The 72,089-nt window shown below is 39.0% G+C and overlaps 2 protein-coding genes across 14 annotated transcripts; one reads left to right on the top strand and one right to left on the bottom strand.

Moving 5' to 3' along the window:
* Window positions 1-11,672: 11,672 nt before the first annotated feature.
* LOC121975221 (F-box/LRR-repeat protein 14-like) lies at window positions 11,673-50,399 on the bottom strand. 13 transcript variants are annotated; one of them, XM_042526727.1, is made up of 5 exons: window positions 50,187-50,399; window positions 48,081-49,764; window positions 47,901-48,009; window positions 47,711-47,781; window positions 47,221-47,556 (listed from the first exon to the last, which is right to left on the bottom strand). In XM_042526727.1, exon 2 carries the CDS (start codon window positions 49,745-49,747, stop codon window positions 48,335-48,337), a length of 1,413 nt encoding a protein of 470 aa, XP_042382661.1. In that variant the 5' UTR covers window positions 49,748-49,764; window positions 50,187-50,399; the 3' UTR covers window positions 47,221-47,556; window positions 47,711-47,781; window positions 47,901-48,009; window positions 48,081-48,334. The 13 variants fall into 13 exon arrangements, with proteins under 13 accessions (XP_042382666.1, XP_042382665.1, XP_042382672.1 ...); XM_042526732.1 differs by lacking the exons at window positions 47,221-47,556; window positions 47,711-47,781 and adding an exon at window positions 11,673-11,691; XM_042526731.1 differs by lacking the exons at window positions 47,221-47,556; window positions 47,711-47,781 and adding an exon at window positions 44,753-44,884.
* Window positions 44,548-47,191, top strand: LOC121975222 (homeobox protein knotted-1-like 13). Its single transcript, XM_042526741.1, has 5 exons — window positions 44,548-44,835; window positions 46,112-46,232; window positions 46,298-46,485; window positions 46,573-46,704; window positions 46,780-47,191. The coding sequence occupies exons 1-5, from the start codon at window positions 44,548-44,550 to the stop codon at window positions 46,933-46,935; spliced, it is 885 nt and encodes a 294-aa protein (XP_042382675.1). The 3' UTR covers window positions 46,936-47,191.
* Window positions 50,400-72,089: the final 21,690 nt, after the last annotated feature.

Below are 72,089 nucleotides of genomic sequence, written 5' to 3'. Positions count from 1 at the left end.
ATAATCAAAATTAGACTTATTGAATACATGAATCCACTTGAGTCCAACTCAAGTGAGCCTAATTAGGATTACTCTTAATCCAATTTGATTCATCAAATGAATCTAATCCTCTTGGTTCATCATATGAACCTAATCTCCATCTAATTGTCCTTAGTGTGTGACCCTATAGGTTCTTGTAACGTTGGCAATGCCCTAAACCCATTTAGGAGCATAAGTAATGAGCGGTATCTAGCAACACATCATTACTACCCAAGTTACAAGAATGTTGAGATCCAACATCACCTTGTGACTACTAATTGTGACTCCTCACAATATATGACAAGTGTCCTTCTATCATAGATTGATCAATGTGAGACATAGACCGTGTCATCCTCTAATCAATCTAAATGTTGAACTCCAAGTTGACTCACTCGATCAAATGAGCTCAACATCTCATGTTGACTCATTTGGGCATGGTCATGCACTTCGTGGTCTAACTCTATCAAGAATACCGATGTCACTCCCGTCATATGGGAGGGATAGATCCCATCTACATCACTCACATCCCTCTGCATAATTTGTTATATACCCAGTAATCGCCTTTATAGTCCACCCAGTTACGGGTGACGTTTGACGAAACTAAAGTACATAACTCCTTATGTAGGGATCTATGGTGACTTCAGGTCTAAGGACTAGTAGTTATACTAATAGCCACATGAGAAAGTATATGACACTCATATAAAGATCCATGATACTTTCTCATGGCGGGTCATTCAGTATACATTCTCTAATGTATACTCATGTGTCAACTTGATATCTCTATATCCATGACTTGTGAGATCAAGTCATCGAGTTGACCTACATGCTAGTCTTATTGCATTAACATTGTCCCTGAATGTTAATACTCGACTAGGAATGATTAAGAGTAGTGTTCTGATGTGCGTAGATTATATACTCTTTTATGCATGTTTTTACGCACATTTACATACTTTGAGCATGTTTGATCTATGCATTTTTATACTTCCATCTTTCCTTTTAGCATATTTACTCTTTTGGTTCGGAGATCTACTTTTTGTGCATTTTCTGTACACAGGAGTCGAAATTGGTGAAGATTATGCATCCTCGGACAAGCTTGGAAGGAATTGAAGGGAGAGAGCATCAGGCCGTGTACCACACACGGCCGTGTAGTTTTAACAGGAAGGGAAGAGGACATGGCCGTGTGAATCTCACACGGCCGTGTCTTGATTTGAAGAAATTAGAGCAGATGCCTTACATGGCCGTGTAGATCTACACGGCCGTGTGAGGTTTCCATAGGCCAAGCAGGTGGTGGCCGTGTGCACTACACGGCCGTGTAGCATTTCCAGATAACAGAAGGGTCCTGACCGTGTGAGTCACACGGCCGTGCAGCTTTGGCAGAGAAGGAACTGGACATGGCCGTGTGAATCTCACACGGCCGTGTCATGGGGCCGTGTGGCGCCTGATTTCCTCCTCTATTTAAACCCTCCTTCATGAATTGAAAGGGGATCTCTTCCCCTTTGGGAGAAGGCAAGATTTGGTGGTATCCTCCCATTCTTGGGAGGATTTCTGGGCGATTCGAGGGGAGTTCTTGACGATTTCGACTCCGGAGCAAGAATTGGATCCGAAGACGAGGCTTCTTCGTAGATAAGTTTTCTCTTTCCCCCTTTTCTTGGTTTCTTAGATTGGGGATTTAAGAAATGCTTGTAATCTTTATTTCTTCGGGTATTCTTCCTCGATTCATGGAGTAGATCTTGTATTCTAGGATTAAGGGAGTATTTGTATGATGGATTGATGTAATCTCTTATGGATTTGCCAATTTCTTGTTTCAATGGCATTGTCTTGCTTGTATCAATTAGATCTTGAATGATTAATGGTGATTTGTGCTTAATTCTCATTCTTGATTGATTGTTTGGATTTCTTGTGGACTTAGTAAAGATAAACTCTCACTCGATCATCCGAGGGATCCACGTGACAGGTGCAAGCCCGTGTAAGGACGTTTGAGAGATAATCTTGAAGAGGAAATAGGAATATTCAAGAGAGTAGGATGGATCTTGTGATTAGTTTCTTGTATCTTGATAGATTAATAAGTTGTGGGCTTCTATGTTGATATCCGAGGAAGGCATAGTAATAGGTGCGCTTCTGTGTAAGAACAACGTAGGTTCATGTCTAATTGATCATATTTAGATACATTTCTCAGTTCTTATCCGGTTATCTATTGCAAGAGAGAACCGGCAACTTTCTACAAGTGTTTGGCAATTGAGGGATAAGAATTGGTGAACCATTTACATTCAAGAAATCTTACAAAGAAACCGAAACTCCTAGAATCTCCCCTTATCATAACCCAAAACACTAAACTCTTGTTTGTTGATCTTTAATATTAGATTTGTTTACCTTCACTTTGCATTTGAAACAATTGGATAGTTGTTTAGCTAATTCGCATTGAGGCATTTCTAGTGCTTATTTCAGTCCCTGTGGATACGATAATCTTTTATATTACTTGCGATATTTTCGTACACTTGCGGAGCGTAACAAGTTTTTGGCGCCGTTGCCGGAGACTGCGCTATAACATTAGGAATTATCAATTGAGTTAGACTAAACATAACATTTGTTTTCCTTTCATATTGCATAGTTGTAACTAATCATTAGATTTCTGTTTTTACTTTCTTGTATAACTTTTACTTCTTGTTAATTCTTTTTGTACAAATTCAATTCTGTATTTTTGATTCTTTTATTTTTTTATTTTTCTGTTGAATTGTCATTTGCTATCTTGTTCTTGTGTATGCGAAGATCTAACTTTGCAGGGGAATTCTTTTCTTTTGACCCTGAGATTGACAGAACGTTTCATAAAAGAAAAATTCTGCAAAGGCAAATTGAAGAACAGGAACATTTGAACATGGCGAATAGACCACTCAAGGATTATGCAACACCTTATGCAAGAGGTTTTCGATCTAGTATTTCAAGACCTTCAGTGGAAGCTAATAACTTTGAGATCAAACCCGCAATTATATCTATGGTGCAGCAGAACTAATTTGGTGGAGGACCTCATGAAGACCCCAATCAACACTTAGAGGTCTTTTATGAAATATGTGGTACCATGAGAATGAATGGAGTTCCTTCAGAAGCAGTTAGATTATTATTATTTGGGTTTTCTTTAAGAGATAGGGCAAAGCAATGGCTGAATTCTTTGGCCCCTAATAGCATCACCACTTGGGAGCAGTGTGAGCAACAGTTTCTTGATAAATTCTATCCACCAAGCAAAACAGCTCAAATGAGGAATTTAATTGCAAGCTTCAAGAAAACTGACTCAGAATCTCTTTTTGAAGCATGGGATACATATTATAGTATGCTCAGACAATGCCCACATCATGGGTTGGAAAGATGGTTAGTGTTGCACACTTTTTATAATGGTATCAACTATCATACCAAAGTGTCCCTTGATTCAGCTGCTGGAGGGGCACTTATGAATAAAAGTTTAGATGAAGCTGAAGAAATTATTGACAGTGTAGCACAAAATCATCATCAATGGGCAAATGAAAGAAGTGGTGGCTATTCTTCTGTAAACCCAACAATTAAAGCATCAGGGAAGTTTGATGTAGATGCAGTCACTCTTTTGTCTGTAAAATTGGACGCTCTTACAAAGAAATTTGAGAATATGGGGACTAGTGCTAATATGGTCAATGCTATTAGTACATCTTGTGAAGTATGTGGGAGTTCAGAGCACTCAAATGACTCATGTCCATTGGGAGCTATCACTGCACAAATCAATCAACTGGAACAATGTGATGCAATCATAAGTTACAATCAAAGGCAAAACAACTCATACTCAAATACTTATAACCCTGGATGGAAGAGTCATCCCAATTTTTCTTACAGAAATAATCAAGATCAAGGACCATCTATGGGGACAAGACCAAATTTTCAAGCTGGGCAACAAAATTTTCAACATCTATCTTCTCAAGGCTTACCAAAGTCAAATATTGAAAAGATGCTTGAAGAAATTATCTCAAGTCAGAATGAAATGAAGCAAGATTTAGCAAAGCTCATTCAGATAATGGATAATTTTGAAAAGCATCAAAAGATCCAGGATAGTCAAATTGCCCAACTAGCTTCCTCATCATCCAGAGCACCAGGACAACTTCCAGGAAAACCTGATGTGAATCCTATGGAGCATTGCAATAGAATTGAGCTTAGGAGCGGACGGACCTTGGGAGACTCCCAAGTGACTGCTCCAAAAGGGATACAAAAAGAAGAAGAGCTCTCTCCTCTTATACCAAATCAGATTCAAGCTAATGAGGAGAGTACCATTGAGGTTGAAGAGACTCTTCCACTGAACCATCAGAGCAAAGCTGTCCCTTTTGCTCAGAGACTTACAATGCTCAAGAAAGATGAAGAATTTGGCAAGTTTTTATAAAAAGTTAAGGAAATTTGTGTAGAGGTACCTCTTATTGATGCTATTCTTCAAATGCCTAGATTTGCCAAATTCCTGAAGGATCTCATGTCAAACAAGAGAAGAAGAGGAGAGGTTGAGACAATTGCGCTTAGTGAGGAATGTAGTGCTATTTTGGAGAAGAACACTTCCCCAAAACTAAAGGACCCAGGGAGCTTTTATATTCCTTGCAACATAGGAAAAGATTTTTTGAAAAAGCTTTTTGTGATTTGGGGGCAAGTGTTAGCCTCATTCCCTATTCAATTTGTAATAAATTAGGTCTCAAAAATATTAAACTTACTACTATGGCACTTCAACTTGCCGATCATTCCTGCAGGTACCCTTTGGGTATTATAGAAGATGTGCCAGTAGAGGTGGATGGGAATGTTATTCCCACAGATTTTGTCGTGTTGGACATGGAAGAGGACCCCAGGATTCCTATCATATTAGGAAGACCTTTCCTTGCCACAGCTGGAGCTATAATTGATGTCAAAAATCATAAGCTTTCTTTGGTAATTGGTAAGGAAAGGTTGGAATATGATTTATCTAATATCTCTAACCATGTCTCGTCTCTTTTAAATGCTTGTAGCAGGACAAGCATTTATAAACTTGAGGAATGGAATTTCCATCCTCATGGAAGGCCACCAAACGAAGGAGACAATGTGGTGGAAGATGTTGGGAGAAGATCTCCCAACAAAAACAAAAAGTATATCTGTCCTCCAAGGGCAAGGAAAAGAAGTGAATGATCAAGTTTGGTCGAGCTAAAGACCTTAAACAAGCGCTTCTTGGGAGGCAACCCAAGGGTTCTTTTAGTTAGTTTTGATTTGTATTTTAATTTCTTTTAGTTTGATGCATTCTTTTGATTTTGTTTTCAGGTTAGGTGCAAAACAGAGCCCGGCCGTGTGCTATACACGGCCAGGCAAAGGTTGCAGAGAAGGGAAGTGCTTGGGCCGTGTCATCCAGACACGGCCGTGTAGGATCTCCCGAGGAGAAAAAGGACTAGGCCATGTCCCAAACACGGCCGTGCAAAGAATCCCGAGAAGAAAGATGGAGAGGCCGTGTCCCAGACACGGTCGTGCGAAGAATCCAGAGAAGGAAGAGGGGGAGGCCGTGTGGATCTGCACGGCCCGTGTAGGAGAGTTATTAAAGCCTTTTTTCTACCTTACACGGCCAGATCTTGGCCGTGTTCCGCACACCCCCAACTTTCCAAAACATCTCTTTCTCTCCCAATCTCTTAAAACTCCTCTCTAATCTCTCAAGATCTCTTAGATCCGGATTCTCCTCCTCTCTAAGACTTGGACTTTTTATTCTCCTAACCTAAGATCTTTGCTCTTTGAAGTTTTGTTCTTTGAGTTCCATTTTTTCAACCCTATATAATTCTTCCCCTATCTAAACTCATCAAGATGTCTAACATTTTGAAGAAACTTCGCAGGGGAGGTGGTGGATCCAGTGGAGACAAAGAGAAGGAGCCATCAAGGGACAAAGGAAAACAACCAGTGAAGGGCAAAGGCAAAAGGACTTCACGCAACGAAGGTAATGACAATGAATTCAATATTGTGTTTAGAAATGATGATCAAGTAACTAGATTTGTAATTCTTGTCAATAGAAAGATAGTGTGTACTAGATATATGGACCCAACTGTTCTTGATATGCTTGGAATTAGGGAAGATGTAGATTTGATGATTGGGTTTTTAGATTGGAGTGATATTATGTACACACATTTGCCTACATATCCTCGTCTTGTTTTGGAATTTTTAAGTTCATTGGATGTCCATTTTACTAATGAAGATGATTATTTTGGAAAAATCTCATTTAGACTAATGAATCAAGAATTTCTATGGGCATTTAGTGACTTTAATTCTTGTTTTGGATTAACCACCGGTAGCCCTCGTAGGTTTGATCCAAGGTTTAATTGGAATCATTTTTGGAATGCAATAACTGGGTTAGATCAACCTTATGAGCCTTCAAGAGCTAAGGCCTCCCATATGCAAAACCCCATCTTTAGGTATATACATAGAGTCATGAGTAAAACTATTTTTGGTAGGGGAGAGAGTGATGGGGTGGTTAAAAAGATAGAGCTTTATGCTTTATGGGCTATGCTTTATAAGGTTGAATTTGATTCTGATTTTCATTTTGTTCAAACCTTATTAAGATCTGCTAGGGCATCATCGGGATCAATTGTTTTTGGTGGTTTGATTACCCGAATAGCTTATAATTTAAATCTTGATGTTGATGGGTTGGAAATAATTCATGGTAATGACATGATTGACATTGATGCATGTCTTGCTATGAAAATGATCGTTCGGGATGAGAATGGTTTCGCGTTTCTTAGGAGGAGTGGTTCTCCTTTACCCCTTCCTTTTCCTGAACGAACTACTATTCGTAACCCGGCTAATTGGATAATTTCTGAGTTAGATTTTGAGGATAACCCTTCTATACCTGGAGACACTAAGCCACATCATGAGCCCTCGTCATCTGGACACCCGCAGCCTTCTAGTTTTATGGAGCCTGCTAGGCATTCTTTTGCATATGGCACGGGATCTTCTAGGTTTGATTTTTCAGATTTTCGTACGTCTCTAGAATCACTTCATGAGAAGCAAGATGCCCAACGAAAAATGTTGGAGGGGCGCTTCTCTTTATCTGATGATCAGTTTAGGGAGGCACAAAATCATTTTCAGTTTACGAGGAATTTTCAAGGTCAAGTGGCTGAGTTTGTGCAGGATTATGATACTGATCAGGCTAGGATGAGAGATTTTATGCAGAGCATGATGCTTACTAGCCAACAAGTAGATGCTTTATATGAGTATCATAGATCCTTGGGTGAGATTCCAGGTTTTCCTAGTTTTCCTATTGGCCAACCACGTCGTAGACCTCCTTTCCCTCGTCCACCTCCTCCACCATATTGATTTCATCGGGACGATGGAAAGTTTAAGTCTGGGGGGGTGTCATGTACTGTTTAGTTTAGTTTTCAGTTTTTAGTTTTTGTTAGTTTTTCATGTTAGTTCATATTTTCATTGCTTGTTGCTTTATTTTGCTTGTTTTTGAAATAATCATGGCAAAAAAAAAAAAAATTTTGAGAACATCAAATCTTCACTTATATGCTTTCTTGGATTCAAGTGAAATGTTAGCACGATTATTGTCTTGATTCATGATGTTCGAATGATGCTAGTAGTAAACTTTGTGTAGTTCTTTTTTCTATCTTGGGAAGGATTAATAAGCTAAGAATCTTATGGTGATGAGTTTTAGTTTTGGTTCAACCTTAAGGATTTTATCTTCACTACACTTGTGCTTGATGCTTGAATAGTTGATGTCATTGAAATAGTCATGATTCATCTTGTTTGCTTAGTACTTGGTTTCCATGGTGATTTCTCAACTTTCATTTTGGTTACTGGATGAGGCTCAAATCATTAAAGCTCATTTGGAAAAATCAAAATATCCCAACATGTGTGCTAAAAGTACATTTGTGAATAAGTTTTGCACAATGCAAACACTTATAAAAAAAAAAAAAATAAGGGATATAAAAAACAGTTGTCATGAGTGGAATCTAGCAAGTCACCCCTTTGAGACCGAGTTAGGTTACTGGGAAATGACTGTCTAGCTTCCCTTGAGATTGAGCACACCTTTGAGACCTTGGGTTAGTTGAGAAATATGAACCAAGTGAATGGTGAGTAAGTGCCTATCACTGGTTACTTGTCTTTCACTGGAAACATTAGGAATTCAAATTTGATGACGACTTGACTAGGACATGGATTGAGACTTGAAGGGTGTTGAGTTACTTTTACACTGTGCACAAGATTCTTATGCTTGAACCATACTTTACTTGTTTCCATGATCACGCTTGTTAATGAAACTTTTTGATAGAGTTAGGAAAGTGCACTAGGTTTTATGAATGTGTTATAAAACATATGAATTTAGACTGCAGCATTTTTCTTGAGGACAAACAAAGGTTTAAGTCTGGGGGTGTGATGTACGTAGATTATATACTCTTTTATGCATGTTTTTACGCACATTTACATACTTTGAGCATGCTTGATCTATGCATTTTTATACTTCCAGCTTTCCTTTTAGCATATTTACTCTATTGGTTCGGAGATATGCTTTTTGTGCATTTTCTGTACACAGGAGTCGAAATTGGTGAAGATTATGGCCGTGAAGGATTTGAAGGAGAGAAGGGTCGGCAATGTACCACACATGGCCGTGTAGTTTTAACAGGAAGGGAAGAGGACATGGCCGTGTGAATCTCACACGGCCGTGTCTTGATTTGAAGAAATTAGAGCAGATGCCTTACATGGCCGTGTAGATCTACACGGTCGTGTGAGGTTTCCAGAGGCCAAGCAGGTGGTGGCCGTGTGCACCACACGGCCGTGTAGCATTTCCAGAGAACAGAAGGGTCCTGGCCGTGTGAGTCACACGGCCGTGCAGCTTTGGCAGAGAAGGAACTGGACATGGCCGTGTGAATCTCACACGGCCGTGTCATGGGGTCGTGTGGCGCCCGATTTCCTCCTCTATTTAAACCCTCCTTCATGAATTGAAAGGGGATCTCTCCCCCTTTGGGAGAAGGCAAGATTTGGTGGTATCCTCCCATTCTTGGGAGGATTTCTGGGCGATTCGAAGGGAGTTCTTGACGATTTCGACTCCGGAGCGAGGATTGGATCCGAAGACGAGGCTTCTTCGTAGATAAGTTTTCTCTTTCCCCCTTTTCTTGGTTTCTTGGATTGGGGATTTAAGAAATGCTTGTAATCTTTATTTCTTCGGGTATTCTTCCTCGATTCATGGAGTAGATCTTGTATTCTAGGATTAAGGGAGTATTTATATGATGGATTGATGTAATCTCTTATGGATTTGCCAATTTCTTGTTTCAATGACATTGTCTTGCTTGTATCAATTAGATCTTGAATGATTAATGGTGATTTGTGCTTAATTCTCATTCTTGATTGATTGTTTGGATTTCTTGTGGACTTAGTAAAGATAAACTCTCACTCGATCATCCGAGGAATCCACGTGACAGGTGCAAGCCCGTGTAAGGACGTTTGAGAGATAATCTTGAAGAGGAAATAGGAATATTCAAGAGAGTAGGATGGATCTTGTGATTAGTTTCTTGTATCTTGATAGATTAATAAGTTGTGGGCTTCTATGTTGATATCCGAGGAAGGCATAGTAATAGGTGCGCTTCTGTGTAAGGACAACGTAGGTTCACGTCTAATTGATCATATTTAGATACATTTCTCAGTCCTTAGCCGGTTATCTATTGCAAGAGAGAACCGGCAATTTTCTACAAGTGTTTGGCAATTGAGGGATAAGAATTGGTGAACCATTTACATTCAAGAAATCTTACAAAGAAACCGAAACTCCTAGAATCTCCCCTTATCATAACCCAAAACACTAAACTCTTGTTTGTTGATCTTTAATATTAGATTTGTTTACCTTCACTTTGCATTTGAAACAATTGGATAGTTGTTTAGCTAATTCGCATTGAGGCATTTCTAGTGCTTATTCCAGTCCCTGTGGATACGATAATCTTTTATATTACTTGCGACATTTCCGTACACTTGCGGAGCGTAACATGTTCCCTATATCATCTCACTATCGGTTCAACTAACCGATTGGTATAGGTGAGAACCGTCTACTCAAGGACATTATTATACTTAGTTTATTTGGCACCAATACAAGTAAGTATAATAACCAAAATCAAAATGCCTTTATTTATATAGAATATGATACAATAAGTCCAAAATACAATCATCAAATGATTGGCTCTAGGGCTCTAGCTAACACTTCAAAGTAAAACTCAATTGATACTAAAGATGGAATAGTAGGAGGTATTTCAGTCATGGTTGAACACTTCACAACACTTTCACATTCTCCATTTCTTTTTCTTTCAGTAGCTCATCCTACCACCAATCCAGTTTCCCTACTTTCAAACTTTCTCTAACCAGAACATCAAATATCAATAACAAATAGTTTTTCTTACTGCACAGCCATACATAAGCTAACAAGACCTAGATAAAATATGAGACTCCCTCATCACGCACCAAATCAAAATTCAACATTTATGAAACTCTCCAAAGTTTTTTAAACTCCTTGATCATAAGCAACCTCTCCCCCACACTTAAAGTTTAACCATCTCAAACAAAATAACTTACTAAGTCTTCGACCAAAACTCTCAAGAAGATAGGGCAAGCAAAGATGATCAAAGTTAAGAATGCTAGATATATTTTTTAAAAAAATATTATGGGGAAGAAAATTAGAAATTATGAGGAAACAAGAGTGACAAATATCCTTCATTATTTTCATGCATGCATATATTACTATAGTTTCAAAAAAAAAAGCATAGTAAGTTCTTGAGTATCAATTGCCATGAGTGCCTTCATATAAAAGAAAAGATCAATAATAGGCACGTAAGTGGTCCTCACTAGGTAATTTTGTCTATCACACTCAATCAATCAAGATAGAATTCATCGCCACACACATAACCAAATGCAAGTAAGAGACTCACTCATGCAAAAATATCCCAAACTTGGCAGTCAAATTTAATTAGCTTTTATGATTCTCAAGGCATTATTACTAGGAATGCATAGGCAATTATTTCAAAATAAAACCAAAGTGCAAAGTATAAAGCAAACTATGAAAACAAAGTGTAAAAATAAAGAAAAGTATAAAGTGAAAAGAAAAACAAGGAACAGACTCCCTTTTATTCCAGGCAGTCATAGGAGATTTAGAAGTAGAAGCTACGCCGGTAATGGGGGAGGGGTCCTTCTTGGTGGTTGGAGTTGGTTGAGGTGTACAATCCAACCTGAAAGTGGAATATTCCAAGCTGAAGTGAGTGTTGCTTCCTCAACCATTTTCTATTTCATTCCAGGCGGTTGGAGGGGGTTCCATAGAACGTACAAGGCCAGGGAAAGAACTCACCTCCCATACGCATGTGGGGAAAAGAAGAGATGAAATAGAATCAATCTCTAAGCATGCATCGAAAAATGAATCACATCCAATAACATCAATTATAGGTACCTTCATGGAATTTTAAAAAAAAAATCTGAAGAAATACTAAACTTACAGTGTTGTAAGATATCTGGAGGTTCTAGAAGAGTAGATGTGACTTCCTCTTATAGTTTTAGATTTGGCTCAGGTTGGTATAATTGAAAGAAGTGATTCTTGGGTCCTTATCTCCCCTGCACAAGTCCCTACACTCTCTTCTTCAATATCTAGTTCAGGTGATGATGCAACTAAAAGAGGTGATTCTTGGGACATTGCTTTCATCGTACAAGTTCCTACACTTTCATCATCAACAACATCAATTCCTATAACATAGCTAAAATTTTACATCTAGAATTTATAACAACAATATCATCAAAATTAGAATTATCTACAACTATAACACCATAGCATAAAAAATCAGAGGAGTCTTATAGAGAAGTGGAATGAGGGTCAGGCATGTCATAAGCCCTACAATCCATCTCCTCATTGGAGCCTTATGCTTGTAGTTGGCTAATGAATGCTGCAATTTGATCCAACAGTATTTGTAATTTTTTATTTGTCTTAGTAGCTTCTTGTTTTACTTGAGAAACATAAGTTGCTTGTTGCTCTGCTTAAAGGGAGCAAGGATGATCACACTTGGACCAAGATCGGTCAAAAGTTAAGTTGTAAGTTAAGAAGAAAAAGAGGTTGGCTTTGTTCAAGGCTGACCTAAAGCAAGTCCAACGAAGCACTATAGCCCTGGCGAGTAGGTTAAGACATGCCTAGACCTCCTCAGCTCATCCACGCTAGATCTTTTTAATGGGATATGTCCAATGCGATGTGTGTTAAAAACACATTTCGTAAACATATATAGCGGAAGACTTAAAGATAAATAAACTAATTTATTACATCACACATATGTAAAATACAATTGCGCAGTCAAGATCATAAAACAAAAGAGATAGAATAACAATTATTCTTGGTATACCTTACGGATGACCTATAACGAGAAGGGCATCAACCTTTTACGACGTTATCGAACCTCGCCTTTATTCGTATCCACGCTGAGCTCTTCAAGACACCTCCAAGAGAACAAGCTTCACATTCGGAAGGTACTAGCCATGAGTGAAGGAGAAGGATCAAGAAAAGGAAAAAGAAGTAAAAGGAAGATCTTCTTCCTTTAGGTGGCTCACGGTAACAAAAGGAGCCCCTCTTGTTGAGGTTGGTGGCAAGGGAGAGCGAGAGAGAGGTATTAGGTTTAGGTTTTCAAAACCTAATCAAGCTAATAATGAATTGTGTATTAATTCTCTCTTAGCCATATCAATATATAGTCCTCTTTAATGAGTTGGATTAGAAAGCTCAAATCCAACTCATTATACCTTAACAAAAAATTAATCCATTAACCCCTTGGTTTGGTTCACAACTAAATCAAGTTAGTTCATGGGTAAACTATATTGGTTCATGACTAAACTAAATAGGATCCAACTCTTTCATAAGAGATGTGGTTCATTCATGCTTCCGTTTCGACAAATATTTTCATATTTGTCCTATGTATGATCCAATCAAATATTTATCTCTTGATATGAGAATCCCATTTTCTAACTTATTTTATGTCTTTTAGAGACCCGTAGTGCATGTGACCCAATAGGTTATCAGTTTATCTTGACCATCCATAATTAACTACTTAATTATAGAATGATCATGAGTGATACTTAGTAGTACATCATAATCCCCAATTAATTGAAAAATCTTCAAATCATAGTTTATCTCAAAACTAATTCTGAACCCTTTAGCAGCTACAGTGAGTCGTGCTTTATTCCTTACTCATCTTATACCTACTTGGTTCAGGACATAATTTATATGTCAGTCTCCACTAGGCTGACTACATCATACCTAGCCCAAGTAATACTTCCTCATTTTACAGATTCAAATTACTTGTATATGTGTGCAAGAGTCTCATACTCTTAACATGTGATGCTTTGACCAAAGACTTTGAGTAATAATCCTAACGAGTGGTGATAGGGTATACGTCTCCTTATAAGGAGTGGTGAATCATCTATGGGCTATCCAAACACTTTCGAGCACTTTAACTTAATATCAAATCATCTCGGGTCCACACCTCCAAGGAGATGCTTGTTTAAGATGTCAAACTATAAGCCTCCATGACCAAAGTGACTTGTATACCTTAAGTCTAAGAAAACTTGCACTCGGGCTACATTAAGAACTTCACAGATATATTCATATATGTAGAGAACCATATGAAATCTTATAGTAGGTCACTCCAATGGACTAGTTATCATAACTAGCATCCACATTTAACTCTCAACATTCCAATGTCTCCAGCTAGTGAGAAATAGCTGCTTAGTCAAACCAAAGAGTACTAGGGAAATTACAATACGTTCATAATTGCACATGTAAAGATAATCACAAGTTGTGATTCAAACACAAATTCTCTCATGCTATGAATTATATTACGGATATTCAGTAAATGAGTTTAAGACTGTTCAAACATATAATATGCACTCAAATACTAGATCTAAATTTATCAAATAAATAGTAACATCATAAGATGATTGCCTTAGGACATCCCTCCAAATCTAACACTCTTCAGTTTGGCCATGCTAGGCCCCCTCAGATTGGTCATGTCAGACCTCCTTAGATTGGCCACATCCAACCCATTTAGCTCGACCGCACCCGACCTCCTTCGGCTTGGCCACATCCGACCTCCTTTGGATCGGCCATGTCCGACCCCTTTTGCTCGACCACACCCAACCTCCCTCTATTGGGCCACGTCCGACCTCCTTCAGCTTGACTTATTCCAAATACCTCCGGGTACCTCCGGATGCGGTTATTAGTCTCCCTCATCATGGGGAACATGGATATCATAATAAGCGGTAGACGTGGAGCGATTGGGTGCATATGGACCTACATGACAACTCCATGACCTAAACGTAGGGTTCATGCCTCTTTTCTAGGAGAGGATATAAAAGGGAGCTCGATTCCGCAAGTGCATATACGCACACACATAATACATATCCCACATCTGACCGAACCTTGACACGACCACTCTGATGCTCGAGTCCTTCAAGTCCGACGATTGACTCTCTCCCCGGATCCATAGAACTGCCCCTCTTATCTTGGTACTGTTGAAGCAATCTAGGTGCCCTAGGTTTTGATGTTTGGGCAAAGGTTTAAGTTAGGTTTATTGTTGTATTTGATATGCATTGTGAGTGTGCAGGATATAGGTACAACAAGGAAAGCCCAAGTGTGATCTTGGTAAAGGAGGAAAGTCCATGAATGAGTCTTGGCGGTGTAAGTCCAAGCATATAGTCTTGGCAACGTAAGTCCAAGTGTGACTTGGCAATGGATGAAGTCTCGGAGGTGAGGATCCTCTTGGCAAAGGAAGACCCGACAATATAGACAAGGCAGAAGGAAGCTCCAGAAGGCAAGACGTGAAGGATGGGGAGACATCCAAGGGACGCGAGGCTGATGGAGGAGGCTAGAAGGCTAGGTCTAGGTTGGTCGGGCGAGGACGAGTGCATGAGAGATTGTACTCGGAGTAAAATCCTAGTTTTAGGGTTTTACTGTAGCGTCACTGCAGCATTACTGTAGCGTTACTGTAGCATTACTGTAGCAGTCGACTAGTGCATGGACCAGTCGACTGGTAATGGGCAAATCAGGTTGCTGATTTGTTCCAAGCTCTATAAGAAGGAGCTTGGTATGGCCGGTCAAGGTGACAAAATTAGACTTGGTTAAAGCCTAATTAGTAGTCACCAAACGTGCTCAAGGTTTTCTTGTGTCCAAGTGTTCTTGGTTGGTGTTGTGGTGAGGTTTCTCCACCCACAAGGAGTTGCTTGAGTAGCCGAAGTTTGCCGAGGGTTAATCCACCAAAGGATCGAGATCGTCCACCTTACGGATAGCCGTGGAGTAGGAGCAAGTTATCTCCGAACCACGTTACATTGACGTGCATTGGTTTGCATTTCCTTTCTTTGTCTTTAACTTTCATATTCATATTTAGTTTCGTATTATTCCGCTGTGCAACTAACGAATACATAGGAAGTCATCGATTTGGGTGAGACGCTATTCACCCCCCTCTAGCGGGCACATCGGCCCCAACAAGTGGTATCAGAGTGAGGTCGTTCTTCTATGGACTAACCGCCAAGAGAGCAAGAATCTAGAGGAAGAAGAAGATGGAGTCCGAAGGACCGCTGGATGGGATATCCGAATTCCACCTCCGTACGACAAAGAAGACTTCAATTATTGGAGGAAGCGATTGGAGACATGGTTCCAAACGAATTGAAACCAATGGGTTGTCTTGAGTGACCCATTTGAAGATCCTACGGACAAGAAGGGTAAACGCCTCCGACCTCGGCATTAGACCGAAGAGCAACGAGAGCAATCGGAGGCGGACAAGGAGGTAACGAAAATTTTGCATAATTTACTACCATCTAATATTTTGTTGAGTGTAGGTGAAACCACAAATGCAAGTGATCTTTGGAAAAAGATCATTACCTATCATGAAGACACTATAAAAATCCAACGAGTGGAAGAGCCCAAGGAGAATGACTCATTGGTCCAAGAAGAGAAGGACCAATCCGATGTTGACAAGAGGTCAACATTCGAGGAGGAAAAGGAAGAGGAGGAAGAGAAAGAGAAGGAAGAGGTGGAAGAGGAGAGATCTTCCACATCCTCAAGAGATGAAGAAGTGGAAGAGTCCACATCTTCAAGTGAAGAGGAAGAAGAGAAATCCAAGGAAAAGGAGATCTTGGAAGCTCAACCCTCTACCTCAACTACCAAGAAGAGCATAAAGGACCACATCAAATGTTTTGAGTGTGGTAAGATGGGGCACTACAAGAGTAGGTGTCCTTCGCTCAAGAAGGTAAAGGAGGTAAACCCTAAACTCACTAAAGTTAATTTAGAAACTAATGTGAGTTGTAGGAAGAAGAAGAAGGAGAAGAAGCACATTAGGTGCTTTACATGTGGTGAGTGAGGTCACTACCACACAAAGTGCCCAAGGAGAGGAGAGATCAAGAAATTGGCGCACTTGAAGAAGTGGGAGAAGAAGGGAGCTTCCAAGGTAAAAACTAAGGTATCATTTAATGAATCCATTCCATTGACACATGATAAAAAACATGCTAGAAATAACTCTTATCATCTTAATGCTATTTATCATGAGAATAGGAGGCATGATAACCTTAAGGATAAATATATTCCTCCTCATGCTAGATTTACCACACCTAAGGTTAGGAAGGTAAATAACAACTTAGGCAATAACACAAAGGATTTTAGATATAAGCCTAAAAATAGAAATGCTCAAAGATTAAATGAAAAACCAAAATCTAGGGATTTATGGAGTGAAAATCAAGTCTTGAGGACAAGACTTGATCATTTAGAAAAGATCTTAGCAAGAATGAAAAATATGCTTAGGGGGCAAAATGAGCATAACCTAGGCAAAGCTAGACAAGAGCCATCCAATGGCGATAGGGGTTTGGGATACAAACCTAAAGCCAAGGAGGATGTGACTTCCTTTCATAGGGTTCCATATAGCTATGGGGTCAACCATAGGTGTAGACCCGACCCCGGGCCGGGTCTGGCCCGGACCCGGCCCGGGCCCGTAACCGGGTCAACGGGCCGGTTGCCCGTTGACCCGGTTCGTCGGGTCGAACCGGAACCGGCTCGGCAAGTTGCCGGGCCTGTTCCGGTTCATTGGATGTAAAACCGGCGGGTTGAACCGGCGGTTCAGCCGCAGAATTTTTTTTTTTTTTTTTTTTTTAAACGGCTTGAACCGCCGGTTAACCGGCGGTTCATAGCCGTTGGAACCGGCGGTTCGCAGCCGTTGGGAGGGTTTTTTAGGTATTTTTTTTCAACGGTTAGGATCATTTGACCGTTTTTTGATCAATGGCTATGATTTAGTGTCCGTTACTATCAAAACTCTATAAATAGAGAGCTTATTTCATCATTTTTCACACACATCTTCTCTACTCTTAATCTCATTTTCGTATTCTCTAATCTCTACACGCTTTCGTTTTCAATTACAATGGAAGGAGGCCGCGGAGGTGCATCATCTCGAGCTCGGAAGGGAAAGCAAATAATGAATCCGCGGGAGGAGGACCCCAACATTCAATCCACCGATGATGAGATCGAGCACATTCTGAATCCAACATTCGAAACGCAAAGAAGTACCGATGCAATTACTTCTAAGGTTCGGGAACTTCCTCCTCTACAGTCTTCTATTTTCACTAAATATTTTGAGAAGATCACTCTTCCATCGGGAGAAATGTGTGCAAAATGTAAGCACTACAATGCTTCCTACAAATTATAAGCTGACAGTGCCTATGGGTCGTTGAAACGACATGTAGAAACGAAGCACTCGACGGAATATGGACTCGACCGTTCTCAAACACAATTATCAAGATTTTCTTCAACTAGCGGTAGTACTGATTCAGGTTTATTTTTATATTCGGATAATAAATTAAGAGAATCATTAGCTAAATTTAGTTTCGTAGAACATCTTTCTTTTAGTTTTGGATCTAAATGCACATTTGAAGATTTTTGTAAAGAATCTCTTAATCCATGTGCTAAACGTGTTCCTAGGACTACACTTACTCGTACAATTAAAAAATTAGTAAAACAAGGAAAAAGAATTTAATTGATGAATTTAGTAAATTAGATAATAAAGTTTCTTTATGTTCCGATATTTGGAGTGATCATTGGCAAACACATTCGTATATGGGTGTGACTTGCCATTGGATCGATAACTCTTGGAATCTCCAAAAAGATTATTAGCTTATAGAGTTTTTGATGAATCACATAATGCTCATAATATCGCACAATTATTATGTTTAATTTTAGAAGAATATGGTTTAACTCATAAAATATTTTCAATATCATTAGATAATGCTAGTTCTAATACCGCTTGTATAGATGATCTAAAATTTGTTTGTCAACCTATTATTGGAGGTTTATTTTTTCATATTCGTTGTGTATGCCATGTTTTAAATTTATGTGTTCAAGATGGTTTAAAAATTTTAGAAAGTTATATTAAACCAATTAGAATTGCAATTTCTTATTTATGGTCTCATCCATCTATAATGAAACAATGGGGTAGGGTTTGTAAAATTAATGGAATGAGACCTAAAAAATTTCCACGTGATGTACCAACACGTTGGAATTCAACATACCAATTATTACAAGATTCATTTCAATATACAGAATTATTATGTTCATTTTTGCACAAAACACTAATGCTAATATATATTTATTTTCACAACAATGGAATATTTGTAGTAGTATTTGTGAAATTTTAAAAGTATTTAATGATGCAACCGAACAACTTTCCGGTGTTTATTATCCCACTGCTCAATTAGTTTTAGAAAATTTTTCTAATATAGTATTAGTTTTAAATGAACATATTAATAATGAATCTTTATCTCCTTGCATCTTAGCTATGAAAACTAAATGGGAAAAATATTTTTATTTAATTCCTGAAATTTATTTAATTGCATTTGCTTTAGATCCTAGATTTAAATTAGAAGTTTTACAAGAAATGTTAACTTTATATTATGATGCTTTAATTCCAATTAAAGATTCTTCTTCCCCTGATCCAATTAATATTATATATAATGTTAGAATTTATTTATATGATATTTATAATCAATATTATGCAAAATATGGAACACAAATTAATATTTCTGAAATTCAACAAACTACTAGTAGTAATTTAAAACTTACAAAAGCACAACTCTTATTAAAAGAACGGACAAAACGTCCACGAGGATCCTCAAGTTCCACACAGGAACTTGAGAATTATTTTACGACTTCTTTTGATTTTAATGAAGCGGATAGCGAAAACTTTGATATCTTAAAGTGGTGGTCACAGAAAACTCAAAGTTTTCCCGTCCTCTCCGTGATCGCCAAAGAAATATTAGCTTGTCCAGTGTCAACTATTGCTGTGGAGCAGACGTTCAGTGCCGGCGGCAACATATTAGATGAACGACGATCAACTTTGTCTCCCGACTCATTGGAAGCCCAAGCATTCCGGACGATTGGACCAGAGCGGAGAAAAGAATCCAAGGAATGCAACTTTCAGATGACGAAGTTGAAGATTTTGATACTGAAGGAACAAATACGACAGGAACAGGAAATGGAAGTGAATGAAAATGTAAAAGGATAAAAATGTAAAAGAACTACGTGGGCTTTGATTCCCCTAAAGGGATACGTAGGCAACTTAAATAAGTGCAAGCCCTTTTTTTAATAAATTTTAATTTCTAATTTTTAATGTTTAATGTTTAATTTTTAATTTTTAATTTTTATTAACATATTAATCTTGAACCGTGACGAACCGTGACGAACCGTGAACCGAACCGTGAACCGGCGGTTCTGAACCGTGAACCGTAACCGTCTTGGGCGGTTAAGGTTAAGGGTCGACCTGCCTGGAACCGTCGAACCGGCGGTTCCGAACCGTCGAACCGTCGGTTCCGAACCGTGGTCAGGTCTACATAGGTGTAGAGGTCAAGTCAAAGATACTAGGGAAGGAATCCCTAAGAGTACTTTGACAAGACAAATGTGACTAAGACTTCTAAGAAGTCTAATAAAGTCACAAAGAAGGTTACAAGGGAAGTTATTCCTCGAAGTGACCTAGTAGAGGTGACCAAGGCTTCTAAGAAGCCTAGAAAGGTCCTTAGGAAGGTATCTAGGGAAGTCATCCCTAGTGAGTATCTAGAGCATCCAAGGAGCACCAATAGGTTGTGGGTTCCTAGGAGCATATTCTCTACACCCTAGATAGGTTTAGAGAGTGTCAACTCCAATTGGAAGCGTAGTTAACCCAAACTTGTTAAAGTTGACACTTGAGAGCATTTTCAAGGTTATTGTTAACCTGTGAAAATGAAAAGGATTGTAGGGTTACTCTTTGAAAGAATAATATATGTGCCAAAATTTGAAGAGTTGAATTTAATCTAACTTGGCACACTTAAGAAAAGTATAAGAAAAATCAAGTTAGCATTTTGATACTTTCTTAAGGAATTAAGAGAAAACTCATGATTTAATCAAATGTGATTAAAGCCTTGAAGAGCAAAATGTGTCAAAATTTGAGGAGTTAAATCTAATTTAAATTGACACACTAGAGAGAAGCAAAAGTAATGCCAAATTTGGAATTTGACATTTTCTTATGGAAGTAAGGGAAATATAAACCTTAATCCAAATTATCACTCTTGGAAAGAGTAACATGTGCCAAATCTTAAGAAATTATGTTTGAATTAAATTGACACAATGTGGAAAACCATAAGAAATATCAAATTGGGGTTTTGGTACCTTCTTAGGGTAATTAAAGGAAAATCTAGGTCCTAATGTAAGATGTTTACTCTTTGGAAGAGTAAAATGTGTCAAACTTTGAGGTTTTTGAACTTAATTTAAATTGACACATTTAGAAAAGGATAAGAAATGCCAAGTTGGGGTTTTGACATTTTCTTAGAAGGTTAAAGGAAAATTTAAGTCTTGATTTGATTTCATTTACTCTTGAAAAGAGTAAAATGTGCCATACTTTGAGGAATTTGTTTAATTTAAAATGGCACAAATTTAGAAAGAAATTAAAGAAATATCAAGTTGGGGTTTGGCATTTTCTTGATGAAATTGGGCAATGTAGGATTAAATTTTGAGTTAGCTAGGGTTAAGAATACTTAGATTGGTAATCTAGGTAAATTTTATTTATGCTAACTTGCCATGATTGTTTGCCCATCATATGCCATGACATCATATTTAGCATTCACATTTTATTATGAAAAATACAAAAATATCATGTCATGTCATGTCATACATACATCATGTAGCTATAACATGCTTTGCTTTTGAAAATTACTTATTTTGATGTATGCCATTAAACATCATGCAGTATGTCAATTTTCATGTAATTAAGGACAAAAGGCATTTATTATATATGGAAGTGTCCCAACAAGAGGGATCATATCAAGTGACATCCTAGATGGATGATCATGATTTTTACAATGCCTAGATAGAAATGCATGATCCCTTAGTTTAGGGTAAGACCAAATATACATCTCACAAAGAACTATAAGGTGACTTGTATGTGTTTTAATTAGGGGTGTAAACGAATCGAATCGAGCCGAATATGCTAAAAAATTTAAGGCTCAAATTCGGCTCGAAATAGGTATATTCGAGTTCGAGATCGATTCGAAGCTCGAAAAATTTAAAATGTTTGGTTCGAGTTCGGTTCGAATTAGGGTTCGGGTTCGAATTCGGCTTGAAATATTCGAACATGTTCATGAACTATTCGAATTATTACTCGAAAATAGGTTCGAAAGGCTCGAAATTTATTTATTTAATATATATTTAACTTATATTAATAAATATTAATGCTCGTGAGCGGCTCACGAGCGGCTCGAACAATATAATTTGGTCTCGAGTTCGGCTCGAAAAAAAGTTCGAACATGCTCGAGTTCGGTTCGAATTCGATAAATTCGAATACGAATCGAATATTTTTCGAGCCGGCTCGATTCGTTTGCAGCCCTAGTTTTAATACACGTTAGATACAAGTGAGATGTTAAGATGGTGAACAAAACTCAAGATGTTGATCTAGTGCATCTTGTTGAGTTTTAGGTTCATCAAAACACATAGTTATGTGTCTTCTAATCATTGGGAAAGCTAATGTACAAGTCATGTGCATTGAGCCCAAAGAACGTGGTTGGATATTGGTTTTGAAAATGATTTCAAAATACTTTTGAAAAACCTTTGTGAAGACTATCTTTTGATAGTAATCATCATTGAAAAGTTAAACACAAATTAGGAGAAAACATTGAAGTTTTCAAGAGTTTTTCAAATTTGTGTCAATCTTTGAAAATAGGAAGTATTTTCATAGAAAACTATTTTTCTCTGATAAAGTATACCCTAAATAATGTCTACATGAGTTTTCATGATGAAAACAAGTATGGATTGGTTAAGAAAAATCAAAGTGAAGTTTCGGTTGAGGTTTAGTTTCATTATTGAATTTTGAACCTCAAAACTTAGAGTTTTGGTTTTCCTAATTATTTAAGAACCCTAAGTCATTGTTGGTGCAATGATAGAAGTTTGACCATGTTTTTAGGGGGAGTTACTCTTTGAAAACATAAAAATCTTTTCCAAGACCAAAAGGATGTCAAGTGTTAAGGTAACACATGACATTGGTATGGGAGGTGTGACCAAGGACAAGGGAGAGTTATCCAAAGCCAATAAGAAGGAATATGCTAGGGTAGCATATAATTATAGCAAGGATAAGGTGTCCAAGATTAAGGACAAGAAAAAAAATTAACCAAAGACAAGGTGTCTAAGGTTAAAAAGGAGAGTTTTGTAGGCCAAGTGTCACCTGAAGTGCACCGAAGTGGCCTAGTCATAGTAAATGAGTCACCTAGGGAGGTGGCTAAGATTAAGAGCTCAAGGGGGAGCTCAAAGAGTCTTTGGGGCATATGGTAAATGATCTTAAGTGAACCAAGATGTGCCAAAGGGATTAGAGATGGATTTGAGTCTCTATTATACTTGGTTGGCACAATTGGGTTGAGTTTCATGCATGAAAATATGACATTGGGGTTATATTATATGAAAATTAGTTTTTGATGTATAGATGCCATATAAACCAATGCTAGGGGTGCATTGTGGGTTGGTATGGGCAAATACATCAAGAGGAAGCTAAAACTAGGACTTTAAGTCAAGGTTCAATTGAACCATTTAGCTAGTTTTGAATTTTATGTCAATCTTAGAATTGGTGATAGATACATTTTGTAATATATTTTTCCCAGGTAGATAAGGGTTCAATAGACCTCTCCACAAAATTTGGGAATTTTTGGAGGTCTATGGAATTTCTGGTGCATTTCTGAAGTTGGCCTGAAAAGGCTAATTTTTGCAGAAATAGGGTACCAGTCGACTGGTGAAGATACCAGTCGACTGGTAACAATGTTTTTGAGCACAGAATGTCTCTGTAAGCTCATTTTGATGAGTGCAGTCGACTGGTAATAGTGTATTTCGAATACAGAAGGTTCTGTGAGTGGAAATCGAAGGGGGCAGTCGACTGGTATCTAGTTCAGTCGACTGATACCAACCTAAAAGTGTTTTTCGCTGTTATTCTTGACCGTGTCAACTCGTTTAAATGTATGAGATCCATGGGGGATACATACATGAGTTTAGGGTCAATTTGGATGACATGTTTTCAACAATTGGGATATTGTTGGAGCTCTTTTTGATGTATGGCAAAGGGAGAGAAGTTTAGGTTTAAGTGGGAAACCTATACACCTTTGCAAGAAATCCTAGCTCGAGGGGGAGCTTAAGTGAAAGAGGAGCGATTGTTTAGGCAAAGGGGGAGAAGTTTACCTTTGTGGGAAATCCTAGCTCAAGGGAGAGCTTAGGTGAAGGAGGAGCCTAGGGATTTAGGTTCCATTATTTATGCATGAGTTGATTTGCATATTTATTTACATATGTATCACATTTATGTTTCCCTAACTTAAAAAGGTTGCCAAACATCAAAAAGGGGGAGATTATTGAAGCAATCTAGGTGCCCTAGGTTTTGATGTTTGGGCAAAGGTTTAAGTTAGGTTTATTGTTGTATTTGATATGCATTGTGAGTGTGCAGGATATAGGTACAACAAGGAAAGCCCAAGTGTGATCTTGGTAAAGGAAGAAAGTCCAAGAATGAGTATTGGCGGTGTAAGTCCAAGCATGTAGTCTTGGCAACGTAATTCCAAGTGTAACTTGGCAATGGATGAAGTCTTAGAGGTGAGGAGCCTCTTAGCAAAGGAAGACCCGACAATATAGATAAGGCCGAAGGAAGCTCCAGAAGGCAAGACGTGAAGGATAGGGAGACATCCGAGGGACGCGAGGCTGATGGAGGAGGCTAGAAGGCTAGGTCTAGGTTGGTCGGGCGAGGATGAGTGCATGAGAGATTGTACTCGGAGTAAAATCCTAGTTTTAGGGTTTTACTGTAGCGTCACTGCAGCATTACTGTAGCGTTACTATAGCATTTCTGTAGCAATCGACTGGTGCATGGACCAGTCGACTGATGCACTGTAGCAGAGAGCCGTTGAGAAAGCCGTTGGGCTGGCACCAGTCGACTGGTGCATGGACCAGTCGACTGGTAACGGACAAATCAGGTTGTTGATTTGTTCCAAGCTCTATAAGAAGGAGCTTGGTATGGCCGGTCAAGGTGACGAAATTAGACTTGGTTAAAGCCTAATTAGTAGTCACCAAACGTGCTCAAGGTTCTCTTGTGTCCAAGTGTTCTTGGTTGGTGTTGTGGTGAGGTTTCTCCACCCACAAGGAGTTGCTTGAGTAGCCGGAGTTTGCCGGGGGTTAATCCACCGAAGAATCGGGATTGTCCACCTTACGGATAGCCTTGGAGTAGGAGCAAGTTATCTCCGAACCACGTTACATTGACGTGCATTGGTTTGCATTTCCTTTCTTTGTCTTTAACTTTCATATTCGTATTTAGTTTCGTATTATTCCGCTGTGCAACTAACGAATACGTAGGAAGTCATCGATTTGGATGAGACGCTATTCACCCCCCTCTAGCGGGCACATCGATCCCAACAGGTACATCCTTTGGTAACTTAGTCATCCATGATCTTGGGGTGGAACATTATATAAATGCAATATTGAGTTTATGATAATTTTCTTATTTAATAAGAGAGCATCATCACTTCTCTACCTTTTTAGTCAATTTAGTCAAGAATGCATTGATCTTTCTAGACATTGAATTTCTTATACATTCCAAAGGTTGTCTTTCCTCTCAAAGTGCATTATACTTTGAAATTTACTGAAGGGTGATCATGTTTCCCCAAATTCTCCTCTATTAACCTGTTTTACTCGATTTTAAATAATAGTTGAATGATATTTATTAAAAATGTTTGATGATTCTAGACAGCTTAAAATCATTATAAAAAAAACATAGACAAACTTTAGATAACACTAAAAGTATAACAATACTAATGATCCCATATGAAAGCGAGGAAGGTAGTGTGCTGGCTACGTGGAACCAATGTTGATCGCAAGAAGATGAGGACCCGATGCTGCAAATGAGCCTGTGTGGAAAAAACAAGAACTGGGAGAAGAGAACGTCAGTGACTGGGCCAAGGAGGGATCCCTATGTAGGCACTTCGACTCTTAAGTCAAGCAAAGAACTAAAGAAAGGAGTCAAGAACAATGATGATGAACTGTGAACTCTGATAGCTTCGCGTACCTATGCCTGTAAATGGAGATTCCTTTATATGGTGTTACTTTTCCTCACTGCATGAATATCAAGGCATTGTTAAAATAGGACTTGTTGGTCCTAGTGAAGGCCAGCTAGAGTGAGGTGAATAGCCTTATAATTAAAGTTAGCACTTTCTCTTACTTCTCAACTTAGCAAGGACAAACACATATTATATAATTAAAAATAATAACATAAAAGGTAGTAAGAGACTCAAGGTTTATTTGGCTACAGCCTCAGTAGTTGTTAATCCAAGGTAAGTGTAAGCTTACTAAATATAACTCCTTCACTGAAGGTGGAGTAGCTTCTTACATGCTTTGAAAACACTAGCAACCAAACAAAAGGTTACTATTGGTCCTAGTATGGTCGGCAAAAGGGGGCGAATTTCCTTGAAATTATGATTATACCCTTCTCGTTCTTTCGACTTGAGTAAAATAAATATTTAATAAATAAACAGAAAATGCATATAGATAAATATGAGGCTATCGAGATTTACTTGGTTTGCAACCGATAAGGTTGCTAATTCAAGGCAATATAAGCACTAGGAAAGTCTCCTTCAAGTAAAGTCAGAGGTGGATAAGCCCCGTACAATATTTGAAAGAACAAATACGAAAAACAAAATGGAAAATGAAGTACAGAAAGTGTTGTTTAAAACTCCTAGGACCAAGACTCTATTTATAGTCTACTGGTTGAATTTATCCGTTGGCTGACGTGACAGCTCCGGGCGCCTGGAGTAGGTCCGGGCCGCCCCAGCAGTGCTCTTCAACGACTTTAGGATAAAATTTTATCCTCACTCGGACGGCTGGATAGGTCTGGGCTCTTGGAGAGTTGCTGATGTGGACTCCAAACATCATCTACAACAATGTCTCGATGAGGCACCTGTTCTGTACTAGGTTGGTCCGGGCGCCTAGAGTCTAGGTGCTTAGACTTGGTCTAGGCGCCTATACAAGTCAATTTCGTGTTGACTTGTCCAACTTTTACTCCACTTGCTTGGGTGATTTTCTGGCAATCAAGAGTTGAGCTCACCATAACCCAACTCCGACCTTCTCTACAAGCAGTCTTCTACTCCGACTTCTCTTTCCTCGGAAGCATCGCATACATCATTCTTGTCCGCCAATGTACTCTTCTGCAATACCTCGTCTCTCAGATACACCGAGCCTGCCAACTCTCTTCCCATGTTATCCTTTTTGCTAGCTACTATTGGTGTAATCAACCTCTAAAGTTTAATGTCCGACAAATATATTTAATGAAACTTGATCAAGGAAAGTACTAGTCGTGGCTAGGCAAGGGTGAGAAGTCAATCGAATGACTAGTCCTAACTGTGGTTAGGCAAGAAAATGCTTAGTTATGGATAGGCAAGGAAAGGCTTAGTTATGGATAGGCAAAGGAAATCTCGGTAGATCGTGGAAGCTAGGTAGAAGAATTCGGTAGGTTTGGAGGACCCAATATTGAATCCCTGGTGGACCGATCCAATGTTGAGTCCTGGTGAGTAAAGCCAAGTGGAGAAAATCCTAGAGGGAGGTAACTCTAAGTTCTGGTAAGTGAAGCCAGATGGAGAAAATCCTAGAGGAGGTAACCTTAGGTAACGAGAAGTTTTAGATGAGTGAACTCTAAGCAAGGTTGATCGCGTGGTCGACCGGACCAGCGAATCTTGGTAATTCTAAGTTTAGTTTTATCATAGTATTTTGTATTACTATTATTATTGTTGGCTAATTTAGTATTACAGAAAAAGTCTTAGTGGATCAAATGATCATACACTGAGCAGAGAAAGTCTAAACAGGTTTGAATGACTAATGTTTGGCGGGTAGATTGAGGTAATCAACTGGAGTGGAGTGACAGGGAGGTCGTGTCCCTGAAAGGGACAAACCCTAAGTTGTTGATCCAATTGATCAAGAAACCTGTAGATTTTCAAGTTGAGATCAAAGACAGGTTTACTATCTACTCATACTTTACTACTCATGCATCATACTAAACTGTGATAATTCTGTTTTGCAGGAGTATTCAAACTAACTCTATTTTGTAGGATTCAGGTGGATCGATCGACTGAACCTAGGGATCGGTTGATCGAACCAAACTAACATAACACAGAGTGATCTAGCAGAACACATTTAGAATGCAAGGGGATCGGTCAACCAAATCCAATGATCGATCGTTCGAACATTTATTAGCATTGATGATGAAGCAGATTCGAATCCAAGTGAAGAAGGTAATTTGGGGGATAGGTCGACCGAACCAGGTGATCAGTTGACCAAACCTTTAATGACATTAATTACACGAAGATCATATCTCATCACTGAAGGAAAGAGTAGTATTCAATCGACCGATAGAAGATTCGGTTGACTGAATGGATCAGTCAACCGAAGGGCTTTTCGGTCGACCGAACCTGGCTTATAAAATAACCTCAAGATTTGTTCCGAAGCAACAACTCTCTAATCATTCCTCTGTTGCATTCTGCTTGTGACTCTACTGTTCTATGCCACAACTCCACGTGCAAGGTGCTACGCTAAGAAGTGTCGACTCGCTTAATCATCTACTCTTTGTCAGTATATTTTATTTGTAGCTTGCATTTTTACAAGAAGATAGTAGTGTAATTCTTTTATTGTAATTACTTCTTTCCGAAGATTTTGGGAAGAAGAATCATAATAAATTATCTAGTGGTGCGATCAAGGATCGCGGGTCTTGGAGTAGGAGTCGACATAGGCTTCGAACTAAGTAACCACCTGAGTTATCATTATTAGTCTTATTATTTTTCGCTGCTTTCCTTTGATCTGATTCTTTCTAATAAAAGAAAAAGTTTTAAGAAGCGATATTCACCACCCCCCTCTCTATCGCTTCTTCTCGATCCTTTAGCTACGTCTTTCACTCGACTTCTTGTGTTCCTAAGTCTCCGCACACTCAGACGTAAGACATCAAATATACAAGGCTTAACTTAACCCGGTTGATCACATCAAAACTCACCCAAGATACTTACAATCTCTCATTTTATGATGTGTATCAATTCAAGTTAAGTTTGGGTAAAAAAATATAATAAAATAAGTATTTATTTCAAGTTAATACAATAATTTGGTAATTATAACAAGTAAAGAAAAATGTAAAAAAAAATAATCTATACCTCCCCAAAACTTAATTGCTAAATTTAATTTCTAATTTTTTCTCCTTTAATCACATAAAAAAAAGGAGTGTATATCGAACAAAATCTAAAAAGTTTTATAAGGGTGATAGAAACAATAACCAAGTTTGAGAAATTTTTTCAAGAATTATTTTTCAAATATTCAAATATCTAAAAATTTAAAAAAAAAGATTGGTCAAAAATAATTTAAAACTTATTTTTAATCTTCTAAAAATTCATAAATTTTTTGTCATTAACAAAGATAATTATCTAGATCAGTAATAATTTTTTTAAAATAATATTTATTTTAATGAAAATCAATCATTTTGAAAAGAATATGTATTTTTGAAATAAAAATACTTAGAAATAGATTTTGACTTAAAAAATTTTCTCAACATTCAAAATTTAGCCATTAGTTTTTGAAAAATCAAAATTTTCAAAAATTTAATGCAAAGAATTTTAAATATTAAAATTTCATTTTTCAGTAGAAAATTCATTAAAAATTATTTATTTGTTAAAATTCTCTAAATTTTTTCTTTGTACATAAAACAGAAAGCTTTATCAAAAAAATTTTTTGATAAAAAATTAAATATAAAGTATAAAATAGAAGTTTTGACAGTAATACTATTAATTATTAATTATCTAGTAGAGCACAATAGATTTTAGAATCCAAAATAAATTTTTTACTTACTGGATTAACAAGTTATTTTCTTGGAATATATTTATGTGTCACTTTTCTAATTTGACTCTTATGAAATTTAAAATACTAATTTAGTTCTTGAAAATTTCTAAAATTTTGAACATTTGAACATGCATAATTCTTTTCTAATATTTTTATTTGTTCTTTTAATTTGTCATTTTCAATTTTCAGTTTATCAAGATTTTCTAAGGGACATGCATTAGCTAAACTAGTTCTTAAGTCTAAATTTCCCCTTTTAATTGTATGCATCCTTAGCTTGCATAATAATCTAGAAAGCTTTTGTATACCTTCATATAACTAATTCAGAGATAGGAGACGTATCTCACTTACCATGTCATCCTCGTAATTCGATACTCCCCTTTCATCGATGCTTTCTTTCGATATTTCTCCCCCTTTATCTATGCTCATCTATGAGGTTCTTTTATTATCTTTCTAGTGATCCACCATTAGTGCTAGTTCGGCATACTCTTCCAGCTCAGACTCAGATGAAGACTCGTCCTACGTTGCTCTGAGGTTCTTGTGCTTAGTTTTATTTGGCCCTTTATCCTTCTCTTTTGTCTTGTTCTTCAATTTAGGGTAGTTATCCTTGATGTGTCCTTCTTCTTGATAATTATAGCACCGAACCTTTCTTCTTCCCCTTATTAGGTTTTTGATTGAGACTTGTTAGTTTTAAAGAACTTTGAAATTTTTCTTACCATGAATGCTTCTTCGTCTTTGTCGAGGGATGATTATGAGTTTGGTTCGTCCTTCCTGGCTTATAGTACTAGGTTCTAGTTTGTCTCTATTTCTTTTGTAACTTCTACACATCTAGACTCGTGTAATTCAAAATTCGAGAATATTTCTTCTAGAGTATTTACTTCCAAGTCCTTAGAGATGTAGTATGTATCTACTAAGGTTGACCACTTTTGTATTCTTAGAAAGGCGTTGAGCACATACCGGATTGAGTGCCAATTTGTTACCGATTCTCCGAGGTTGATGAGTTGGGTAATCAGTTCCTTGATCTTCACATGGAGTTGAGTCACCTTCTCTCCCTTGTTCATCCAAAGGTTTGTTAGCTAATTTTGGAAGATGTCTAGTCTCGCTAGCTTGGCTTCCGAGGTGCCTTCATGGAGCTCCAGGAATTTCTCCCAAAGATTTATGGTAGTGTTGTAGGCATCGGTTGACTCCTTGAGGTGGTAGTATGATTAGCAGATGGAATTCTACTTTGCCATTGGCTATAAAATCGGCTTGTTGCTTTTTGTTCCAAAGGTGTTCCCCCTTTTGTTCTCCGTTTTCATTCCTGGGTACTTCAAAACTATTTTTAAGTTATAAATATATCAAAATCAATTTTAAAGTATATCTCTATTTTGCGCTTCCAAAGTGTAAATTCTCCTTCGAACTTGGGGTGGTTGAATGCTAGATCCGGCCATTGTCTTCTTGCTATAGACGGCGATTAGTCCTTCTAGAGTGGTTCGAGCTCTGATACCAATTGTTGATCCCGATGCGGCCAGTAAGAGGGGGGTGAATTACTCTAAAATTCTGATTATACCCTTCTCATTCTTTCAACTTGAGTTAGACAAACACTTAATAAATAAAAAGAAAATACATATAAATAATTACAAGGCTACCAAGATTTACTTGATTTGCAACTAGCAAGGTTGCTAATCTAAGGCAATGTAAGCACTAGCAAAGTCTCCTTCTTCGAGCAAAGTCGGCGGCGGAGAAGCCTCATACAACATTTGAAAGAACAACTAAAAAAAACAAAGTAGAAAATGAAGTACAAAAAGTGTTATTCAAAACTCATAGGACTAGGGCTCTATTTATAGCATACTGGTCGAATTTATTCGTTGACTGACATAGCAGCTCCGGGAGCCCGGAGTATGTCTGAGCACCCCCAGTGGTGCACTCTATCTGCTTTGCAATGACTCTTTAACGACTTTAGGATAAAATTTTATCCTCACCCATGCGCTTGGACCGGTACGAGTGCTTGGAGTGTTGTTGACGTGGTCTTTGAATGTCATCCACAACAACATCTTGATGAGCCACCTACTCTGTACCAGGCTGGTCCGTGAGCTTGGACCTAGTCTAAGCGTCTGGAGTTCAGGCGCCTGGACTTGGTCCATGCACCTGTATAAGTTAACTTCGTGTTGACTTGTCCGACTTTTTCTCTAGTTACTTGGGTGATTTTTTTAGCCATCTAGAGTCGAGCTCATCCAAATCCAACTCTGGCATTCTCTTCGAGTAGTCTCCCGCTCCAGCTTTTCGTCTGTCAGAAGCGTCATGAGCATCCTTTTCATCCGCCTATGTACTCTTCTGCATCACCTCATCTCTCGGATGCACTGAGCCCATTGGCTCGCTTCCTGTGCTATTATTCTTGCTAGTTGTATCTTCTGCTCGACTTCTTGTGTTCCTAAATCCCTACACACTCAGATACAAGGCATAAAATATATAAAATCTAACTTAACTCAATTGATTACATCAAAACTCACCGAGGGTACTTACAATTACAAACATATAAAATGAGTGTGTTATTAGAACTTTAAGAACCAGGGTTCTATTTATAGCCCATTGGTCGAGTGTAGCTGTTATTTGACTTGATAGCTCCTAGGCACCTAGACCTGGTCTGGACAGTTGGATTTGGTCGCCTCAATCCACTTTGCAACGACTCTTCTTCAACTATTTATCGGTTCTCGGGAGCTTGAACTTGGTCCGAGAACTTAGAGTCTTGCCGACGTGGACTCCAATTTGATCCTCACTACAATGGCTCGAACAACTGGCCGATACTGCTCTGGGCATCTGGACCTGGTCCAAGTGCCTAGACTTGGCCTGGGTGCCTGACCTGGTCCAAACGCCTGAACTTGGTCCAAGTGCTTAGACTTGGTCTAGGCGCTTGGACATGGTCAACTTCAAAGTTGACCATTTTCTCGACCGATTGTTTGGGTGATTTTCTAATTGTTCAGATTGAGTTCACCCGAACCCAACTCTGACTTTCTTATCGAACAGTCTTCCTTCCTAGCTTCTCGTCCCTCAAAAGAGCCATGCCCATCCTTTTCGTCTGTCGATGTTCTCTTCAACAGCACCTCGTCCCTCGAATGCATCGAGCCTGTCAACTCATTTCCCGTACCATCATTCTCGCTAGCTGTGTCTTTCGCTCGACTTCTTGTGTTCCTAAGTCCATGCACACTTAGACACAACGCATCAAACTACAGAGCCTAACTTAACTTGTTTGATCACATCAAAATTCACTGGGGATACTTATAGGATCGATTGTTCTGACATTCTGACAACTTTCCTAAAATAAACCTACCATTTCTATGCTTTGCAGGTTAGAAGCTTCCACCGTATGACTCGCACGGAGCATATCCTCTTAATTCTTTGATAATGGTTACACAAAATACTAAAAAGGAATATTAGGTCGTTGACCTGATGGGCCCTCACTGCACTTAGCTGATAGGCCGACCGAGTTCCCTTTAATGTCCAGTCGGGCTTCGTACTCGAACGGGGTCAGGTTGGCTGAGGAGTGTTGACCATTTTGAGGACTCGCCCTTCCTGAGCACTTGGCGTTTGCTCGAGTAAGTAGTTCGAGCCAACCAGACTCGACTCGGGATTCCATTATACTGGGAGGACTTTGGATCCGAGCGGACAAGTAGTTCAGACCGAGCTAAGAGGACTAGGCTTGGGATTCCAATGAGAGAGGACTTGGGGATCCGATCGGACAAGAGGTCCTATAAGCTGGACTCGACTTAGGATTCCGTTAAGCTGGGAGGACTCGGGGATCCGATCGGACAAGAAGTCCAATTGGTTGGACTGTTCAACCGAGCAATACGCTTGTGCCGGCCTCGAGTGTTGACCCTTCTTTGACTTTGATTGTCACATCAATAGATTTTCTTGATTTTGACCTTCACTTCAGGGAGTTTACGTTATTTGTCATATCAACTAATTTGACAAGGGTTTAAGATATCTAGGGTAGATTGGATATCCAATAGATTGTTGGTTAAGTGCTATGATTTGGGTGAAGTGGGTCCTGTTTAATGTATTGTTAAATAAAATTGTAGCGAGGCTTCAATATAAAATGACAACTTTAAAAGTGTGATATTTCAAACAAATAAGTAAATTATAGGAACTGTTCCCGCGTAAACCATCGACATATGAGTCATTTGACAACTGTCTTATGTTAATGAAGTCGTCAAGTATAGAGGGAAGCCTAGCTGTCTAAATGCTTGCAAAGCTCAAGAGAATATTAGAATAAAGTTCTGAGATACTCTGATTTAATCATTCTGACACTTAAGTCAGTCTCCGAAGTCTCCGAAGGCCGGAGGAATAGAAAGAAACAGTATAGAAGAAGAACAATGATTTGAGAAAAAAAATTTAGATTATGTGTAGGAATATCTAAAATGAATTACCTTTTAAATCTTCCACCGTTGGAAGGATGGGACATTCTATATAGATATAGAAGGTGTTAATGTTAGAGTGTATACTAAAAGCCTAGCTTTTGGTATAAACATTTATCTAGAAATAAGAATCACATTGGTCAAATATCTACATTTATGATAAATGTAGTTGGTCAATTAATTTATATTATAGATAACATGGTGTGTGGTGTCACACACAGAGGATCATGTTATCAGTACCTTATAAATTATAAACAGTAGCTCACGACCATAATGGAAAGGAACAAACCATTGGAAGGTCGTAGTGTAATTAGGTATTAGTTTATCTTAACTATATAATTACACTAGTACACTTAGAGTGTATTGAGTAGGACCATTAGAGGTCGTTTCTTTTATACTGACTTTATAAAGAAACAAAGACCTCAGTTATTATGGAAGTGTGTGCTCTTAATCCTAATATAATAACAAGCACATATATTTGATATTTATTTCTTTAATTTATCAATGGGTGAGATTTAGTTCGATGAATCAATAAGCCCGATAAGTTGGGAAATGATATCACTTATAGTGTGTTGTTGACTATAGAAGGAAACCGTGTCCTAGTGATCTAGGTTGAGAATGTCCCCAAGAGGAGCTCATAAGGATTGTCATGTTAAACCCTGCGGTGGACTTAGTCCACATGACGATGAAGTTGAGTGGTACTACTCTTGGAGCTAGATATTAATTAAGTGAGTTGTCGTAACTTACTTAATTAGTGGACATTGTTATCTTAAACACAGGAGACTAACACACTCATAATAAGAAGGAGCCCAAAATGTAATTTGGGATTGGTGCGTAGTTCAATAATAGTTCTTTAGTGGAATGAATTATTATTGATGAAATTTAGTTGTGTGTTCAGGCGAACACGGATGCTTAATTTCATCGGAGACCAAAACCAATTCCTCCTCTCGGTCCCTATCGTAGCCTCTAATATATAGAGATTTATACCCACCATACCCACCTTCTTACCATCCAATGGGGTCGGCTAAGCTAGCTTGGAACCCAAGCTAAGGCCGCCAAGACCAAGTGGATGAGCCGTGTAGGTGGGCTGGCCAAAGCTTGGGTCCCAAGCTTAGGTGGCCGACCACTAGAATATTTAAAAGGATTTTATTAAAATTATTTCTTATGTGGATATCATGTTTTTAAAGAGAGTTTAAAATTAAAAATTTCCTTTATAGCTTTCTACAAAAGATTAAGAGAAGAGATTAATCTCTTTCCTTATTTGTAGTTTAAAAGGATGGTTTTAATTTTGGTAAAACTTTCCTTATTTGTAAATCATCTACATGTTTAAAGAGAGTTTAAAATTTGAAATCTTTCCTTATTTGTTGATTAAAGGAGGATTTTAAATTTTAAGAAAACTTTCCTTTTTAACCATGTTCATGATTTAAAAGAAAGTTTAAAAATTAATAATTCTCTTTTATTAGTTTCTACAAAAGATTGAGAAAAGATTTGATATCTTTTCTTATTTGTAGATTAAAGAGATTTTAATTTTTAGAGATAACTTTCTTTTTATCCACATGTTTAAAAGAAAGATTTTAATATTTATTAAATTTCCTTTTTAGACCAATCATGAAGGGATTAAATTATTGGAGAAATTTTATAAATTTCTGGAGACAAATTAGGAAGTTTTAATTAATTAAAACTCTCCTTGTTTGTAGCTTTGGTGTGGCCGGCCAAATAGAATTGAGAAAGAAAATTATTTTTAATTAAATAATTTTTCCTTTTCAATGGAAAAAGAATTAAGGAATTTTTTATTAAATTTTCCTTATTCGCCAGGATCAAGGATTATAAAAGAGGGGGTAGAGGAGGCTTCAATGCTAACGACTCTATTCTATTTTTCTTTTTCTTTTCCTTGGTGTCATGGCCGGCCAACCTCTCTTCCTCTCTTCCTCTTGGTGGTGGCCGAACCTTCTCTATTGGCTTGGAGCTCTTGTGGTGGCCGGATACTACTTGGAGAAGAAGAAGAAGAAGGAGACAAAGCTTGTATCCCTTGGAGCTTGGTTGGTGGAAAAAGATCTTCAACTTTTGGAAGCTTTGTGCTTGGCCGAAACTTGAAGAAAGGAGAAGAAGGTGCTTTGGTGGATTCTCATCTCGGAAGATCGTTGCCCACACAACGTTCGAGGTTAGAAGAGGAATACGGTAGAAGATCAAGAGGTCTTTCTAAAAAGTATAACTAGTATTTTTTCTTTCCGCATCATACTAGTTATTTTTGGAAATAATACCAAATACAAGAGGCTTACAATTCTAGTATTTCGAATATGTTTTTCGAAGTTGTGTTCTTTTGTTTTATTATTCCTTGTGATTTGATTGTTCTTTTCGGTTAACCTAAAGTTATTTTAGGAAATTAAATATTAGATTTCTATAAAAGGTTTTGTCTAGTCGGTGGTGGTTGCTCCCATATCCAAGAAGGTCATGTGCCTCGCCATGTCAGTACTGGGAACCAATTATGGAAATTAATATTTAATGAAATTAATAACTTAAGGTGATTTGGATCGAACGTGTTAAGTTCCGCAGGAGATCCAAGTCAAAACCTAAAAGAACAAATAGATTAAGTTTTGGATCAAACGTGTTAAGTTCCACAGGCGATCCAAAATTTAATTTAAAAGAACACATGGTAGCTAGGAAAAGGTTCAGACCTTTGTACAAAATTTTTGTACAGTGGAACCTCTAAGCTTTCCGAGCAGCAACCAACAATTGGTATCAGAGCTAGGGTTTTGCCTCTGTGTATTTGGTATTAGTTTAATTATGCACATGTCATACATAATTTAGGCAGGTTAATAGTAGGATGTGCTAACTTTGTGGATGCAGGATCCAACTATTATGGCTTTTAGTTATTATGTGTGTGATTGGACCCTTGGACATGTCAAGGGCATTTATCTGTGTGTGCATGATTGTATTAAAATACAGCAGGAGATGTATTTAGTTTTATTAGGATTTTATTTTTGATCTAGATACATGTACATTCCTTTTATGGAATATAGGATCAAAATGTAAAATTCTATTTATGTCGCGGATCGAATCTTGCAAAGCGTGGAACCTTCTAAGGACCAGAGGCGCAGCGGAACTAGGAGCAAGATGGATGCGACAGCTAGACCCGGTGGCGGTGGCCAAATATGGCAGCAGCTTGGGATGACAACACACGGAGGACAACTAGAGATAAAAGCCATAATAGTTGAAAATTAGATTTTCTATTTATTGCTTTTATATTGTGCTGTGTGTGCATATTAGTATACATGACTAGTAGGCTAGCATAGTTAAAATTCCTCGTTTATAAATAACTAAGTGGGAGAGGAATTTTTAAATAAATCCCATGGTCTCCATTACTGGTTTGTAAGTGATGCAAACAAGCTTGCGCGTTGGCTCTGAGTGTCTTCCTCCATAACGGATGAGCTTGTTTGTGGATCACTAGAACAGACTTCCATTTTTGGATGACTATAGGAAGTTAATTAAGAGTGTGTGATCTTTCCCAACAGAAGGGGCATAATCTTATTAATGGACTTAGTGTCAAGTAATGGTATACACTTAGACACATCTAATAGTATCCTCCCCATCGGAGTCACTGCTATTATTTGTGTGACCAAATGAAACCAACTATTAATTTGTCATAAAACTAGGTTGACAAGATAATAAAATTAAAGGGCTAAAACCCCTCTTACAAATGATTGATTTTGTATACGTTCACACTAACGTGGCATACAAAATTAACGGTGTTTGAGATAATTTTATTTGTCATAAAGATACGTTGACAAGATAGTTAATGGGTAAAACCCTCCTTTTACAAATGTTGAATTTGTATACGTCCACACTAACGTGGCATGCAAAATTCACGGTGTTTGAGGTGTTGGTAAATTTAAATAATATTGTTTGAGGAATCAATGTTATTTTAAATTCAAAGAGTTTTGACCAAATATTTGATCAAAGACAGATCAACTATTAATTTTATTCGTCATAAAGTAAAGTTGACGAGATAATAAAATTAATGAATAAAATCTCCTCTTCGATTTTGTATACACAAAATTCATGGAGATTTTAAGGAGTTGATTTTGACCAAATGTTTTTGTGATTCTTAGGATGTTTGTCAATCCCTAGTAGTCATAATATAGAAAAAGACTTAGTAGTCCCAATTGTAATGATTGGAAATAGGACTTGGACATTAAGATAGACTGTCTTCTTAGAACTAAGAACAATTTAGGTGTATTTAATTCATTAGTTGAAACATGTCTAGTGGTGTTATCTACCAGAACCTGGAGTGTAGATACAAGATGCCATTAATCATGTCTGCAATTCATTGCAGGGTTCCAGGAAATCCGACAACTAAATGAAAGGTAAATCACCGTCCACATGGGCACTACTGTAAAAGTGGTAACTGTTGCAGTGGGAGATGTTTATCCTTTGATAAGAATAAAATATGGATTTTAAGTAATTGTCTTTACGTACCAAGTTTAGAAAGAACCTGATTTCAGTTTCTAAACTATTATAGATATTATGTCTATTTTGATAACAAAGTTATTATCAAGAAAAATAGGAAAGTTATCTATTCTGGTATGATCGTTGACAATTTATAATCCAATAGCTCCCACGATGCAACAAATAGAAATTAGTAACACATCTTCTAATTTTAAGAGAAAGCAACCTTCGAAAATGAACCAATTATATCTTTGGCATCTAAAGCTAGGTTGTACTTGAGTAGGATTCATTGGTAGCTGATGAACATTTGGGTTCATTGGTAGTGGAAATCTTTCCAACCTGCGAGTCTTACTTGGAAGAAAAATAACCAAGAAGCTTTTAAGTCCAAGGGGTATGGAGTCAAAGATATGTTGAAATTGGTTCATTCTGATTTGTGTGATCCTATGACTATCCAGACAAGAGGTAGTATTGAATATTTTGTCTAATTTATAGACAACTATTCAAGATACAAATAAATTTACTTAATGTACCGCAAGACTAAGTACTTTGATTAGTTCAAAGAGTACAAGGTTGATGCGGAGAAATAAAGTAAAAAGTCACTATGGAAGATCGTAGTGGCAAGTACCTCTTGAGAGATTTTAGGAGTCACTTGTCAGAAGTTGGATTTCAATCCCAACTAACTGCATCTGGTACACCCCAACAGAATGGTGTAGTAGAAAGAAGGTAAAGAACTCTTATGGAATAATTAGATAGATGATGAGTTATTCAGAAAATTACCAAATTTGTTTTAAGGATAAACTCTGAAAATGAAAGTGAACATAGTGCCTTCCAAGTCATAACTCTCTACTCATATAGAATTGCTGAATAGGCGTAAGCCTATTTTGAAGCATATTCGGATTCGGGTAATCTAGCACATATGTTAAAGAGAGATAATGATAAGTTGGATAGGAGTTCACTTGTTTGTAAGTTATCCTAGATAAAAAAAAAGTAGGTTTATAGTCTTAAAAATCAGAAGGTCATCAATGATTGATTTTTAGAAAAGGACTATATTATAAACCACGTGCTCATAAGTAAATTTGTTCTTAAAGAAATAATAAAGGACATGTCTAACCTAGTACCAACTGTACAAGATGAGATACCACAAGAAAACTGCAACACGTATCACATATGATACACAATTGCAGAAAATGCCTTGTCGTAGTGGGAGGGTTGTTAGGCAACCTAAATAGGTTCATGTTTTGGGAGAGTTTTTGGATTCGATCCCTGGAGGACATGAACCTGATCTCCGGTCATATGATGAAGTACTCCAAGATAAAGATGCAGCATCTTGGCAAAGAGTAATGAATAACAGAATTAGAATATATGTATTCTAATAAAATCTGGAAGCTTATAGAATCACCAAATGGTGTAAAAGCCGTTGGGTGTAAAAAGGTATATAATAGGAAAAGAGGGATAGACAGGAAGGTGGTAACTTTCAAAGCAAGGCTTGATGAAAAAGGAAACTTTTTCACTGGTAGCCATGCTTAATTCTATCCGGATTCTTTTATCTATTTGGCAAGTGGATGTCAAGACAGCATTCCTTAATGGAAGTCTTGAAGAAAGCATCCATATAAAGCAACCAGAAGGGTTCATTGCAAAGGGCTAAGAGCATCTTGTGTGCAAGCTCAATCAGTCTATGGACTGAGGTAAAGCTTCAAGGTCTTGGAACATCCGGTTTATCAAAGTAATCCAGATCTATGGATTTAGTAACCGGATAAGTCTTGTGTATACATAAGGTGTGATGGAAGCGTGGTGGTATTTCTTGTACTATACGTAGATAACATTTTTGGTAGTTGGAAACAATATCAAAATGTTGTCAGAAGTAAGGGTATGGTTGTCCAAACAATTCGATATAAAGGACTTGGGAGAATGTATATATTCTTGAGATCAAAGTAATAAGGGATCGCAAGAAAAAAATATATTTTACTTATCCCGAGCTTGATACATCGGAAAAATCCTTGCTCATTTTAAGCATGCAAAACTCCTAGAAAGGTTTCTTACCTTTTAAGCATGGAGTGTCTTTATCTAAAGAGATGTCTCCGATGACATCAAAGGAGATTGAGGACATATAGGCAGTTCTTTATGCTTCGGCAGTTAGACAACCTAATGTATGCTATGCACGAGATCAGAAATCTGTTTTGCCAAGGGCATAGTTAGCAGATATCAAAGTAACCCTAGACAAGAACATTGGACTGCAGTAAAGCATATAGGAACTAGAGATTATATGCTAGCTTACAAGGCAGTTAATTTGGTCCCTGTGGGTTGCATGGATTTTGACTTCCAATCGGATAGGGACAATAATAAGTCAACCTCAGGGTTTTGTGTTTACTTTAGGAGGTAAAGTCATAACTATGGAAGAGTGATAAGCATAGGTGTTTTTCTGGACTCCACCATAGAAGCTTAGTATATGGCAAGCCTCTGAGGAAACCATAAAAGCTGAATGACTTAATTACCTCAAGATAAACTTAGATATGATTTCTAGTTTTGTCCAAAGATTATTACAATTTATTGTAATAATAATGGTGCAGTAACAAACTTGAAGAAACCATGAGTCTATAAGGCAAGTAAACACAATAGAGCGCAAGTACTACCTCGGATAAACGAGGAGAAGTTGTTGCCGCCTAGAATGCATCAGATGATGACCTATAGATCTTTTCACTAAGGTCCTTAAAGCGAGAGCTTTTGATGGACATGTTGAAGGGTTGGGAATCAAATGTATGGCAGCAGATATGGCAGCTTAGTCTTTTAGTATAAGTGGGAGATTGTTAGAGTGTATACTAAAAGCCTAGCTTTTGGTATAAACATTTATCTAGAAATAAGAATCACATTGGTCAAATATCTACATTTATGATAAATGTAGTTGGTCAATTAATTTATATTATAGATAACATGGTGTGTGGTGTCACACACAGAGGATCATGTTATCAGTACCTTATAAATTATAAACAGTAGCTCACGACCATAATGGAAAGGAACAAACCATTGGAAGGTCGTAGTGTAATTAGGTATTAGTTTATCTTAACTATATAATTACACTAGTACACTTAGAGTGTATTGAGTAGGACCATTAGAGGTCGTTTCTTTTATACTGACTTTATAAAGAAACAAAGACCTCAGTTATTATGGAAGTGTGTGCTCTTAATCCTAATATAATAACAAGCACATATATTTGATATTTATTTCTTTAATTTATCAATGGGTGAGATTTAGTTCGATGAATCAATAAGCCCGATAAGTTGGGAAATGATATCACTTATAGTGTGTGTTGTTGACTATAGAAGGAAACTGTGTCCTAGTGATCTAGGTTGAGAATGTCCCCAAGAGGAGCTCATAAGGATTGTCATGTTAAACCCTGCAGGTGGACTTAGTCCGACATGACGATGAAGTTGAGTGGTACTACTCTTGGAGCTAGATATTAATTAAGTGAGTTGTCAGTAACTTACTTAATTAGTGGACATTTGTTATCTTAAACACAGGGAGACTAACACACTCATAATAAGAAGGAGCCCAAAATGTAATTTGGGATTGGTGCGTAGTTCAATAATAGTTCTTTAGTGGAATGAATTATTATTGATGAAATTTAGTTGTGTGTTCGGAACACGGGATGCTTAATTTCATCGGAGACCAAAACCAATTCCTCCTCTCGGTCCCTATCGTAGCCTCTAGTATATAGAGATTTATACCCACCGCATACCCACCTTCTTACCCCTTCAATGGGGCCGGCCAAGCTAGCTTGGAACCCAAGCTAGGGTCGGCCAAGACCAAGCGGATGAGTTAAGTTGGTGGCCGGCCAAAGCTTGGGTCCCAAGCTTGGGTGGCCGGCCACTAGAATATTAAAAAGGATTTTTATTAAAATTATTTCTCATGTGGATATCATGTTTTTAAAAGAGAGTTTAAAAATTAAAAATTTCCTTTTATAGCTTTCTACAAAAGATTAAGAGAAGAGATTAATCTCTTTCCTTATTTGTAGTTTAAAAGGATGGTTTTAATTTTTGGTAAAAACTTTCCTTATTTGTAAATCATCTATATGTTTAAAAGAGAGTTTAAAATTTGAAATCTTTCCTTATTTGTTGATTAAAGGAGGATTTTAAATTTTAAGAAAACTTTCCTTTTTAACCATGTTCATGATTTAAAAGAAAGTTTAAAAATTAATAATTCTCTTTTATTAGTTTCTACAAAAGATTGAGAAAAGATTTGATATTTTTCCTTATTTGTAGATTAAAAGAGATTTTAATTTATAGAGATAACTTTCTTTTTATCCACATGTTTAAAAGAAAGATTTTAATTTATTAAATTTCCTTTTATAAACCAATCATGAAGGGATAAAATTATTGAGAAATTTTTATAAATTTCGAAGCAAATAAGGAAGTTTTAATTGGTGTTTAAAATTTTATTTGCTTGGAGATTTTTTTGTTATGGCCAAAATTGAAAAGAAAAATTATTTTTAATTAAATAAATTTTCCTTTTCAATGGCAAAAGAATTAAGGAAGTTTTTATTAAATTTTCCTTATTTGCCAAGACCAAGGATTATAAAAGAGGGGGTAGAGGAGGCTTCAAGGCTAAGGACTCTATTCTATTTTTCTCCCTCTTTTCCTTGGTGGTGTGGCCGACCCTTTCTTCTTCTCTTTGTGGCCGAACCTCTTCATGCTCATGGAGTTTTAATTGGTGGCCGGATCTAGCTTGAGGAAGAAGGAGAGAAAGCTTACATCCCTTGAAGCTTGGTTGGTGGAAAAGATCTTCATCTTTTGGAAGCTTTGTGCTTGGCCGAAATTTGAAGAAAGGAAAAGAAGGTGCTTTGGTGGTTTCTCATCTCGGAAGATCGTTGCCCACACAACGTCCGAGGTTAGAAGAGGAATACGGTAGAAGATCAAGAGGTCTTTCTAAAAGGTATAACTAGTAATTTTTCTTTCCGCATCATACTAGTTATTTTTGGAAATAATACCAAATACAAGAGGCATGCGATTCTAGTATTTCGAATATGTTTTTGATGTTGTGTTCTTTTGTGTTCTTTTTCCTTGTGATTTGATTGTTCTTTTCGGTTAACCTAAAGTTATTTTAGGAAATTAAATATTAGATTTCTATAAAAGGTTGTGTCTAGTCGGTGGTGGTTGCTCACATATCCAAGAAGGTCATGTGCCTCGCCACGTTAGTACTGGGAACCAATTATGAAAATTAATATTTAATGAAATTAATAACTTAAGGTGATTTGGGTCGAACGTATTAAGTTCCGCAGGAGATCCAAGTCAAAACCTAAAAGAACAAATAGATTAAGTTTTGGATCAAACGTGTTAAGTTCCGCAGACGATCCAAAATTTAATTTAAAAGAACACATGGTAGTTAGGAAAAGGTTCAGACCTTTGTACAAAATTTTTGTACAATAAAACTTCTAGGCTTTCCGAACAGCAACCAACAGTTAAATCATCCCATATTTTACGGGTCATGTCGTATCATACTTTACAAGTCATGTCATCCCATATTCCGTTGACCCTCACCTCTCACATGGACCCTGCTTTTGTTACCGAAGGCCTAGTATAGCTAAGGCAGTTAGGCATGACCGAACCAAATGGTAAAATTTTTCGTCTGGGTCAACTCTCGGCTGAGTCGAGTGGTTGAACTGAAGGGACCGGTATTACTAGGTGGTGGAGCCTCTCGTCTCGGGCTAATTCTCACCTGAGCTGAGTGGTTGAAGTAAAGGGACCGATATTACTGAACGGTGAACACTCTCGTCTCGGGTCCGCTGTCAGCCGAGCCAAGGGGTTGAGCTGAAAGGAACGGCATGGTCAAACCGAACATGGAGCCTGGTTTGCTGTTGACTAAATTTGACATTGACTCCAACATGACTATGGACCCTCGAAATACACGTGGAGGTTGCTAAGTATCTCCACATCACGGACCAAAATAATAATTTTTTAAAAGCAACTCAGTTTTACCATGGATTAAGTAAAGTTTTTAAATTGAATATAACAAATAAAAATTTTACTTGAGGTTCTCAAACCCCAAATCGTAGAACCCTAAGCTGATCACTCTGTCTTTACAGCTCTAAAGCGAGCATGTGCTCTGCCAGACGCTGCCGCTTCTCAATTGCCACCTCGGTTGAACTGTGAAAGCAGGCACCCAGACAGAGACCTGAGCGAGAGAACAAATGTGGATGTCGGCCTCCGATCAGACGTTGGATTTGTCATTTTCTCTCCCAATTTCTATTGTATCTTCGTTCGGTTTGAGTTTTTGATTCCTCCTCAATCATTTCACTCGTTCGTCCAAAAGTTCGACGAGCAACGACGGAGCATGCAAGAGCTCCCGCCGTCACCGCGACGCTTCAATGATGAAGAGGGCGAGCGGACCGCAGCCCCGGCAGTGGCGAGGTTGAAGGCGGAGATAGCGGGTCACCCGCTGTTCGAGCAGCTACTCTCCACCCACGTCGCGTGCCTGCGAGTCGCCACGCCAGTGGACCAGCTGCCGAGGCTCGACGCTCAGCTCGCCCGCTCCAACGAGGTCCTCTCCAACTACTCCGGCGTCTCCGCCGCTGCCGAGGACGATGCCTCGTACAGAGCTCGGGAACTCCATCAGTTCATGGTTAGCTCAAATCTCAATTTATCGTTGGTGGCTTAATTATTGCTTGCTTCTGTCGTTTGCATTGGGATTGATAAAAAAAATGGATAAATGATAAAGTAAAAGAAATCATAATATAAATAAATAAATAAATAAATAAAAAGTTATTCCGTCCACTAAAATGCGAATCCAATTCAACATTATTTGGGCAAATTATTTTTTTTTTAATTTTTTTTATTTCTTATATAGTAAGAAATAGAGATTGATGCATTGAAAAACTCTATTTTGAAATCTCATTTGGTTGACCTCTCCCAGCAGATTAGACTAACTCAAGTATGATCATTGGACAACAATGACTATACGGTTAATCGAGTAATCAATCTTACAATTAATTTAAAAAGCATTCAATCAGTTATTATCTAATCCACTGACATACATATTCTAGTTGACTGCCTAATTAATTAGAGCCTAAGAGGTTCCACCTTCACTAAGTTTGCAATGTCCGTAAGCCTAAGTAAAAGTTCGGGTTGAGCAAATTGATAAAACAGCATAACTTGGGATACCGACTCCCAGTCGAAGGCTTCACAACCATCAAGTTCTAAGTAGCTAATCCATTACCTAAGTAATCACAAAATGTTGAATGCTAAAACACACACACAAAACAAAGATTACATTCAAATCACAATCTCTTATATGATTTTCGTGGCTTTAAGTCTTCAGTTCCTGAAGTCCTCCGAGTTCCTCTCAAGACCAGTGCGTCAATTGAATCCAAAGCCACACCTTAATCCAAACCTCTAACTCTTGGTTTCACCGAGCTTCTATGCACCACCTTGATCCAAGCTAACTGTGAAGGAATAAGCTCTACAAGCTCCATAACCAACATTTGATCCAAGCTCCATTTCTCTAGTCCACTAAGCTCCTCCCTGAGCTCAGGTGCACCAACTAGCTCTACAAGCTCCATAACCAACATTTGATCCAAGCTCCACTTCTCTAGTCCACTAAGCTCCTCCCTGAGCTCAGGTGCACCAACTCAATCCAACTATCATAAGCCAAGCACTCAAGCAATGAGATTCTCACTAAGTTCCATGATCTTCACAATCCCACGCTCACAATTTAATTCCATGGAGCCCATCAAACTTCACGCTCCATGGAGCAGCTACATAAATATGTCAATGCTTTCATGTAGACACAATATCATTTTTTAGTTTAGTTTAATGCTTAGCATTCAATTACATAAATATGTCAATACTTTCAAATATCATTATTTATATTGATTCATTTTCTCTTTCTTTCAAAATAGACACAATATCTATTGCTGCTGCTTACCTTCAAGGAGCAGCTACAACACCACGTTCGTGTCCATGCAATGGATGCAGTAATAGCGTGTTGGGAACTCGAGCAAAATCTTCAGGTCTTGACAGGTGATCACATTGCCCTTTGTCTCAATTTCTCTTCCGGATATTAGACATTTACACAATTCCTTTAGGTGCCTCGCCTGGCGAAGGCACTGGGGCAACCATGTCAGGCGACGAGGAAGATCAAACTGATGGTGACATCAATGGGTCTGATGAAAGTTCAGATGGATTGGATGACATGGGTTTCGGCCTTCCCAACGAAAGAGAGCGTTCTCTCATGGAGAACATCAGGAAGGAGCTGAAGCAAGAACTCAAGCAAGTATGCAAGCAAAACCTACAACCATGAAAGCGTTAAGGATTTGGTAGTTTGATTTCAGGGCTAGGGTATCAAATTCTTGAATTTCAGGGCTACAAAGAGAAGCTTTCCGACATAAGAGAGGAGATTCTTCGCAAACGAAGAGCAGGAAGGCTCCCAGGGGGCACTACCTGTCTTCTCAAAGCATGGTGGCAATCCCACTCCAAATGGCCATACCCAACAGTATGTATTCATCACCTGATCTACTCGAATGAACTGTTTATCTTGACCATGTTTGGTTCGGTTTGGATGCCACAGGAGGAGGACAAGGTTACACTGGTGCAACAGACCGGGTTGCAACTGAAGCAGATCAATAACTGGTTCATCAACCAAAGGAAAAGGAACTGGCAGAACAACACATCCTCCTCTGCTTCTCTCAAGAACAAATGCAGAAGGTACACAAAGGATACCTGATCGAGAGTGTTGCGTTCATAAATTTGGGTTTCTAGACTGCTAGATGATGTCAATTGGTTTAGTTTGATGAGTAATGAGGAAAGTGGGTAAGCAAAGCAGTCCACTGTCACTGTTCATTCAGTGATTCAATGGAAGAACGAGAAGTGAAAGAAGACTAAAACATGCATGCATGGAATTCACAAGGAGTTGTACAAGTTTCTATTTGAGCAGTAGTTTGATTATGAATTGGCATCATATTCAGATTGAGTTATTTCTACTTGCAACCTGTGCTATTGGAAATATAAATTAAATACTTTAATTTTTTTAGATATGAATATAAATAGATAAAATACACATATTTAGAATACACTCTTCATGCATGAATAATCACAATTCATGCATGAATCCCCTACTTTAATGCCTAATTGGTTAACAAATTGGATGCAAATTTGAATCCTAATCCTCAGTTTGGAAGCCTTTTTGTGATACAAGGTCAACCACATTGGAGAATAAGAATAAGGTGGACAAGAAAGTGGAAGAAGTCATGGCGATTAATGCAAACTCTGTTTACTCTTGTCATCCCATACCCATCCCTTTTCTTCACATGTTGCAGCATAAGTCTCAAACCATGCTCCTTAGTCTCTGTTATTGTTAACGGAATATTGGGCATAAAATAGCAACATTGTAACTATGAGGGCACCTCAAAAAAAGTAAGAAGAAGATGAAAGGAAAATGGGTTTTTCTGATTAAATGACGGCAATATTTAGAACAAACCCTAGTTTATAGAAGTTCAAACCTTGCATGAAAATATTTGATCCATGTCTCTTCTTACCAAGAATATCAAAATATGCTCTTCTTTCCATTAAACTGTTCAAATTGTGCTAAAACAAACGTAAGCGATGTCTATCTACTTAAGCAAACCAAACTATGATTTATAAGAGAGGACAAAGTATAAGGACTATGGAATACAATTCTAGTGGCCTCACCTTGATTGGATGCTTCCAAGATCGCCTCCCTTCTGCTATTTTGCTTTTTCACTTTGTTATCTCTTACTCTGACAATCTTAAAAACGCTTCGTCATCAATCACATATACACTGAAAAAATTTAGGCTCGTAGTCAAGAAAAAAATGATAGTAAAAATTACATGAAGGGCAATCTTTCTCACCCTCAAACCTTGGAATAGTAGCTCCAATGGATCCACTCCTGAAATAGGACAAGAAAATTCTTGCAGTCTTCACATCGTCTTGATTTACTTACTTCTCCCTGAAATAAACATATCCTTATGCTATTTGAACCCTTTATGATAAGAATATGTTTATTGTTTATGGAAAGCCACAAGCTATGCCAGTGTACATCTGGAAGGTGGAAGGCAAACAATTGAATAGCTATACAGAAGAACATAATGCTGATGGAAATAACTTAGTAAAGCCAAGACAAATCCTGCTTGTAAGAAACAACCCTGGCAGCCCTTTGTACACCATCCTCAGAAATCTGAGGGCAGTCCTCTACCATCAGAAGATCCAACTTGTGTAACCCAATTAGCAGCTTAAATCCATCATCCGTAATGCCTAAACATTTGCAGAGTGAAAGAGTAGTTAAGCAAGGAAAGCATGCAATAAGTTGCATTCCCTCATCTGTAACTTCTTGGCATTTAACTAGCTTCAGTGTCTGCAAGTAGGGGGCAGTAGAAAGGGCTTCCATCCCAATGTCATTAAAGAAGCAAGTAGAGTCGAGTACTAAAATTCGGATTGGACAACTTTGGATTAATGTAAGGATACCACTCTGTGTCAAGCAAGATAAGGATGGGAATTCTCCGTCAGAAAAGGATAGTTCGAACACTTCTAACATCAGACATCCAATACTCAGTGCTGTCAATGACTCATCAGACAATCTCAGTGAACTGGTTTGGTAACTAGACACGAAATACCGTGAAGGGATACGAATTGAGATACTTCTTAGGTTCCTTGACTTCTGAGATAATGCAATCATATCACTGTCCTTGACCCCAATGCACATATCCAAGTTAAGCCTAATGAGTGCTTCACATCTCCATAGCAAACAACAAAGCCCTCTGCTTCGAGGCAAAATGCAATTCACCAAGATAAGCTCTCGCAAGTTTTCACAGCTCAGATGATTTGCCCATTTTTCTATCAATGAATTATCATAAACTTTTGGGTGCCTGTAATATGCATCCATCTCGAACTCGAATTGCCTAAGATTATTCCATCCAGGACCAAGTTTTATCATATCGTCCTCACTAATACCCTTGCAATATTTTATTGAAAGATCCTGAAGCTTTCCAAACTGACCAAGATAAGCAAGCCACTCAACACTGGTCACTCTCATGCAGCGAATGAGATGAAGAGCAGAAAGATTCTTACAACCAACAACAAGTGAGAGAATACCATTAGAACTGATTGATTGAGCAAAATTTAGCTTGAGGGATCTAAGCTTTGGGCAAGAGGATAGGTATGCAAGGCCACTATCATTAATAAATGAACAAAAACTTAAAGTGAGTTCTGTAAGCAAAGGGCAATTGGAACACAGCACAAAAAGGCCCTGGTTATCTAATTGTTTGCCCGAGTTAGACATCCAGCCAAAGTAGGTAATTTCTAGTTTCTTTATATTAGCAAAGCGCAAGCAGAGGGCAGTTAGTGCTTCTGTTGCAGGGTGTAATCCCGATCCGACCTTTAAGAAATCCCTTTGTTCTCGATCAATTTCATATAGACGCTTGCATACTAGAGAAATTGAATTTCTGTCGGCAGTTCTTTCTATTCTCTTAACAATATCGACAAGCAATTCTTTTGGAAAATCTTCCACCAACAAGCCCATGATAACACAAATACAACCTAGATAACGTTAAGCAACATGAGAAACCGTTAAGGAAAATTATGCCAAGGAAAAGCTGAAAATAAGTTAAATCAGACACTTTTTTTTTCCCCATTTCCAATCTAACTAACTAGTTCCAATCTCTCTTGTAGCATGTACGCGGATTAGCGGAATTCATGATCAGCAAAGTGGATCTCTATGTCGACAAAATCTCAGCAAAGAAAATAAAAATTGCCAGAATCATCATCATCAAAGTGTGCCAATCACAATTACTTGATCTCGACTACATGAATCTTATAACCTCATAACTCCACAAGTACGAGGACAAATCCAACAATACATAAATCCTCAAAATCGCTTTTGAAGTCCACCAGAATTTTCTTTGCTAGAATACCTACTCAAAGTGCGGAAGTCCAGAAAGCATGCAGTGCGTCTGTGTTACCTGGCGAAATTGACGCCGACGGCTTCAATCCGAAAAGAAAAGAGACGGCGAAACTGGAGGTGGTTTTATTATCTAGGGCAGGATCGGAGCAGAAAGCGTCGCCTTGGTAACATCGAAAAGAAAGACGAGACGAGGAAGGTAAATATCTCACGCATCCGACCAAAATATGTGTCCGAACTCAATACGATCCGATCGAGTCGATTCGGATCCCATGGTTTAGGTTTAGGTTTAATGGGAATTGAATTCCAAGGACTGAAATCTGAACACAACACAGAAGATAATTAAAATTCCACCATATATTGGCATCAGCACAAAGCAAGGATCATTATTACATCAAATGCATGGATGGCACTGCCATTCCATGCCTTATTTAGTTTCTAGATGGTGGACCTAGAGATGGATCGATCCCCTGCGCGTCATGCTCCTGGTCAGTGCTCGACGCACTTCTTCTCGCAAACTAAGTGTTTGGCCTCGCATCCCACATGGCAGTAGTATTTCACCTTCCCGTAAGGGAGCGGCACGCACTTGTCGGCAATGCACACTGCCAGTCGATCGTCGCAGTACTGCGAGCACTTGAGGAGCTTGTATTCCGAGTGCTTGTCCCAGAGATCGCCGTCCGGACCGGCCTCGCCTCCGGAGACGATAAACGCGAGCAGGAAAGCGACGACCGCGAGCTTTTGCATCTTTGCAGCCATGTGGAGTTGGAGACGTACGTCGCTGGCTGCTGTGGGTCGATGATTTCTGAGGCGCCCACGGTGCTCATTTATAGTGTCGCCGAGGGGCGTCGCTAGCAGCCGTGGGTCGATAGCGCTCATGCGCTTTGGCAGCATCGACGTCGGAGAGCTCATGCAAATGTCGTTCTCCTGCTACCGCGTTCGTTTTGCCAGGTGCATCATCTTGCCATGATCTAACTAGCTCGTCATGGATAAGTGAACACAAACTTAATATCAGTCTTTTTTTTTATTTAATTATAGTTAATTGTCTTCGTCTTGTGTCTTTATTTTATTATAGCTCATGTTATAGGTAAATCCTTTGTACTCTTTATCTAAGATAAAATTATCTGAGTTAAGAAAAAGCTAAATTCTATGATCAAGCATTTAATTCTATATCTTTCTTTTAACTGATCATTGAGCTGTGCATTGAATTAGACGAGTAAAAAACAATAAAGTTGGAAAACAGAAAATAGAGTAAAAATTTTATGGGGAAAAAAATAAAAAAAAGCACCTTTGCCCTAATGAATCATCAAAGAGTGTCCTATTTTATTTTATTATTAAAAGGGCACTCCACTCCGGTACAATTACTCTTTTTCCCTCATTCATTGTTCACCTTGGTGCGGTTTGTTTGCAGATCCGTTCATTGTTCACCAGCCGGCTAGGGTGGGTGGCTGATGAAAAAATTCAATACATTTAGGTAATTTTTTTGCTTCTCGAACAAATCCAAACATACCCTCCTTTGAAATCCCTCGTTCGCCGATCAACTTGACCGTCTTCGCCAATCAACTCCACTTCATCGTCTACCTGCCACCTCCTAAGCCTCACCGTTCATCTATGATACGACGAATAAGGTAGGGACCCCGAGTTGGGTCAAGGTTCAAGAAATCGACTGACATGACGGTCAAAGTCGAGGAGAGGTCAACCCTCGAAGCTAGTGATGTTGGTTGGCTCGGCCGAGAGGTTATCCGACTGGATCATTGGGCCGATGGGGCGTTGAGTCCCTCATTATTGATGAAACTCTTAGCCAAGTTAGTATCTTCTAGAGACAAGTTCTCTTTGTCACTCGGAGATAGCACGATTAACTAGTTCGGCCGAATAATCCAGCCAATCGGACCTATGGTTTGATCGGACAAATTGGACACTCAGTCTGATTGAACTCATTGGTTAAATGAAAAGGCCAAGTGAAGGCCGAGTTCCTAACAACATTCCTCATATCCGACCTGATCACTTTTGCAAGCAATAGCCAATCGAATTACAGAAGGGACTCGGTCGATTTGCCAGATAAGCATAGTAAGGGCCCCTCAACTCAACAACCTTACATTCCTTTTTTGGCATAGACAATATTCCATATGCAAGTTGTACACTAGAATCTTCTAGCCCGTTAAATACAAAGATTATGAGTCCATTTTTGGAAAGATGTTAGAGTATTCTTATGGTATATCTTTTTTTAGAAATACCTTGAGATTCATGTACAGACAAATATCTACAGGCGAAGGTATGTGATGCTACTCAATTTTACACTCTCATAGCCACTGTTCATCCTATTGTTCATTCTATAGTTCATTGCATTCGACTCGATTACTGATTTGAGCGTCGGAGTGTCTGCGCTAGGGATATTTCCCTGGCCCGATTGCTGACGTTCCTTTTGACACGCAGGGCCACTCAGAATCATATTTTCTAGCTAGAAGTCTTAACCCAATCAATATCAAAGTCACTTGGCCAATGTGTCATCTTCACAGCTTTCGAAGAAGATTAAATTTGGCACTATCTATGGGAATCTTTGTCTGCATTTGAAACATGAAAATAGATGAAATTGGACGACTCACTATAGTAACTTTGTCACAAGAAGATTTAGAACTATTAGTAGTCACCCGCGAGCAACAATAGTAGCGACCAGGTGTCCTCTTTCTAATGACCCGGCAGTATCGGTGACCAACCCTTAGGCCGAGCATGGGACTTGAGTGGAAGGTCTGATTGGATTCCAACCAGTCCATCCTCCCCCCGCCACCTTCCCACAAGCACTTGCACATCCAACCAGCCTTCCGCCCGTGCCCCCATCGTCGATTGCGTATCACTAGGCGTTGTTCCACATGCTCTTTGATGACATGGGCCGAGCGAAAATACCCCAAGGATCATCTTCTAAGAATGCACATGCTCGTGACCTTCGGAAAGGTAAAGCCTCGATGGTCAGTGACTCCCCCGAGCGAGTAAGCATGTCGTTCTCCCAAGAAATCTTTGAAGATAAATTATTGAGTCATTTTTGACCCCTATTGATTGAAGAATATAGAGGAGCGACCAACCTTGAGGATCACCTGCTCAAATTTGACAATGTAGCTATTCTCCATCAGTGCACGGACGGAGTCAAGTGCTAATGTTCCTCACCACCCTCACCAGCTAAACAGAGATGGTTCAACCAACTCCTAGCCAAATCCATCTACTGCTTCAAGGATTTCTGCAAGACATTCCTTCATCACTTAATCAGTAGCCGCCACTATCATAAGATGACACTGAGCTTGTTTTCCCTCAAGTAAGGGCCTAAGGAGATGCTGAGGGCTTGCATTAAAAAGTTCAATCAAGTGGCTATGGATGTTCCCTTGGCCACCTCGAAGATTCTAGTGAGATCCTTCTCCTAAGGGCTTACTGATGGAGATTTCTTCCGATTCCTCATTAGCAAGCCTTTGAAGGACTTCGATTATCTGCTCAAACGAGCCACCAAGTACATCAACATAGAAGAAACTCAGTCCACTCAAAAGAAGGAGGTTGCTCCATTTGATCCTGCCTCCGCTCTCAAGCGCCAAGCTCCTCCTCATACTTTTTCGCCTAAAGGGCCTCGACCGGGTCACCCATCGCATCACCACGAGCAGAAGCTGAACACAATCTAGCATATAGCGGATGATCATATGAGATTCCTTGAGTCCTGTCGATGGACTCCGATGTTTTGTACCTACCACTGGTCGGGAACACACAACATCGAAGATTGCTATCATTATAATCAAGAGATACACCGAGTGACCAATCAGGAGTTTCACCAACGATCTCCTTCCCCTAACTGTCAACGTCATCATCAACCGAATGGGCCCCTAAGGCGAAGCCATGAGAGGGCTGATGGAACCAGTAGCTGTCCCAACAAAGAAATAACCGAGCACCATCTTGAGCCTCTGCAGAACAACCCTGCCAGTTGGCTCGAGATGAAGAAAATCATAGTAACGCTGCTTAGGACGACATCAGTACGATAGTGAGCAGTCAAACGGATGGTGATTCCACACCCTATAAGTCTTTGGGACCAAAGCTGATCTCTGGTCCTTGTGCTTTCTCCTGATTGCACCTATGACACTTTGATTATTAAGGTTGTTATAGCCAATTATAATATACATCATACCTTTGTTGACACAGAAAGCTCTATAAATATTATCTTCAAAAAGGTATTTGAGCAACTGCAGATAGATAAAAGTGAGCTACAGCCAATGACAATGCCTTTGTACGAATTCATCGACAATGAGGTGCAGTCGATCGGACAAATCTGATTAGTTATCTCTCTAAGAGAGGAGCCCCTAATGAGGACTCACCGATCAAACTTTATTGTGGTGGGCATGCCTTCAACTTATAATGTAATTTTAGGTCGACCTATGCTAAACGAGTTTCGAGCCATTGTCTCCATATTTTGCCAGAAGATTAAATTCTCAATTGACAACTCAATCAAAGAGGTAAAAGGAGATCAACTGGTGGCATGTAAGTGCTACGTAAAAGTGGTGAAGATCGAAGCTCACATCGCTCGAAAAACTCAGCGGGTGGAAGTTAATGTCATTCAAGAAACTCCCCTGACTTTGGTTTATGAAGAAAAGGAGAAAGTGCAAATTCATCCCAACCTATCGGAGGTCATCACTCAAGTAGCAACCGATCCGAGTCTGGAGAATAATATAGAACTGATTACATGTTTAACACACAATAATGATGTCTTCGCTTGGACACCTCAGGAACTCACAGGTATCTCGCCAATAATAATAGAGCATGTACTTCACATCTGCCCGAATGCTCGGTCGGTTAAACAAAGGAAGCGAGATTTTAAAGTCGAACAGAACTAAATTATTCAAGTAGAGGTAGACAAGCTACTTGAAGTTGGGCATATCTATGAAGTATAATTCTCAAGCTGGTTAGCAAATGTGATGTTGGTACCTAAGCCAGGGAACAAGTGGCGAGTATGCATGGATTTCAGAGATCTAAACAAGGCATGCCTAAAAGATTATTATCCTCTACCACACATTGACCAGGTGGTAGAGTCAACTGCTGGCTGTAAGTTGATATGCATACTAAATGCATATTAGGGCAACCACCAAGTCGCTCTGGCCAAAGAAGACCAAGAAAAGGTTAACTTCATCATTGCTGAAGCAACTTAATGTTATAATGTTATGTCATTTAGACTAAAGAATGCAAGAGCAACATACCAACGATATATTAACAAGTTGTCCTGAAGGCATATCAGTAGAAATGTGAAGGTATACGTACATGATAAACTAATCAAGTCCCTTTGAGCTGCCAATCTATGCGTAGACATAGAGGAGACGTGCTGAACCTTGAGGAAGTATAAACTCAAGCTAAACCCCAATAAATACTTATTTGGGGCCAGGAGCAGATGCTTCCTTGGCTACATCATGACAGAGTGGGGAATTGAAGTCAACTCGAGTAAGGTGAAAGATTTCCAAGACATGGTCCTGTCACGCAATTTGAAGGAAGCACAACGTCTAACCGATGAATCACGACTTTATCCTGTTTCATATCAAGGTTGTCCAATCGGAGTCTACCATGCTTTAAAATGCTTTGTCGAGCCATAAAGTTCCAGTGGAACGTTGAGTGTGATAAGGCCCTGGAGGAGCTTAAAGATTATTTATTCTTTTTACCTGTACTTGCAAAGCCCATAGTTGGCGAACCACTGTGGATATACTTATCTATTGTTGAAAGGGCTGTCGAATCGGTGTTGGTACGACAGGATGATAAGGAACAACAACCTGTGTGTTTCTTAATATATTTATTAAAAGATCCTAAATTCCGCTACACTGCTCTCGAGAAGTTGGCGTACGGGCTGGTTTTAGTGGTAGAACCTCTAACACTCACAAATGTAAAACCAAATTAACAATTCATACTCAATTAAAAACTCCTTAACTACATAATGATGATATAGTATAGGGCCCAAGGTCAATTGTCTCATGGAACTAATAATAGGATGTTTGTTTTAGACTAAATCAATCGAGAGCTATTTTTGGGGGTTTCCTTTAAAAATGTTTGTTGGATTTTGCTTAAGTCCTAGATTACAAAAGATAATTCCAATAACTCAAACCTAACCTAATGCAACAAGTAAAATCTAACTGCAACTAACAGCTAACACTCAACAATTAAACCAAACTACACATTATCAAGAAACTACACTAAATTATAATTTAAAGAGCAACAAATCAACTTAACAATTATCCGAATTCTATAAAACTAAAGAAGTGTTGAAAACATTAATCTAAACTTGATGAACAGATTGCAAAACAAATTCTATTCCAAAAGAAACTAAAATGCAGAAATTGAAATCATCCATTCTCATCTATAACCAAAGCTCTTAATAACCCTCTTGCCTATACACAAGATCCGAAAGTGAAACCTCAACTTCAACAATCAAAAAAGAAGAAGGCCAGCTATGGAACTTCGAGAACGATCTAAAGCTGAAATTCCTCACTAAAAATGTAAAATATCGAAAAATGACGAATAATGATAAGGGAATTTTTCAAAATTTTTAGAAATTTTTCTGGAATTTTTCGGAGATCGTATGGACGAGTTTACGGGGATGAAAACTGGGCCCCGGGAAAGTCTGTTTAGGCTACCCCGTTTTAACGAGGAAATGTTTATGTTTATATTTCCTTTTCATTTATTTCTTCATTTTCTTTCTTCCCCGCCGAACCACCCTCGTGCTTGACCCTCATCGACGCCTCCTCGCGCCGAGTCTTCTTCCCACGCCGAACCCGTGCCCTAACCACCCTTCCCAACCGGCGCCGCAAAACCACCTCCTCTTACCCTTTTTGCTCCCGCGACACCAAACCTTTATTCTTCATCTTCTGCCCGACGCTGTCTGTGCCCTAGCCATCGTCTTGGTCGCGCCTTCTCCACCCGACAACGATGCCGCGCGCACGGGACAGCGCCAGCAACACTCGAGCCAACGCCAGCCGAGGACCCTACTTCTTCCTTTCCCCTCGTGGTTGTGCCCTAGAGCAGTGTGTGATCCTTCTTTCTCTTCGCGCCACCGCCGTGCCCTAATTCATCGGCAGCACAAATCCACTGACCGACCACCAGATTTGATCCAGTGTCGACCTTCCCTGTGCCCTAGCCTGAAGCCGACGGTCACAGTCCGATCTCTCTCCGGCGACCACTACTGAGCATTCCTCTGCCCTAGCGCCTCTGCCTCCCTTGCCCTAATCTCTGCTCTGTCTCCCCTGTGCCCTAGATTTGGGCGCACAACCGCCTGATCGTTGAAGTGTGATCCACTGCAGAGCTCTCCAGGGTCTGCCGCTGTGCCCAAGCACAGTCGCTGATTTTGCCTTTTTCCTCTCGGGTCGTGGTGATCTTAGAGGTAGGTACACCTTCTAGTGGTGATTTGGGTATCTGATATCTGTTTTGTGCTTATTGGGTGTTTGGTTGGTAGGGAGGCAGTAGGTGCAGTGGATTCGTGTCGCCTTGGTTGTCGAAAGGGGATAGCTACCTTTGTCAGATCCGTGAACAGCACCGGTGTGTGAAGCGGAAGAGGTAATGGAAACTATTTTGTTACTGGAATTGTAGGATTCGATTACTCTTCCTTAGTACAGTTGTTTATTTGTGATAGCAGCAACCTTTTTGTTTGTGGATCAACAACAGTGACTTGGAGTTGAGGTAAGGTATAGGGTTTTTGATCATGTTGTCGATGATTGATGGATATATTAATAACTAATGTTAACCTAGGTATATGTATTGAATTATGGATAAATTGGATTACTAGATGGTTAGATTTATTAGGGTTTTACCTTAATTTAGCCTTAGGGATTTTTATTTGGCTATACATTTGAGTTGTAGCTAAATAAAAATGTATGTATATTGGTGACACAGGACCTTGATGCGAGACAAGCATCTCGACGTCGGATTTGGACCGGATACGATCCCTTTATTGGAGGCGAGTACTTTGACTTTATGTCATTTGATATGCATAGTAATGTTTTTAACAAATAGTAACGATTGTGTTTTTCTTATCTGCTTCAGTTGATCACTACCTGATCTGTTACATGCTTATTTATTTATTTGTTATATACATCATGTTAGTACTTATCTGATTATACATGTTTATAGGGGTAGTGACACAATCATGTTATATATATGTTCAGGACCTAGGGTTTTGATACCTTATCTGATTTGTGTACCTTTGATTTGATTCATTGTCCTATGGAACACATTTTATATCTATATATGGATATTGCTATGCTGTTCAGGATATTGTCATATTTAGTGTCATGCATCATCTCGCATGATTGCATGCTGTGCGATTGTCTGCTCCATTATTGTCGAGCACATCGCCAGTTACATGTATCCGTACACACCACCACTCATGGATTAGTGGTATATCAGACAGGTGTGTGACAGTTCTACTGTTTGGCTCCGTTGGTCTGGTGACTCGGCGTGGTAGTCGGCAGGCGGTTGGACTCTGTTTGGCTTCGTTGGTCCGCTCATGGGTAGTGTAACGCAGCGTGGTAGCCGACAGAGATTCCTCCCCGTCATCGTGTACTAGGAGATGAGAGCATTGAGCTCATCCATTTATGATTTGGTGTAGGAGGATAGGTGTACTTCGACAGCATCCCGTCCACTCGGTCACTCATCAGGAGCAGTGATGGCAGAGTGCACGGTTGTCACAGCCCTACCCACTCGGTCTCACCATTGTGTGTGAGATGGCTGACTGGCGTCAGGGGTGACCATGACATTTGCATCATATGCATGATGCATTTATTGCTTGTGTTTGCTACATTTACTTGCTGCATTTATATGGATGCATATGATTGACATGCATACAGGATTTATGACACTCTCGGTCTGATGACCCTGTTGTACTTATACCCTGGTTCTGGTTAGTACATTTTTTTCCTGTTTATTTCGGTTGCATTTACCCTTCTTGTATCAGGAGACTGTACGCATGATTAGTGCTGGTTGTTATTTTCTTTATTATGCATATCAGTTGTTACCCGCTGAGTTGTTGAACTCACCCCCATGGACACTATCTTTTTCAGGTACCAGGTTGTTTATGGAGTCGCTTGGAGTATCCTACCTGCTGGTCCCCACGTCACATCAGAAGATCTGTCTCCGTTTTTTGTTTATTTGTATTTTGATATATATGAATTTGTGTATTTAGCTTTGTGTTCCGGCTTTGTTCCTGGAGTGTTGTTTTGTTATGTGGTGTAAGCCTAGCCGACTAGCAGTCTTTGTTATAGTTGTATGTATTGTCTATTGGATTTCCGCTGTGTTTGGTTTTGGTACAGCCGAGTGGGCTGTTAGATTTATATATAATTGTGTGGTTGTATTTTTGTAATATCAGTTGAGTTGGCTGCATATATAACTGCGTGATTGTATATATATTCCAGCCGTCTGTGGCTGATGTATATTATGTCTGTAGAAATGTTTCAGATTGTCACCCGTACAAGGGAGGTGTTGCCGAAATTTCTTCAGACAGGGACTTCCCCGGGGCGTGACAATTTAGTGGTGTCAGAGCAGGTATACGATACTTGCTATGTGTTCTGGATTTTCGAGATTTATCTGATACTAATTTATTGGTATCAAAGCACGGTTTACGAGTCTTATATCCCGTGTTTCGGATTTTATGTTTTAGTTTTCTTGATGCGACTTTTAGGATTTTGGGACCTGGCAGCAGCAGGAAATCTCCAAGCTATAGGAGGTATGTTGATATATTGTTATCATATACTTCTGTTAGTGTATGCATTGTTGACTATGATAGTTATGACATGTATTAGCACGTTGTATTTGGTATCTGTTGTTGAGTTTTTCGGGCCGCAAAAACCACTTTTTGCGTTGCGGAAACCCCAAAATTCCCATACCACGGATCCGTGCGAAGTTTATAAAACGAAAATTTCGTGTATGAGTTTCTCTAACCTAGATCTAAACTAGATCTACAAAGAAGAAGAGCGTTACCCTTGATGCGAAGCCCTTCGCTTAATCCCGCTCGTCCAAAGTTCGCCGGATCTCAAGAGTATCAAGGTAGATACTCCTCTATGTGTATCCACACAAGCAAGAGATGGAGAAACCTAACACAAAGGTGTGCTAGCACCTTTGTAAGGTTCGGCCAAGGGTGGAGGAGGAGAGGGAGAGAAGAGAGCTTGAGGAAGAAGATGAGATCCAACTCAAAGCACACAATTGCACTAACTCTCTCATCAAAAGTGGCCGGCCACTTTAAGAGGGAATGTAACCTCCATTGAATGCCAAGAGTCACAACTCTTGGTAACTCCCATGAGGTAGCATCCCACTTAAACAAACATGATGATGTGGAGCATCATCATTGGCCCACTCTTTGCCAACTCACCAATGAGGTGGCAAATGGTCAAGTCAAACTTGACCCTTCATCTTCCTCTCAAGTCAAGTCAAACTTGACCACTTCTCTCCCTTGGTTGATCTAATTTAACCATTGGTTCAAGTCAATTTTAATTTAATGAATCTCTATTCATTGAATTAAATTAATTAAATGAGTCTAAGTCTAAATTAGACTCATTTAACACATGAACCAAATTGAGTCCAACTCAATTAGCTCAATTTGGATTACTCTTAATCCAATTTGGTTCATCACATGAACCTAATCCTTTAGGTACATCAAATGAACCTAATCTCCATCTAATTGTCCTTTGTGTGTGACCCTATAAGTTCTTATAACATTGGTAATGCTCCTAAACTCATTTAGAAGCATAAGTAATGAGCGGTATCTAGCAACACATCATTACTATCCAAGTTATAAGAATGTTGAGATCCAACATCACCTTGTGACTACTAATTGCGACTCTTCACAATATATGACAAGTGTCCTTCTATCCTTGACATCTAGATTGATCAATGTGAGGCATAGACCGTGCCATCCTCTAATCAATTTAAATCTTGAATCCCAAGTAGACTCACTCAATCAAATGAGCTCAATATCTCATATTGACTCATTTGGGCATGGTCACGCACTTAGTGGTCTCACTCTATCAAGAATATCGATGTCACTCCCGTCATATAGGAGGGATAGATCCCATCTATATCACTTACATTCCTCCGCATAATTTGTTATATACCCAGTAATCGCCTTTATAGTCCACCCAGTTACGGGTGACGTTTGACGAAACCAAAGTATGTAACTCCTTATGTGGGGAACCATGGTGACTTCAGGTCCAAGGACTAGTAGTCATACTAATAGCAACATGAGAAAGTATATGACACTCATATAACGATCCATGATACTTTCTCATGGTGGGTCATTCAGTATACATTCTCCAATGCATACCTATGTGTCAACTTGATATCTCTATATCTATGACTTATGAGATCAAGTCATCGAGTTGACCTACATGCTAGTCTCGTCGCATTAACATTATCCCTGAATGTTAATACTTGACTAGGAATGATTAAGAGTAGTGTTCCCTATATCATCTCACTATCGATTCAACTAATCGATTGATATAGGTAAGAACCTTCTACTCAAGGACGCTATTATACTTAGTTATTTGGCACCAATACAAGTAAGTATAATAACCAAAAATAAATGTCTTTATTTATATACAAGAATATGATACAATGAGTCCATACAACAATCATCAAATGATTGGCTCTAGGGCTCTAACTAACATCTATATGATGTTGTAGCCATATTACATGTGATGGGTTAGCCATTGATGATGATCGACCCTATTAGAGATCAAGGATTACAGTTTCTGGTGATTTTTCATATCATACACCAGTAGTTTTAGCTTCTGTTACTACCAGTTGGTTAGCAGATTGAGGCACATAACAGCCTCTGCTATTATTAGCTGGGTAGTGGATAGTATCTATATCTTCATGTTGACCTAGCCAGTAGTATACCATTTTATCTTAGTTAATTTCATCAGTAAATATTGATTTACTCTTGTTAGATCGGTCAGTAGAAGACTGATTTACGTTTATCGACTTGGGTAGTCGTGTGTCGACTTGGGTTGCCTTTATTTATATACAAGAATATGATACAACGAGTCCATACAACAATCATCAAATGATTGACTCTAGGGCTCTAACTAACAATCTTCCACTAGCACTAGTGTCAATCAGTGTAGGTTCTAAGGCCTACTGACCTAGTGTGACCATCATGCTTTCTTTGTGTCAAAGCCTTGGTCAAGGGATCTGCGATGTTAGCCTTTGTGGGTACTCTGCAAATCTTCACATCTCCTCTCTCGATAATCTCTCGAATGAGATGGAAACGCCGTAGTATGTGTTTGGTCCGCTGGTGTGAGCGAGGTTCCTTAGCTTGTGTTATTGCTCCATTGTTGTCACAATAGAGCTCAATAGGGTCAGCGATGCTAGGAACCACCCCAAGTTCAGTGATGAACTTGCGGATCCAAACTGCCTCCTTTGCTGCTTCTGATGCAGCAATATACTCGGCCTCTGTTGTAGAATCAGCAACTATGTCCTGCTTCGAACTCTTCCAGCTCACATCACCACCATTTATGCAAAATATGAACCCTGACTGCGATCGATAATCATCCTGATCAGTTTGAAAGCTAGCATCATTGTAACCCTTTACAGCTAGCTCATCATCACCTCCATATATCAAGAAATATTCTTTAGTCCTTCTCAAGTACTTAAGAATATTCTTGACTGCTATCCAGTGACTTTCACCTAGATCAGACTGGTATCTGGTCGTCATGCTCAAAGAATATGAGACATCAGGACGAGTACATAGCATGGCGTACATGATAGATCCTATGGCTGAAGCATAAGGGATCTGATCCATGCGGTCTCTCTCCTCTCTAGAAGAGGGACTTCGAGTCTTCAAAAGACTCATACCATGTGACGTCGGCAGAAATCCCTTCTTGGAGTTCTGCATGGCAAACCGAAGTAGTACCTTGTCAATGTATGTACTCTGACTTAGGCCAAGCAATCTCTTAGATCTATCTCTATAGATCTGTATGCCTAGAATGCGGGATGCTTCACCTAAGTCCTTCATTGAGAAACAAGTCCCTAGCCAATTCTTGACAGACTGCAACAAAGGGATGTCTTTCCCAATGAGTAGTATGTCATCCACATATAATATAAGGAAGACAACTGTGTTCTCAACAACATTCTTGTAGACACAAGGTTCATCTTCATTCTCGATGAAATCAAACTGTTTGATTGCATCATCGAATCGAAGATTCCAGCTCTGAGAAGCTTGCTTTAGTCCATAAATGGACCTATGCAGCTTGCATACTCTGCCAGTATGCTGTGGATCTACAAAACCCTCAGGTTGTGTCATGTACACATCCTCGAGCAGGTTTCCATTCAGAAACACGGTTTTGACATCCATTTGCCAGATCTCATAATCGTGGTACGCTGCAATAGCAAGCATGATCCGAATGGATTTAAACATCACTACTGGAGAAAAGGTTTCATCATAGTCAATACCATGAATTTGCTTGAAACCTTTAGCTACCAAGCGACCCTTATAAATAAGTCCATCCATGTCAGTCTTTCTCTTAAAGACTCACTTGCACCCAATAGGTTTGACCCCTTCAGGTGGATCAACCAAAGTCCATACTTGGTTAGTGTATATGGATTCCATCTCGGATCTCATGACCTCTAGCCATTTCTCGAAATCTGGACTCATCACAGCTTGCTGATAGGAGGTAGGCTCATCCTCAATGAGCACAACGTCATCATGATCAGACAAGAGAAATGAGTATCTCTCAGGCTGACGACGTACCCTATCAGATCTGCGAAGATGTAGGTCTACTTGAACTGGTTGTGGTTCCTCAACTCCTTGTGGAACAACATCATCCACAACACTTTGTAGTTCCAGTTCAACTTCCATCTAGGCTTCAGTGCTATGGTCCACATCTTGAACTTCTTCAAGATTGAACGTACTCCCACTAGTCTTTCTAGAAACAAAGTCCCTTTCTAGAAATACCCCAGTCTTAGCCACAACTACCTTATGTTGATTGGGAATGTAGAAGTAATATCCCTTCATTTCCTTGGGATATCCAATGAAATAGCACTTGTCAGATTTGGGTCCCAGTTTGTCCGAGACTTGACGTCTAACGTAAGCCTCACAACCCCAAATCCTCATAAAAGACACCTGTGCATCTCTCCCAGTCCATATCCTATATGGTGTCTTTATTACAGCCTTAGATGGAACTCGGTTGAGAATGAAGGCTGTTGTGTCTAGAGCATAGCCCCAAAGATACATGGGAAGATCCGTGTGACTCATCATAGATCGTACCATATCTAATAAGGTACGATTCCTCCTTTTGGATACACCATTCCACTGTGGTGTTCCAGGAGGAGTGAGTTGGGGTAGGATCCCACACTCAGCTAGATAGTCACGAAACTCATGGCTAAGGTATTCTCCACCTCGATCTGATCGAAGTATCTTAATACTCTTGCCAAGCCGATTTTGTACTTCATACTTGAATTCTTTGAACTTTTCAAAGGATTCTGACTTATGTGTCATCAGGTATACATAACCATATCTACTGAAGTCATCAGTAAATGTAATGAAGTACCTATAACCACCTCTACCAGTGACATTGAAAGGGCCACATACATCACTATGTATAAGACCTAACAAGTCAGTCGCTCTCTCACTGTGTCCACTAAAGGGAGTCTTGGTCATCTTGCCTAGAAGGCATGACTCGCATGTCTCATATGATTCAAAATCAAATGAGTCTAGCAAACCATCCTTATGGAGTTGGGATAAGCATTTGTCATTTATATGACCTAAGCGACAGTGCTAGATATAGGTTTGGTTCATGTCATTTGACTTGAACCTCTTGGTACTTATGTTATAGATAGGGTTCTCAAGGTCTAGAATATAGAGTCCGTTCATCAGAGGTGCACTACAATAAAACATATCACTTAAATAAACTGAACAACATTTGTTCTTTATTATAAATGAAAAACCTTTCTTGTCCTAACAAGAAACTGAAATTATGTTCTTAGTCAAGGCAGACACATAACAACATTCATCTAATTCTAGTACAAGCCCAGAGGGTAGAGATAGATAATAAGTTCCTACAGCAATAGCAGCAACCCGTGCTCCATTGCCTACTCGTAGGTCAATGCTCTGCTATTTCTCAGCGCTTGTACATTAGTACAAATGTGATAAGCATATCCAGTATCTAATACCCACGATGAAGAAATAGAGAGGTTGACTTCTATAACATGTATACCTGAAGTAAAAATCTTATTTCTCTTCTTCTTAAGATCTTCCAGGAATCCTGTGCAGTTCCTCTTCCAGTGCCCTGCTTGTCCTTGATACAGTTGACGAAGATGTTCAACCATATCATAAGCACCCATCAACTCGTGTTGCTTCTGAAGCTCAAAGTTCATGGTTGCAAGCATGAGACAAGACACATCTAATGCGTCATCTTGATGCTTTTTGTAAGCATCTCGGTCAGTTCGCGTGACAATGGTAGGAGGTGCCTCCGGAATGGGCTGCTCCAGAACGTACAGTTTACGTTCTTGTGTGAGAACAATTCTCAGATTCCTGTACCAATCCAGGAAATTAGCTCCGTTGAGCTTGTCCTTCTTAAGGACAGAACGCAGGGAGAAAGAGTTCGTATTTGACGTCATGGAAATCTACAACAGAAATTACAGAAAATAAGTAAATATTATATTCTATTAATCATCTCATTAGGCCTTTAATTAAATGATGCTCCCACTGAATTCTATAATTCATGTGGGACAAGATTCACATCATACTATGCCCCTGAGTTAGCTTTGGCTAAATCGCCCAAGACTTAGTATGATCGGTAGGTAACGCATTACCAATTACATCTCTATGCAACTCTTGTTTATAGGATCAAGATCCGCATTTATATTAAAACTCGAGTTAGCTTTGGCTAATACGCCCAAGAGTTAATATAAACGTGATTTTGACCTATCTACCAACCATTGGAAAATGCCTATAGTTAAACTCGATCCAATTGAGTTAACTAGTTACTCAATCTAATTGAGTTGTACTCACCCATGCGTTGATAGGCGGGACCAAAATTGTCCCTCCGTACCCTACCAAGATAATATGTGTTGCTCTGCTTTGGCAGATTCAACAACAACATGTGATCGAGGTAGTGATAGGTATCACGGCATGGTAGGCATTACGAGTTGACGTGATTGAGATCTAATCTAATCAACGAGGTGTATCATATACGTGATTTAGATCTAATCTAATCGTTAGGGCGCATCATGTACGCGATTTAGATCTAATCTAATCGTTAAGGCGCTAATTAATTACTATTCTAGCATGCATCACATATACACACACAAACAATTAATTAAATATTTTGTGATTAGTCATGGCCCTACTACGATCTTCTCAAGCCAATGAGAAGATCGGATGGTCAACCTAAGGTCAACAACTTCTCAAGCTCCTTCCTTTGACCACCTTGTGTTGCTCGCGCCCTCCTCGTAACTCCGTCTCGAGTGGATCTTCCACCGCTCCAATTTGTACATTACAAAGGTGAAACTCGAGTTACATTCGAGTCTAAAATATTTACAACAGGAATATAAAAATAGGAAAGGCACGACGCGCAGGTCGTGTATCATATACAACACGCACATCAAAGAAAATGACACGCAGGCCATAATATGAATTACAACACAAATTTCCAATTTAACTGGGTCTTTTGGGCCATGACCATCACAAAATAATACATAATTCTAAATTATGTAATTTCTATAAATTTCTGTAATTTTTCTTATAATTTTTACAATTTTTATGAGTAAAAATTTCCGGCGGTCCCGTTTAGCGATTTTCGGGCACAATCGCGGAACGAAGCCCCTTGCGGGGTCAGGGGTAGCACCCCTACTCGCGATATAACCATCGTGAGTGTTCCTAAGTGATCCTACAATGCCTTAGCCCGCTGCCCCAAAACAATTTGGGGTGAAACCTTGCCGTTTCGGAAATATTTTCTCGGTAGTCGAAGCCTACAAGTGTAACAACACTTGTGCTTCGCTTCTACGAGAAAATTACCCATAAAAACTATAAAAATCACATACTTACAGAAATTCATAGATCTGTAATTTTCATAAAAATACAAATTAAAACTCGTACACGCTTCGCACGTGGCTCTGATACCACTGTTGGATTTTTCGGACCATAAAAACCGCTTTTCTCGTTGTGGAAACCCTGAAATTCCCATGCCACAGATCCATGCGAAGTTTATAAAAAAAAATTCGTGTATGAGTTTCTCTAACCTAGATCTAAACTAGATCTACAAAGAAGAAGAGCGTTACCCTTGATGCGAAGCCCTTCGCTTAATCCCGCTCGTCCAAAGTTCGCCGGATCTCAAGAGTATCAAGGTAGATACTCCTCTATGTGTATCCACACAAGCAAGAGATGGAGAAACCTAACACAAAGGTGTGCTAGCACCTTTGTAAGGTTCGGCCAAGGGTGGAGGAGGAGAGGGAGAGAAGAGAGCTTGAGGAAGAAGATGAGAGTTACAACTCAAAGCACACAATTGCACTAACTCTCTCATCAAAAGTGGCCGGCCACTTTAAGAGGGAATGTAACCTCCATGGAATGCCAAGAGTCACAACTCTTGGTAACTCCCATGAGGTGACATCCCACTTAAACAAACATGATGATGTGGAGCATCATCATTGGCCCACTCTTTGCCAACTCACCAATGAGGTGGCAAATGGTCAAGTCAAACTTGACCCTTCATCTTCCTCTCAAGTCAAGTCAAACTTGACCACTTCTCTCCCTTGGTTGATCTAATTTAACCATTGGTTCAAGTCAATGTTAATTTAATGAATCTCTATTCATTGAATTAAATTAATTAAATGAGTCTAAGTCCAAATTAGACTCACTTAACACATGAACCAAATTGAGTCCAACTCAATTAGCTCAATTTGGATTACTCTTAATCCAATTTGGTTCATCACATGAACCTAATCCTTTAGGTACATCAAATGAACCTAATCTCCATCTAATTGTCCTTTGTGTGTGACCCTATAGGTTCTTATAACGTTGGCAATGCTCCTAAATCAATTTAGAAGCATAAGTAATGAGCAGTATCTAGCAACACATCATTACTACCCAAGTTATAAGAATGTTGAGATCCAACATCACCTTGTGACTACTAATTGTGACTCTTCACAATATATGACAAGTGTCCTTCTATCCTTGACATCTAGATTGATCAATGTGAGGCATAGACAGTGTCATCCTCTAATCAATCTAAATCTTGAATCCCAAGTAGACTCACTCAATCAAATGAGCTCAATATCTCATATTGACTCATTTGGGCATGACCATGCACTTAATGGTCTCACTCTATCAAGAATATCGATGTCACTCCCGTCATATAGGAGGGATAGATCCCATCTACATCACTCACATCCCTCCTCATAATTTGTTACATATCCAGTAATCGCCTTTATAGTCCACCCAGTTACGGGTGGCGTTTGACAAAGCCAAAGTATGTAACTCCTTATGTAGGGAACCATGGTGAGTTCAGGTCCAAGGACTAGTAGTCATACTAATAGCAACATGAGAAAGTATATGACACTCATATAACGATCCATGATACTTTCTCATGGCGGGTCATTCAGTATACATTCTCCAATGCATACCCATGTGTCAACTTGATATCTCTATATCCATGACTTGTGGGATCAAGTCATCAAGTTGACCTATATGCTAGTCTCGTCGCATTAACATTGTCCCTGAATGTTAATACTTGACTAGGAATGATTAAGAGTAGTGTTCCCTATATCATCTCACTATCGATAACCAATCGATTGATATAGGTAAGAACCTTCTACTCAAGGACGCTATTATACTTAGTTATTTGGCACCAATACAAGTAAGTATAATAACCAAAAACAAATGTCTTTATTTATATACAAGAATATGATACAACGAGTCCATACAACAATCATCAAATGATTGGTTCTAGGGCTCTAACTAACATCTGTCTGATGTTGTAGCCATATTACATGTGATGGGTTAGCCATTGATGATGATCGACCCTATTAGAGATCAAGGATTACAGTTTCTGGTGATTTTTCATATCATACACCAGTAGTTTTAGCTTCTGTTACTATTAGTTGGTTAGCAGATTGAGGCACATAACAGCCTCTGCTATTATTAGCTGGGTAGTGGATAGTATCTATATCTTCATGTTGACCTAGCCAGTAGTATGTCATTTTATCTTAGTTAATTTCATCAGTAAATATTGATTTACTCTTGTTAGATCAGTCAGTAGAAGACTGATTTATGTTTGTCGACTTGGGTAGTCGTAGATCGATATACCTTTGTGATTACGGAGGATTAATGTACATTTGTTAGATTAAGATAGTCGATCACCGATTCATTGTTTTGGTTAGTCCGATCAACAGGGGATCGACTTACTCTATTTTATAAAAATGCTGATCTTTGGGTGATTCATGCTTAGTTGGATATCTTGAGTATATTGGGTACATGACTTGTACCGACGGGGAGAAGACTGAATTAGGGGTATACCATTATCGGTTTGGTCAGTCTATAGAGGATCGATGTATCCTATTCCATGTGGACTTTCATTTTTGACTATATGTACCTAGTTGGATAACGTAGAAGGTAGCATGGGGAATGCTAGGTTGATTGGATTAAATATGTTGATTCTGCATATCTATGTGGTGTGTACATATAATTATTATGTGTTGTAGGAGTGTTATGATGGATGGTCTAATTGCATATAGAGGGTGTATATTTTTCCAATTATGATTGTTGTGGGTTTCTAGTAGATTATACTCGAGCGGTCTGATTGGTTTATTGAAGGTATTTTATCGATTAAATCTATGTTGTGAAATGTGCACATGTGTTTGAGTGTTTTATTGGAGGTATCTTATCGATTTAATCTGAGTTGTGATATGTGCAGATGTGTTCGGTGTAATATTCGAAGTATCTTGTTCATTATATTTGTTCTGTGTGTACACTCATGTCGATTATGATTTGTTGGAAGTATTACGTTGATTATACTCTTGGCATAGGTGTATATATGTCATGTGAGTGTTGTTTGAGGTGTATTGTCGATCATACATATGTTGTGTGTGCACGTGTGCCGGGTGTATGGTTGGTAGCATCATGATGATTCTACCTATGTTGAATGTAGAATGTTGAGTGTCTACATTATGTTATTGGTTGTATTACCCTGTCAACTAATTCTCTTATTAGTGGGCGACTGACCCACTAGGATGATGATAGAATTGACTATGGATTTGATTTGCTTACTAGGTTGTTATACCCTAGGCTAACTACAGTGATCTGTGGTAGAGAGATCTCGTGCAACCTCTATCTGGATAGTTTGGTGCCTTGGGCACTTATGGATTAAATGTGGTGGAGCATTGCTCCCACATGTTATGGATCGTTTGTGGTCGAGCGTTGCTTCCACATATTACGGATTGCTTGTAGCGGAGCATTGCTCCCATATTTATTGCAGATACATATTACGGATTATATATAGTGGAGCGTTACTCCCACATATTGAAAATTTCTTGTGGTAGAGCGTTACTCCCACATATGTGGTATTTCTTGTGATGGAGCGTTGCTCTCACACTGGAGGATCTATTCTTTGGTGATTTATATTGTTGGTGATTAGATTTCTGCCTTATTATCGGGGATCTTATGGTTAGGAATGTCTGTGATACGGACATTATGTGTCTTGGTTTTACCATTAGGGCTTGCAGAGCCTTAGATGTTTTCAGGGACTCGATGAATTTGATATTTCTAGGATGTTTGGATCGGTTTCCATTGTATTTGTTGACGATGTTGTGATCTACTTCGGATCCGAGTTGAGTCACGTACACCATCTTCGTATAGTTCTAGAGATGTTTCGACGGAAACGTCTATATGTGAAGATCAGTAGTGCGTATTTTGGTTGTCTTCTGTGAGATGTTTGAGACACATGGTCACCAGTAGGAGTATACCGTGGTTCCACAGGAGATAGAGGTTGTTACCGTTGGGAGTAGACAGAGTCTATAGAGGAGGCTCGCAACTTCCTTTGTTTGGCTCGATATTTCCGGAGATACGTTGAGGGTTTCTCTTGGATTGCTATGCCACTTACACGCCTGATCAGGAAAGGCATGAAGTTCACTTGGACTGAGGATTTCGAGACCAGCTTCCAGGAGCTGAAGCGGAGACTAGTGTCGGCTCCGATTTTAGTTTTACCTTCTGGAGAGGATAGATTTGTGCTCTATACCGATGCATCTCTACAGGGTTTGGATGCTATTTTGATGCAGCACAGCAGGGTAGTCTCCTATGCTTCTAGGCAGTTGGAAGAGCATGAGAAGAACTACCCAGTACATGATTTGTAGCTGGCCGCCATTATTTTTGCCTTGAAGATTTGGCGACATCACCTTTATGGTATTTCAGTTGAGATTCTCACTGATCATAAGAGTCTTAAATAACTTTTTACTCAGAAGGAACTTAATCTCTGATAGAGGAGATGGATGGAATTCCTGAAGGATTACGATTGTACCATTAGCTATCACCCGGGGGAAAAGCTAATGTGGTTGTCGATGCACTCGGCAGGAAGTCCAAAGGGACTTTGGCTTGCCACCGAGTTTCAGTCATAGACTTGGTTCAGGGTTTCTCTGAGTTAGGCCTTCAGGAACAGGGACAGACAGAGCAGGGTATTCTGGTTACTATGGTTGCTTAGTCGTCGATCAGGACGAGGGTCCAAGAGGCCCAGGCTGGTGATCAGCATTTGTAGTTCATTTGAAGCCAGATAGCTTCCGGGCAGCAGACCGAGTTCACGCGAGATGAGATGGGTATTATATACTTCCGAGGAAGATTATGCGTACCTCAGTCTCATCCAGTCTTACAGGAGCTACTTCAGGAGGCTAATCGCTCTCGATTTACGATCCACCCAGGCGGGACTTGCATGTATTGAGATTTGAGGCGTTCCTATTGGTGGAACGATATGAAGAAAGACATCGCGGAATTTGT

This window comes from Zingiber officinale, chromosome 4B (genome assembly GCF_018446385.1).
Source record: "Zingiber officinale cultivar Zhangliang chromosome 4B, Zo_v1.1, whole genome shotgun sequence".
NCBI classification, from domain to species: domain Eukaryota; kingdom Viridiplantae; phylum Streptophyta; class Magnoliopsida; order Zingiberales; family Zingiberaceae; genus Zingiber; species Zingiber officinale.
Note: the sequence above shows the minus strand (reverse complement) of the source record. Positions and strands in the feature narration are given on the sequence as shown.

Bases quoted from the DNA above. Each gene is read 5' to 3' on its own strand.
- LOC121975222 (XM_042526741.1), top strand. From the start codon at position 44,548: ATGCAAGAGCTCCCGCCGTCACCGCGACGCTTCAATGATGAAGAGGGC. The intron at 44,836-46,111 runs GTTAGCTCAAAT...CTTTCAAAATAG, and splicing joins GGGAACTCCATCAGTTCATG to ACACAATATCTATTGCTGCT. The intron at 46,233-46,297 runs GTGATCACATTG...CAATTCCTTTAG, and splicing joins AAATCTTCAGGTCTTGACAG to GTGCCTCGCCTGGCGAAGGC.
- LOC121975221 (XM_042526732.1), bottom strand. From the start codon at position 49,747: ATGGGCTTGTTGGTGGAAGATTTTCCAAAAGAATTGCTTGTCGATATT.